The sequence below is a fragment of the Vicia villosa genome, linkage group LG7 (genome assembly GCF_029867415.1).
Source record: "Vicia villosa cultivar HV-30 ecotype Madison, WI linkage group LG7, Vvil1.0, whole genome shotgun sequence".
Classification (NCBI taxonomy): domain Eukaryota; kingdom Viridiplantae; phylum Streptophyta; class Magnoliopsida; order Fabales; family Fabaceae; genus Vicia; species Vicia villosa.
The window spans coordinates 108649454-108721303 of NC_081186.1; the positions used below are offsets into that span (position 1 = coordinate 108649454).

The following is a 71850-nucleotide window of genomic DNA, read 5'->3' on the forward strand; positions in this document are numbered from 1 at the left end:
AAATTCAAATGCAATTATACTTCTTCATGTGAAGAACGAATGTTTTCCACTCGAATGCGATGATGGCCAAAATCCTGTTTTAACTGCGATTTAGTCATCCATTCTTGTAGTGATGCAAACAATCTATTATCCATGTGCGCATAGTATTGTTTGAATGCGATCGAGTACCTCTCGTTAAAATCAACCAACAAATTCGGAGTTTTAGCCCGAACTACGATTGCTCTGACTTTCCCATTGCACGAGGGAATACGTAGGCACAAGATACAAATGTCTTGGCGAGCACAATAAAAAAAAAAACCTTTTTTTGTCCCTTTCTTTTTTCAACCTAATAAATAATGCAAGTAGATAATAAGCTAACAATAAATCACAAGAATAACTAAATGGGTCCCATCGAGTACGATGGAGGTGAGGGGTGCTAATACCTTCCCCTTGCTTAACCGACTCCCGAACCCGAATTTGGTTACGATGACCATCTTATCCTTTCTTTTCTTAATTCGTGGGTTTTATCGATATTTTCCCTTTCCTTTTGGAATAAATAAAGTTCGGTGGCGACTCTGTTGTACTTCGAATGCGTGAAAACGCGTCGAGTCACATTTTTACCGCTACAGAAAGTGGCGACTCTGCTGGGGACTACCTAAGAGAGTCAACCCTAGTTTAGTTTTTCTTGTATTATTGTTAGCTTTATTTATTTGCTTATTTATTTCTTTTATTGTTTGATTTCTTATTGTATGGTTGGAATATTTTGATTATTGGCACTTTATGGACAAAGCTCTACACCCGAGCTCAAGAAACACATAAGATAAGATGGTGGTTTAGTATTAAACTTGCTTGACGTAGTGTCAAGTGGGAGGTACTAATGCCCCGCCTAGAGTAGGTCCTTTGAGAAGATGTCTTTGGTTAAGTAAGTTATTTACTTGAGCGATGATGTTTTCAATTTGGATCGTTAACTCTAGGGACCTTTAGAAAAACCCTTAAACCATGACTTTTTAGGAAATGGTGGTTTCGCACCCAACTTGCGTAACGTAACTATTACCGTGGGTAAGTGCGAAAACCACACTCAGAATAGGCTTCATTTGAAAACATGGTTGTGTGGGAAGTTATTTGCTAGATGATCAAGTTTTCAAAAGTAGCTCGTAACTCTGAGAACCGTGTCTAGAACCTTGTTGGAAAGAACCTTAGAACTATCCTATTGTGTGCCATTTTGTGCTAAGAAATCAGAATGTTTCCATATGATTTGAAATCCATTACATGTAAACCATTCATGACATACATGCATCCATATTCATTCGAGTTATCAACTCATACCGTCTGTATTAATCTTCAACAGTCTTCTGTTAACCGTCAAGCTGGTTCCTCCACACGATTACGAGACTAGAGCCAACGTTAGAAGAAGAATGGCAGATCAAGAGCAACACAATGCTGAAGTCAGAATGGAGATTGAAGATTTGAAGTCAGGAATGACTAAGCTCACTGAAATGTTGCAAGTTCTGATTGCTAGAGGAGAACCACCTCAAAGGACTGTCATTCAAGAAATCACCGATGATGTTGAAGACCCTATTCCTGTTCAGAGGCCCGCCACTACTTGGCCTGAGTTTGGTTTACCTCCAAATTATTCTCCGCCTCACGCCACTGCTGCTATGGTTGGTCAACCTTCACGATCAATGTTCCAAGCTCCGATCATGACTGAGTCTCAGCCAATTGTGCACACTGCTGCCCAAACCACTTTTGGAAATCCTCTCTTTGAGTACCATGCTGGAGACCATCAAAGTGAAAAAGAATCTGGTGATATTGATGAAGTCAAAGAACAATATCAAATCCTGGAGAAAAGACTAAGAGCTATGGAAGGCGCTGATTACTTTGGGGTCGCTGCTGAAAACATGTGCTTAGTTTCTGATTTGGTCATACCTGCCAAGTTCAAAACTCCTGAGTTTGAAAAGTACAAGGGATACACTTGTCCAAGAAGTCACTTGACCATGTACTACCGCAAAATGGCTGCTTATACCAAGAATGAGAAACTCCTCATCCACTATTTTCAAGATAGTCTGACTGGTGCTTCTCTAAAGTGGTATATGGGACTGGAGAAGAGTCGTATCCATTGCTTTCAAGATCTGACTGATGCTTTCATGAAACAGTACAAGTATAATCTGGACATGGCTCCTGATCGCCGTCAACTACAGAACATGTCTCAAAGGGAAAGAGAGTCCTTCAAGGAGTATGCTCAACGCTGGAGAGAGCTAGCTTCTCAAGTGGAACCTCCTTTGGCTGAAAAGGAACTGACTGGAATGTTTATGGACACTCTCTCACCCTTCTATTGGGAGAAGATGATTGGAAGCGTATCCTCCAACTTTACTGATTTGGTGACTATCGGTCAAAGGCTAGAGGAAGGAATTAAGAAAGGCAAGGTTGTCAATGCTGGTGAGTCCTCTAATGGGGCAAGGAGGTCTTTTGGAAACTTCCATAAGAAAAAGGAAGGAGAAATAAACGCTGTGAGCGACGAAGGGAGAAGACCTCGTCAGAGAACTAACAACTATGATCAACCAATTGTAGTTACTGTTGCTCCTGTGACTAAGGTTCCGCAAGTTCAAGCTGCTCGACCTCAGGCTGCTAACCCGAATCAGACTCGTAATAGGATTGACTTCGATCCTATTCCAATGACTTATACTGAGTTATATCCAGCTTTGGTCCACAAAGGGTTGATTACAACGAGATCTATGCCTCCGCCTCGAAACCCTCTCCCTGAAGGTTTCAGATCTGATCTTCATTGCGCTTTTCATCAAGGTGCGGCAGGCCATGATCTGGAAAGATGTTTCCCTCTGAAAGAAAGAGTTCAAGAGTTGGTTAGAACGAAGCTGCTCACTTTCAAAGACATCAATCCCAATGTTGTCGGCAATCCTTTGCCTGAGCATGACAAAAGTGGCTGAAGAATGAGAATGACAAGACACTCCCCTAAAGCCAAGTGTTTCGTGATAGGATAGCTCCTCCTCGTCACCGATTAGTCACTAGGCCTTATTTCCCGTTGTTTGTAATTTCCTTATGTTATTTTGTGTACTTGCAATGAACTTTGTTTGTTCTTTATTTTTTAAATTTTAATGAAATGAGCACTACATATTTGAGTCAATTCATTTACATCCATTGTGTGTTTCTTTATGATTTATCTTTCAAAAAAAACAAAAATATATCTCTTGTTCACTTTCTTTATCAAACTTGTGTTTTATGCAAAGATTAGAGGGAGAATGATGAAAACAAAATACCCAAGTTGTTGAATTGTATGCTTTCAAATAGAACTTTGCTGATGATGTAAAGGCATTGTTTCAATCCCCAAACACTGGAGAAATAAGGAAGTTAATCCCTCATCAACCCCTTTGAGCCTAGAAGTTGGTGTTTCTTTCTATACGAAAACCCGCAATTTTGACCTGGGGCAGGGTAGTTCTCAGTTAATTTGTTTGTGCATTCAATTTCAAGAGAATCATTCAGTACACCTTTCAATAAGGGTTTCAGTCAAAAGTGACCAAGATGGTTATCATTAATCATTCTCAAGGCAGTCACTATCTTTCATATAAAAAAAATTCAAAGAAAAAGCCCGCTAAGTCAAAACCTACGAAGGAGACTTAGGCAAAACTGGGGCATCCCGCTGACTGTAATTTCAAATAAAGACAGTTCAGGCAAAATTTAGGGATATAAAAAAGGGAGAAGTCTATAATTTCCTTGAACAACAATAAAACGTTGTGACTATTAAAAGGAAGAAGTGACGACCGTCTCAAAGATTCCCTTGGCCTTTAAACCATTATCATTATCACAGGTGCAATTCCAAAAGCTTTTTTGGAACCTGAATGCATAGTCTGATTTAACTGAGCGTAGGATTGAAGATCATCACGGAGAATGGGGTGGGTACAAATACATTTTGAGCCTTTTATCCTTTGTTTCTGAAACCGTGAACCAAGCCACGTTATAACCTTCAAAAGACCTAATTGAAGCGAGGTTTATTTTGAAAGCATACTACAACAAGGTTGCGTTAACCTGACTCCTAAAGATTTCTGCAAATTGTTTGTTTTACCATACCTTTTGCTTTATCCATCACTTTGAATGTCTAGACAACTGTGTTTGGACCTTTGATTATTTTCTATACATCAATAACATCATTCCAATAATGATTTTGAATTTTGATTTCAAAATATGCTTTGAGCATTGCATTAAGGTTACCATTTTTGAATGAACATTTTATTTGCAAGCAAGTACTCATCTTTCAAGGAAGTTCAAACAGTCGAGAAACTTGATCAGTGATCCTATCGGGGGCACGTTACTTCAAGATCCTGTTGTTCAAGACTTATACTGGGGCATATGTTCCCAACATTCATTTCAAAGAACTGAAGCAACGATCAGATAACAACCAGTCAATCAGGGGCAATCTTCTTCAGCAATCCCCAAACATCTTATCAATCCTTCTCAAAAGGATCATCAGTGTGACATAACAGAGTTGACAATCTTCTTGTGTTGAGGAATCAGAATTCCAATCTTCCCTCACAAAAGAGTCTACCTCAGTGATCATAATCAATTACATTGCATTCATCATTCATATACCATGCATTGAAAATTTCATATATCATGCATACTCATGTGCATTTTCTCAACTATTGTTGTATGTAACATATTACCTTATGGTCTAGGTCCAACCCTTTTGGCATTTTGTAAAATTTCTCTTCATTCATGTTTTACCTTGAGTGCCCCTAATACTTTGTTCTCAAAATCCAATCCTGTTTTATCTTGATTGTCTTTTTTGTTGCTTCATTCATGTTTTACCTTGAATGTCTTTGATGTTTTCTTTTCAAAATCCAATCATGTTTTACCTCGATTGACTTTTGTTGCTTCATTCATGTTTTATCTTGATGAGTCGATCACGTTTTATCTTGGTTGCCTTCGATCATGTTTTATCTTGATTCCCATCTAATACCTGAGTCAATCATGTTTTACCTTGATCTTCATTCGATATTCCTTCAGTCACGCTTTATCTTGATTCCCATCTAATACCTGAGTCAATCATGTTTTACCTTGGTTCGTCTTTGATCATGTTTTATCTTGATGTTCTGTTTTATCTTGGTTATCTTAGATCATGTTTTATCTTGATATCCGTCAATCATGTTTTACCTTGATTATCTTTTGACGTTCTTTCAGTCATGTTTTACCTTGACTTTCCGTTGATGCTCTTCGATCATGCTTTACCTTGATTGTCACTTAATACATCCTCGTTCATGTTTTATCTTGGGCATCTCATATATTCTTTTCCCAAAGCTCAATCATGCTTTACCCTGATTGCCTTTGTTGTTTACTCTCCTTGCCAGATTCATCTATGTTTTACTCATGAATGACTATGGCATGATCACTTATTTCAAGCCCTTTTCCTCACAGAATTCAGAGTGTCTCATATCATATTGCATTCAAAATAAAAAAAAAAGAGTCCATGCATTGCATCTCATTTGCATTTGAAGGACAAAAATTGTGTACTTTGTATTTAAGTCTCTTCACATCTTCGAGGGAAGAAACTTAAATAGGGGCATCTGTCGCACCCCAATTTTTGACCTAGTTTTTTTTCTTATAACCATATCGCATTTCATCTGCATGCAAATCATGGCATCGTTGCATATTTTAGAAAATTGCCCCTTTTATTAAAATCAACAAAATAGCGTGTCCATTTGCATTTTTTGCATATTTTTATCTTTAGTTTAATTTAGTTTATAAAAGATAATTTTTGGTTTTTATAGTATTTTAGATGTAATTCAGATTAATCTTTTTCTTTTAGTCCAAAAAAAAAAAACATAAAAAATATAGTTGTTAATAGTTTAGATTAAATTTAATTTCTATTTTTTAGTTTAGGTTTAATTTAGTTTATTTTTATCTTTATATTGTTTTTATGTGTTAGTCTAGTTTTAGATTAGGTTTTTTTATTTAAATTTATTTTACTGTTATTTCTTTTTTAACATTCTTCTATCATTTATCATTTACTATTACTATTATTATATTATAATTGTTTTCATTTTGTTATTATTAATAGTTTTTGTTTATAAAAAAAGGTACATGTTATAACAATATTTCTAATACATGGGCCCAGTTTACAAAAGTTCATTTCATTTTTTTTTGTACGAGTCAAACAAAAAAGACAGTACAAAAAGTTTGTCTTGGTGCTCTCTCTCTCCCATGCCCTGTTGCCTCTGCTCCATACAGCTTTGTAATGTCCCTCTCACTCCCACTTGCTGCAGGAAGCAACCAAAAATCTGCACCAAAACCTGCATAAACATCCAAGATTATCACACTTTCAGCCATACCATAACCTTCAAGAAAAAGCATAAAAAACAGATTACTACAATAGTTCAAAATATCACCAACATTTCCCCCCAAATTTCCATTGATTTCACTATAAAAACTCAGCATCTGTTAAAGAAAAAGGGGGGGCCACGAAAAAAACGAACGACTCAAAAAACAATAAACCTCTGTTCAAAACCCTCCAAGCAGAAACACACTCAAATCTCACTACTCAACATAACAAAATCTCAACTTCAAAACATTCAACCACACACACCTTCATTCTCACTGACCTCACTTTCATACTACACACATCTACCGAAACCACCCTTCCCTCACCTCTGATCAATACACTCTATAATCCTTACACTCAACAGAACCATAACACAATAACCTCACGAATAATCACCCTCTCACTCACTTAATCCGCAACTCAATCATACGCAACACAATGTAACACAATGCAACACTTCACAGCAGAGTGAAAAATCACAGTGCAGACTCAAAGTCGAAGAAGAGGAAGAAAGTGAATAACAACAATAGAGTAAAGGTTGTACCTGATTCGTTTTTTTCATTTTGTTGTTGCGATTCCCATTTCAATTTGTGTTTTATCAATGTGTAAATCTACAAAATCAGAGTGAAATGATTTGGGATTTAGGGTTTCGTTCTTCAATTATTTGCTTGTTTGTTCTTGAATTCGAGAGGCCGAGAACACGAGAGAGAGTGATGCGAGATCGCGAGAGACTGTGAGAGAACGAGAAAGTGGATCGAGAGAGGCCGAGGGTTCTTTTTTGTTGTTACTGTTGTTTCGTTTTGCAGAGAGCATCGAGTGGGAAGCAGGGATGCGAGATCGAGAGAGATGGAGATATCGTTCCATAAGAGGCGTTGCCTTTCGTGTTTGTTAGGGTTTCTTTGAAATCATGTGGGAATCTGAAGGAAGGGTGGATCCGGGTCACACTGACCCGACCCGGTCCAGCCCATTTTATTTTATTTTTTTTCTTATTATTTATCCTGTTGCTGGGCTTTACCCCCTTCCGTTTTTTTACACCACCTGGCCCAATGCTTTTTATATCTTTAATATGTTTAATTTACTTAAATTTTTTTTTCAAATAAGATTACAAAAAAAATAGTTAGTGTTTTATTTCATTTTATCAAACAATTTCATAAAAATACAAAAAAAAGTTTTTCTTTAAAATCGGATCGAGTTTTGAGTTTTAATGGATGAATCAAGGAGGGTTCGTACGTACTTGTGCGAGTTGTCCTAAAAGTATTTGGGTGATGGCCGTTAAGCTTTTATTCGAATACTTGGATTCCATTAAACGCTCCAAGAAACTCGGTTTAATTCACCCTTTTTTTTACAAAAAAAATACTTTCTCTTAATCAAATCATTTTATCTATAATGGAAAGAAGGGTTTGTACGTACTTGTACAAGTTGTTCTTTAAGCATTTAGGCGATGGCCGTTAAGCCTTTGTTTGGATGTTTAAACTCCATTAAAGACTTCTTAAAAATCGATTTAACTCACTCTTTTTTTACAAAAACGCTTTTCTTTTAATCAAATCATTTTAGTCAATAATGGATAATGAAGAAGGGTTTGTACATACTTGTACAAGTTGTTCTTCAAGCGTTTAGGCGATGGCCGTTAAGCCGTTGTTTAAGCGTGTAGACTCCGTTAAAGACTTCATAAAGTTCGATTTAACTAATGCTCTTTCAAGCGTTTAGGCGATGGCCGTTAAGCTTTTGTTTGAACGCTTGAATTCCATAAAAAGATCTTTCAAACCTAATTCATCTCGCCTTTCACAAAACAATTTCAACTCATCAAATCATCCTTTTTTCATCACTTACGAGGGGGTTGTACGTACTTGTGCAATTTTCTCTTTCAAGCATTTTGGCGATGGCCGTTAAGCTTTTGTTTAAATGTTTGATTTCTCTTAACAAACAAACTTTTAATTTACTCACACCTTTTAATTTTAAAACCTTTTTATAAACGAGACACTTAGTCAAATTCAAATGCAATTATACTTCTTCATGTGAAGAACGAATGTTTTCCACTCGAATGCGATGATGGCCAAAATCCTGTTTTAACTGCGATTTAGTCATCCATTCTTGTAGTGATGCAAACAATCTATTATCCATGTGCGCATAGTATTGTTTGAATGCGATCGAGTACCTCTCGTTAAAATCAACCAACAAATTCGGAGTTTTAGCCCGAACTACGATTGCTCTGACTTTCCCATTGCACGAGGGAATACGTAGGCACAAGATACAAATGTCTTGGCGAGCACAATAAAAAAAAAAACCTTTTTTTGTCCCTTTCTTTTTTCAACCTAATAAATAATGCAAGTAGATAATAAGCTAACAATAAATCACAAGAATAACTAAATGGGTCCCATCGAGTACGATGGAGGTGAGGGGTGCTAATACCTTCCCCTTGCTTAACCGACTCCCGAACCCGAATTTGGTTACGATGACCATCTTATCCTTTCTTTTCTTAATTCGTGGGTTTTATCGATATTTTCCCTTTCCTTTTGGAATAAATAAAGTTCGGTGGCGACTCTGTTGTACTTCGAATGCGTGAAAACGCGTCGAGTCACATTTTTACCGCTACACACGCATTAAATGTTTGTCTTGTAACTTAAATGTTTCACAGTATAAATCTTTCATGTGGCCCTAAACTTCTAGGATAAATTATGATGTCCTTAGAGTACTTGAGTGACATTGCATGACCAAGGTTATATTTGATCTGTTGCTTAGAAATTGATTCGAAGAGTAGTTTGTATACACCACACACACTCCTTAACTTAACAATGTATTTTTTAAAAGGACAAATTTGTGACAGGTTCTCACACCCAATGGTGCGAAATTTAGGTGGATCAGAATATTATTATGTTGGTGTGGAATAAAAGATTGATGGTAGGTTGATTAAAGTCGTTGTAGAAGCTTTTTGTTATAGTAGTGAAGGTCTCCGGTAGGTGGAGTACAAGGTGCACCTACAAGGTTAACACTTCAACGCCCAAATGAGTGAGGTCAAAGAGGTGTAACTTGCAAGAATGAATAAATTATGTATATTTATGGCGTGTGATCGTGTTTATGTAAAAGTGAAAATTATATTTCCTTTGAAGAGTGTGGCGTGGAGTACTGTAGATCATTGGATTGATTCCAACTATTGTGATACGCATATACCGAGTTCTAGTGTGCAACTTCTTGGCTAAGGTTCACTTGTTTGTCATCTTTAGGCAGACCCAAAGCAGTTTGCCCCCAAGTCCTTGCTACCACGTATCAAGTAAGAGTTGTTATATAAGTGGTGAGACCGAAGTTCATAATACTTTTCTTTATTGTTTCAAGGCCTTCAGGATGACATTCACGTTGGGAGGAGACGAAGGTGTGTTGAGTTAGGGTATGGCACATTGAAAATATGTGTAATAAATGTTTGTCTTGTATCTTAAATGTTTCGCAGTATAAATCCTTTATGTGGCCCTAAGCTTCTAGGATAAGGGGAAATGTCCTTAGAGTATTTGAGTGACATTACATGATCGATTTCAGATCTGGGTCGTTCATCTTGTTTTGGTTCTTCTTTAATTTTTTGTTGCAGATCGTATAGAGAAATCAATATTTCTTTTCATCTTCTACATTTGCAAAGCGCTTATTCTTCTAAGCGCTTATTGTTGTATTTGTTGCATATCATTTTGAAGGTCACGGATTGTAACAACATACCCAACCATAATAAAAATGATCTAAAAAATTAACATAGTACACATTTATAAATTTTATAAATTAAAAAGACTAACTTAATAGTAAAAAAATCAATTTATTGCAAAAATTGAATTTAAATTATCAAAAAATATATTTGATTAATTATTGAATTAATTTTACTAACTATTGATATAACTTCATCCTAGAAGGCCTCTTTCGACGATTAAGGTTTTATGGACTCCTCCTCCAAAAGGATGAATTAAAGCTAACGTAGATGAGCTTGCTAGAGACTCTCCATCTTTGATTGCGTGTGAAGGAATTTTCAGAAACGAAGATGCTTGTCATGTGAGGAGTTTTTGTGATTTCAAGAGTGAGGGGAATTTTGAATTGGCAGAGTTTTTGGCTGCAATTTTAGCTAAAAACTTGGGTTGGAGGAAGCTTTGGCTTGAAATCGATTGTATGTGGTGAAAGCTTTCTCTGATTCCGCTCTTGTTCCTTGAAAAATCAGGTCTCGTTGACTTTATTGTCATGTGTATACTCGCTCTATTGATTTCATGATATCCCATGTTTATACGGAAGCCAATTTTTGTGCTGATTTTCTTGCGAACCTTGGATTGTCATTAGGTGTTATTCTTGGTTCTATTTTATTCATTCCATTTCAATTAAAGATCACTTTTTAGACAAAGAAGTATCTCCTAGACTTAAACTTTACATTTAAGAGATTTTGGTTTGGTCCCTTCCTTATTTTGTTCTCCTCTTTTTGTTTCAATAATATTTTCAGTTTAAAAAAAAAAATCCATAATAATTAAAGAATATGGTATAGCTAAAAGAATAAACTATTTCTACATACAAGTAACATCAAATTTCAATCAATTTTTTTAGACTAAAATGATACTGACCCTTCTCAGACGGTAGTATTTCTTGTTCCTTGTTGGACTAAGCATTTATGTTTTGTCTTCTTTTTCTCCTCAATAAAGACAACCACTTCATTCTTCATCCATATATACATATAATAATCTAGCCCACAAACCCAAAATCAACAAGTTTAGATTTTTCATTGGTGTTAGCCACTGAAATTCCATAACAGTGATAATATTGAGTAAAAGATTTGATTTTGACACCAAGGTGAAGATGGGTATGAAATTCATGGTTTTTGCAGTGTTGGTGTCATGGTTTTGGTCAATTCCTACCTTTGCAGCAGAACAACAGAAGCTGAGGTTTGATGAAAATGGAGAATTCAAGATATTGCAAGTGGCAGATATGCACTATGCAGATGGAAAGAAAACACTTTGCTTGGATGTTCTTCCTTCTCAAAAGGCTTCTTGTACTGATCTTAACACCACTGCTTTCATTCATAGGATGATCCTTGCTGAGAAACCTAACCTTATTGTCTTCACTGGTATTCTTAAATTCTTGTTCACTTTTTGGTTTCTAGTTATCATTTGTTTGTAATTGTTTTTTTTCTTGTGTTTTGGGATAAAATCTATGTGGCACAGATATTTCTAGCACCGATATTTATGAAAAAAGTCCCAGAAAGGAAACACTGACACTTGTAATTACGTATAATTTATTTATTTTTCATATTATTACTGATGTCCATGTGTCAGAGTGACACCGTCGGTGTCGTGTTTCTGGTATCCGTGATATGTTCATGTGAGATAACCTGTTGTGCAAATTTGTTTTCTGGTATGACAGGAGATAATATCTTTGGGGCTGATTCTTCGGACTCAGCGAAATCAATGGATGCTGCATTTGCTCCTGCAATTGCATCAAACATTCCTTGGGTGGCTGTTTTAGGAAACCATGACCAAGAAGGAACACTCTCTAGAGAAGGTGTAATGAAATATATTGTTGGAATGAACAACACTTTATCTAGAGTCAAGCCTCGAGAAGTGCGCAGCATCGATGGTTTTGGAAACTATAACTTGGAGGTTGGTGGTGTTCGAGATACTGATTTCGGAAACAAATCGGTTCTCAATCTTTACTTTCTTGATAGTGGAGGTTATTTCAAAGTTCCTGAGATTTCTTTTTATGATTGGATCAAACCTTCGCAGCAAGTTTGGTTCGAGAAAACGTCTGCGAAGCTTCAGGTACTGTCTTGTATGTTCAATATCCTATCTAGTTCTATGTTATACTTGCAATACATTTGACTTTGAAGATTAGCTTAATCAAATTATCTAGTTTCTTTTATTGTTTAGTAGCTGCTTATGATTGGAAGTTTCTTTAGATTCTTATGGCCTGGTTGGATAAACAACTTAATTTAGCATTTATTAAGTGCTTATGTATAAGAAATTTCTATAAGTCTGTTTTCGTATAAGTTATAAGTTGTTTTCATAAGACAGTTTGGACAGCTTAAGGGAATGAGGTGAAAACAACTTAAGGATGTCTAATAAGTTGTTCCAATAAGCTCGCATAAACAGACTCATTTTATGACATAGATAAACTCAAATATTTCGATCCAAACAGACCCTAATTCAAAATATGGCTTATTTTTCTGTTTTCCCTTGCTCAAATCAATGTTAAGCACTTAACTTTTGATTTATTCTGCAGAAAAAATACATAGGAGGGCATGTGCCTCAGAAAGAAGCTGCTCCTGGTCTTGCGTACTTTCACATCCCCTTGCCGGAATATGCAAGTTTTGACTCATCAAACATGACAGGCGTGAAAATGGAAACAGATGGCGGCGATGGCATTAGTTCTGCTTCGGTGAACTCTGGTTTCTTCACAACCTTGGTTGCAGCAGGAGACGTGAAGGCCGTTTTCGTTGGCCATGATCACCTCAATGACTTCTGCGGCAAGCTAATGACTATACAACTTTGTTATGCTGGAGGGTTTGGATACCATGCTTATGGACAAGCCGGATGGTCTAGGAGATCAAGAGTGGTGGTAGCTAACTTGGAGAAGACGGGTAAGGGAAGTTGGGGAGATGTCGAGTCGATTAAAACATGGAAACGCCTCGATGATAAGCATCTCACTAGAATTGATAGTGAAGTCCTATGGAGCAAGAGCTCTCGTGGTAAGATATCCTACAACGCTCGGAGTTCTTTTGTTTATTCTTTAACTATGCTACAGATTGAAAGAGTGTCTTTAGAATCATCTACGAAAAATTTAAGATTCAATAATCGTGATCAGTGACACGTGTTCATCGGTGTGAAGTACTAATAATTTCTTTCTTCTTCGATATCTATGGAGTGCCTCAATGTTCATGCTGTTCTCTTCCTTTCTTGTCTTGTGTTTAATTTATGCATGTCTTGGTTTTTCTCACAGGAAGCAGTGGCTAAAAACATATTGGTGGAAATTGATGATTTGAAAGTGATGCAAAGAAGTATTGGTGTATCAACATGGTTACTTTTTTTTTTAATGAAATATTAATATGATTGCATATTTTGAAAATTCTAATGAGTTGCTATACAAGTTAGTATTGATGAAAATTGGAAACTCTCATCCACATAGCATGTAATGCGACATCAATATCGACACATGTCGACACATGTGATTATGTTCAATTTTTCATATTAAGTTCAATTTTTCCTGTTTTTCATAGCTATTTTTCAAGTTCAATTTTTTCAGTTCTTCATAGCTACTCCCTTCGTTCCTTTTTAAGTGTCGTTTTAGCAAAAAGCTCTTCAACCAAGATAGTGAATTATTAGAGTTAATTTTCCTATTATATCCTTATTTATTTTTCTCTTTCTAAATAAATTCAATCATACATTCTCTTTTTCCAATAACTAATTGAAAAATTTAAGGTGGAGTTATTGAAAAAATAAGGGTATAAATGACAAATTATAACATTAAATTATAAAATGACACTTAAATAGGAACAAAAAAAATCTTCTAAAACGACACTTAAAAAGGAACGGAGGGAGTATCACATTTGTTATCCATTGTAGATTTTTGACTACTAAACCAGAGAAGTAGTTCTTTTGTCAATTGCAATACTATTAAAGAGTTTTTCTTATTCTTCGTTGGTAAATCGGAGCATTTAGGAATTCAAGGCTATGTTTGAAACCCACGACCACAAATTTAAGGAACTTAACTATGTTTGGATATTATAAAATGAATGAAATGAAACAGATCATAGTAAAAATTTTGTTCCATCATTTAGAAATTTTAAGGATTGAACAAGAGAAGTTCTTCATTTTGCCCAAATCAGAGGGAAAGAAATATAGTGGTAAGAGATATAATTAAATGAAATTCATACCACTTCATTCCCCTCTATCCAATATTAAATTATTCAAACAATGAAACACCGTTTCATTTCATCTCATACTGCTCCACTTCATCAGATTCCATCAATCGAAACAAAGCCTACATATCTTTCATTTGTGTCACACTAATCTTAAGGAATTCTTGTTATTTTGTTGTTAAAATTCACATCCTTTTGAATGCAGATTTAGCAGGTTATAGCCAGGACAGTCTATTATCCTCTGTATTAGTTACCATTAGATGTTATCTCAGTCTTTATATCCATGCAAAAATCTAATTTGTTACTTCTTGGATCTACATTCAAGACATCTAAACTTATAATTAAATAGGTCTTTATACATTGAACCATCAACCTGTGCATCATATTGAATTAGGTAACCATTTTACAAGCTTTCACCAACATAAACACTCCCTAAAAAAACATGGTAAGCCTTACAACTTGCTAAAACATGTTTCACCATTTGTTTCTCCAAGGTTTACTCTATCATAGTTGTCTTCGACCCTTCTCACTATGGAGTGAAAGCCTGTAGAAGAAATAACCGATATAATCATGTCAAACAAATCCAAAACGATAATAAATTACTTGGCGAATTTTAGTTTTAACCGGACCGTTTTTTTTTTGTAATGACTGGTGCGTGTCATTTTTTGTATGTATTATCGTTTACCATGTAAAATTAAACCGATTCAATACATATATAATATAAGTATGTTTAATGTTGTCATTGTTTATGTTCTGCCTATTTTGTATGTATTTGTTATTGTTATCTCAAAACAGAATGCAATGCACAAAATGTGATTTTTCACCTCTGTTTCTACATAATTCGGAAGTTCATTTCCGAAATATAGCTGTTTTTGGACTTATTTCGGAAGTTCATTTCCGAAACATCCACTGAATATAAGATAAGGTTTGTTGGGTCATTATTACTCCAATAAATTTATAAATACAGCACAATCTTTTCATCCTCATCACACCACAAAACACCAATGACACATACATACTCCCACATAACATTTGTCTACTTCACTAGTGGCTACCCGATGCCGTTCTAATTCCGCTTCTCACGCGACACGCCGTTCGCGCAATTGATAACGTCGCTCAACACACTATTGAAATATTCGAAAAATCGAAAGGTTGTCAAGCTTGAGTACCGCTCGCCATCGCTTAACGACGAGGGAGACATTCAATTCACCCCATTTGAAGTCAAGAACGACGAATATTTAGCGGTTTTGTGGACAACTTTCGACCGATTTTCTTCGAAGGGTCCGATCGAGTTGGATGCGAAACTTCAAAGATCGGGAGCCGACGTTATCAAAATGTTGACTCATCCTCACCTACCCGTGTTTAACAATATGTAACTTTAATTTTATGTAACGTGATCTTTGTAATCTTCGTCCTTTAAATAAATTGAATCGTTGTTGTTTGTTATTTTTCTTCTGTATCAGACCCTATTTTGGAAGTAAATTTTCGAATTCTTCAAAGGGGGGGTGAATTCGGATATGCACTTTCGAATTCGCCTATTTTCTGAAAAAAAATATTATTTCGGATGTACATTTCCGAAATCAATTTTTTTCATAAAAAAAATATGTTTTCGGAAGTGCATTTCCGAAACCATATTTTTTCTCATAAAAAAGTGACTTCGAAAATCACTACAAGAAAATTGACTTTCGGTGACACTCAAAAAGTGTCACTAAAAGTCAATAATCTGTAGGTAAATGTCTATTGGACTTTGAGTGACACCCACACTTGGCGTCAACTTTAAGGGGGTGTAGTGTGACACCAAATTAAATGTCACAATAACTTTTAGCTACGGTTAAGTTTTTTCCTACAGTGTCACTATATACTATGCTAGTATTAGAAATAATAGAAACTCTAGCTACAGATTGTTTTCTTTTAGCTGTCACTAGAACTTCAAATAATATAATTTTTATTATATAAAAATATAATAAATTTATAAATTCAATTTTTAATATAATTGAGAAATATTACTATTTAAATAAAAGTTACTCATTTAAAATATTTTTCATTACATTTCAAACCATGACAAAGCTAAACAACTAAAATTAAACTATTATACCATTTTCTACTAAATAAATTTAGAGGAATGCAGAATCAATAGACAAAATCATATAAAAACTTTTCAATAACAAATTTAGAGGAATGCAGTACAAATTTATCTCCCATTTAACATGAATGCAATCCCATATTTTTTTCATTATAAAATTATTCTTCTGTTGTTTGGTGGTAGTCACCAATCCTAGTCCTATATTATTCACTTGTTCCTTCATTTACATCACGAATTCAAACTAATCAACTTTCATTATAGAATACAGAAAATTTCCGGCTGATAAATTTCATATTTATATCTATGTTCATGAATACCAACTAGAACACATTATCCCAAAAATATCATACTTGAAACTGATTCGCCGAAACTGTCTTCCCATACTCTTTACTTTTATAAGATGAGAAATACACAAGTGCTGCATAGGTACTGCTAGAACCCATATCATAGAGAACAACATGCCTCGACTCGTTTGAGAAATCCTTATCAATCCCATACTGCAAAGCCGCACAAGAATGCTCATTAATCAACGAAAGAACATTAATCCCGGCCAACTCCGCCGCCTGAAGCAATCACTTCCGTTCCGCTTGTCCAAAATAAGGCGGAACAGCAATCACCGCATCCTTGATCGGAATCTTCGAATGAAACTCAGCCAAATTCGCGGCATGACTCAAAACCATAGCAACCAATTCCTCAGGCGAATACTCGGTCCCGTTTTTATCCACCACGAAATTCACCGTGCCTCTTGTAGAATCCTCCTTCGCCTCGAACGGTAAATACAACGAATCTAGAAACTTCTTAGCAGAAGCGTAGGGCTTCCCGATTAGGTCTCTCATTTGAGAATAAACTTGTTGCGGATACCGCGCGACTAGACCCGCTGCTACTTCTTAGCATAATTGAATTTGTAAATAATAAATTGAGTAAAATAAAACATTATATGATTCATTTCATCTCATTCTGCTCCTGTAGTACAATATACACACACAAACATGTATTCGGTATATGTACTTCACCATTTTAGAAATACTCGTGCTTCAGAGGTTTGAAGGAACTAAAGGTGTTCCATATTTATGAATAGATACTTTTCCATTAAACTGCTGTTAGACAAATTTAGAATTATGGAAGCATTTTTGCCAATATCATAGGTTTTAAGAAAAATATTTTTGCCAAGCAGAGAAAGGTTACCTTTAAAAGCCTTTTGTACGCCTCCAATAATCGATCGGCAGCTGGTCCAAACCCGTGAAGTTGTGGAACCTCCATCATATGTGTCCATGGACGAATTTCCTACACAATAATTTTTTATAAGCTTCCCCGTATATTTTGTGCGTGTTGGGTGATGGGGGTGGGCATATCAAGTGACAGTATTGTCTTATAGCAAGAAAAGCTAATATTGTAGATGCAATCTCATGATTTATCAAGATTGAAAATTACTCAACGATCACATGTTTTGCACTTTCAGTCACTGTTTAAGGACTCCTTCAATAATTAATTATAGATAGTGTAGAATTCTGTAAATTCTATGTCTATACTCAGATTTACTACTGTATAAATACCAGTCAGTAACACATTATGTAACTAACTTTTCTATAATCAGAAAATACAAAGAGCTTAGATCTCAAACTTTCTGTCATTTTCTCTCTGTTTCTAACACTCTCATCATGAGTTTCTCTTTCTATTAGGTAGTAGTAGTAGTAGTACTGACAATCCTCACCATACATATAGAACCACATGGGCTGTAACTAATTGTAAGCAAAATTTCACAAAAAAGCATAAAATGATAGAGGTAGGTCATGTTTTCCATGATTGTTTATTCACTTATACTACACCAAGTCTTTATTCGAATAGGGTTGATTATATCAGATAATTGGGGTTTACAGAATACATCAGATAAAAGTTAGCCAAACCTTGGTGTAAATCACGTTGAATGATCTAGCAGTTTCTAGGAAAGATTCTAAATGCGCTCGCAGTTCAGATTCCACCTCAGTATACTCCTCGTCCGGATTGTAAGCATGCTATAAACAAAATAAGATATAGCAACCATATCAAGATAAGTGCAGCATGACTCAAACATAATGACATCAAAGTCTGTAATTTAAATTAAAAAATAAAAAATGAAAAATAAGAGATTAAGTAGCAAGGGACAAAATTAATACACAATGTTGAGAAGCATGGCAAGAGCCAGTGAGAGGGTTGAAGAGAAAATGAGAAATGAAAGTTTAACCACAAAAATGCAACTTACTTTACAATTTGTTTCCTGTATTTAATAAATTTGCAAAATAAGTAACTGCGAACTTAGCAAACTAATCCAACCAATCTCTAACTAGTACTAACCATACAAACTATTCTATTAGCACACAATCATGAGATAAATTCAACAAATTATTAAAATAAAATGAGTAACAATGACTACAATACAATACTCAAATTGTGTACTATCTCTTTCTTGGTAGATTGATTAGTCCTGCTGCCTCTACGCCATAATACTTACTAAATATTAAGGTTTCAATGGGAAATGCCTGTCTAGTAGACACAAGAAGATTTTTCATTGGAACGGAAAACAAATGAAAACCAAAACCAAAACATAATTTGTTTTTTAATAGAAACTTTTTTGTTTTTTTTTTAAAGGCAAATGCAACTTCCTTTTCAAATAGTTTGTTAGTGGAGGGAGTTCAACCCATGGTAAACGTTTACTAGAAACTTAGTTGGTGTCCTCGTTAGGAAACCCTATGAAAAGTGTCAGAAATAGAACATAATTGAATACGCAGAAAAATAGACGATTTTAGTAATCAAGGAAGCAACTCATAGAAGCAAAATAAGAAAATACAAGAGTTCAGATCGTTAAGTAAACCTTATAATCAAATGATATTGGTAGACACGAAAAACGTCTTAACATACCCTAAATCACTGAGAGCTAATGCAACAGCACAAATGTTAGGAACTCCACTTCTCACAACCTGCCAACAGACATGAATGTGATTAAATGCAGAAACAGATAAAGCTTATTTTTCCAGACTTAGCCCTCTGGTTAAGAATTAAGAAATATTGAGAATCTTGCAATAAATTCTTCAATCAATGGCCTATTCTATAAGTTGCTATATGCAATTAGCTTCTACATCTCAATTTCTTTGGAAGTTATTTCACAAAGTTTCTTCATAAATAACAGGCTTTATATAAGTGTTGGACCATTAATACATTTTAATTGAGAAGCTCCCATAAGCTAGAAGCTAATCTAAACTTGGATTAAGCCACAACAATGTAGATTATACTGATGCCAAGATTATACGTGTCTATTGTATGAAATATACGGTAAGTCGGTAACTAATACAATATTAAATACTTACATCATAAGTGTCTACAAGGGCAAGAAAGTTATCAGGAAATGCCAATGCATATGATGTGAATGCTGCCAACTAAATATTTGTAAGACTCAAAATAAGGATGGAAAGACACTCGTAGTAGATGTTTGCTTTGAATTTGGTTGGTACGACAATTATAATCGAGTTATATTCAAAATCAATATGAGTAAACTCATTGTGGCATTTCAACAAACACCTTGTTTACAAAAATCAGTTTTCCAATTATTAACACAATTTAGCATGAAAACATCAAAACATAATTATTCTCTTCAAATCAATTTTGCTATGGCAGAACAAAACACAAGCTAACAACAGAAAGCAAGAATCGATTAAGAACAACAACAACTTACAAGGACAAGTCACTGGATTGTTGCTCCTAGTAAACTCCTTTTGAACTACGACGGTATCCACGTTCAGTAGTTGAAGGTCACTGGACACAAAACCACGTTCAGTAATCGATTAATTAATTAAAGTGCTTTTGTGATGAACTACAGAAATGAATAGGATGAGAAAGAAACAATATTACCACTGTTTGATTGGCGTCAAGATTATGCTCGAAGAAGAAACTTGGTAGTGAGAAGCTCTCGAACAAGAATGTGCAGAAATGAGAAGCGTTTTAGAAATGAAGGTGAGACTGAGAGGCGCGATAAGTGAGAAGCATCGGAAACAATTAGATTAATCAAAGTAAGTTTTGTTTCAGAATTTTAAAATTAAGTTATTCTTGGTGGTTGGTTCCTTGGTAGACATATATACAAACAAGGGTTTGATACCCACAATTTGAGTTTTATTAGATTTTTTTTTCAAAATTCTCATAGCTTTTACTTTATTAAAAAAATTAAGTATGAAATTAAAATTAAAATTTAAAAATAACACAATTCACATTAAAAAATTAATTAATATTGAATAATTAATCATTAAAATTTTATAAATATAAATAAAAGGAAAAAAGATATTAAATAAAAAGATATTTTTAGTAATAAGTAAAAATTGTTATGGTGAGAATAAATTAAAATAATATTTTTATTTATAATAATTGACTAATTGTTTTACAATCTACCATTAATTTTGGTCAAAAATTATTTTGTGAGCAAAATTAATTTTTGTTTAAATAAAAAAGTTATTTTAATTTTTTGTTATCATAAATAATTTAATTATTTTTAATGGAAATAGTAATATTTTTTAAAAACATAAAGTTAATATTGTTTGCTTAAGAGTAAAAATCAATTCTATATTTTTTTGTCTAATAGGACAATAGTGATGGAGTAAAATTGTAGGTAAAAGTGGTATTTAGTGATAAATATTAGTGATAGAGTTAAACTGTAGGTAAAAGTGGTATTTAGTGACAAATATTAGTGATTGAGTAAAACTGTTGGTAAAAGTGGTATTCAGTGACAAATATTGACCCATTACTATAAATAAGTGTCACCGAAAGTCAATTTTCTTGTAGTGAATGCATTTCTAAAATAAAGGAGCATTTTGAAGTTTTCGTCACGAGTAACCAAGAAGAAAGGGGTCAATGAAAAAATTTCTTAAAAAAGTAGATCCTTATAATGGAGCTTATAATGGAGGAAGAGTCATTCTCCCCTTATTTCCACAAACTAGTAAGATACCCGTGCGTCCGCACGGGTAAATTTAATTAGATCCGTATAAATTAAAAATGAATAGTTTAATTATAAATGAAAAATGATCATATAAATTCAAATATATTAAATAATCATATAAAAAAAAATACTATAAAATGGAGATAATAAAAATGAAATATTAATATTTAAAAATAAAAATTATCTCTCAATTAATAGTAATTGTTGATTAAAATAAAATAACTACTATGTTGATAATGACCCGTGCAATAAAAAAATTATTTGATGCGATATAAAATATATTTAAAAACAAATGTAAAATAAACAATAATCATGGAAATTTAATTGTATTAAATAATAATAAACAATCGTGAGATGGATAAAAAATAAAAATAAAGATATTATCTCTCAAATAAAGACAATGATTGATTAAAATAAAATAGACATTGTGTTGATAGTGACCCGTGAGATAATAAATAAATAGAGAAAAAAATTAAAATGAAAGTAAGAAAGTGTGGAAAAAAATGTGAGAGAAATTTGAAATTTTAATTAAGATAGAGAAAATGTGTAATAATCGATTACAAAAATTAAATATTGAGTTGATAGTGACCCGTGAAATAATTAAATATTTTTGGGGATAATAATTAAAATGAAAGTAAGAAAGTGTGGGAAAATGAAATGTAAAAGAAATTTGAAATTTTAAGTAAGAGAGAGAAGATGTGTGTTTGGGAGAAAAAGTTGAATCATAAACATGCAATTGACACTTGGCAAAAAAGTTGATTTTTATTGGACAATAGAAAAGTGGTTGGGTGATTTTGTTAGTTACTATTTTATCCAATTTGTAGTGTAATATTTTTTAGTCGGAAAGGTAATTTTGACAGTTTGGTCAATTTCTTAGTAATAGATAGATAGTAGATAGATAGTAGATTTGTAGATAAAGTATGAGAAATCATTTGTATATATATTTGAAAATTTATTCACTAATTTTGACATAACGAAAGTAAAGAAACCCTAACGAGATCGCTCTCATGAGCAGGGTTATCAAAATCATTATACTTTTGATAAATAAATGTATCAAAAAGAAAAACTTAAAAGATCAATCTTATAAAAAAATTGAACAAATTTATTAGAAAAATAGATATATAATTTTGCCAATAATATATTAATTAAGTCAAAAATCACTGTGACGTTTCAACCTAGATAAATAAAATATTTTTTTATATTACTATTTGTAAAACATCTGCACAAGTAAGCATACAGTTTTGAGATGCATCTAATTTTGTCTTGCATTAAGTAAATACTCGTATTTTTTTAACAGAATGTGAATAGAGATAAATGTGAAGGTAGGTGAATATTACTAAGATGTATTAAATATGATCTTGCCAACTTGACACCTTTGTCCATTACAGTATGTATGATGTATGTATCCATCAATAAGTCGGCTAGATATGTAAATTGGGCCATGTGCCAATGGCCGGGGCCAATATTTTGAGGGGCCACAAATATAAACAAGAGCAGTGTTATATGGTGCGAAAATTTTCTTCACGAAATTTCAGAGAAGTATGTGTTCAGAAATTGACTATACTTTTGAAACATTGCTACTTAGAATGATAAAAAGCTAAATTGACTATACTTTTCGTATTTGCGGTTGTAATATAATTAATAATTAATTTAATAATTTTTGCGACCACAATTACATTGTAAATTAAAATCACTGTTATCATCAAAAATCACATTAAACGAACTTATTTAGGGTTCTTCAAAATTGTATGAAAACACAAAAATTTTAAATTTCAAAATTCAATTTATTTTCTATGTAATAATTTTTTTTTAATATTAGATATTTGTAAACAGTAAATTTCAAACACCTCTCAACTAAAATTCATGTCGCAACTGTCACAATTTGCAATGTAGTAACCGTAATGACCGTAATTGCAAATCGTTACGTTCACGCTCACATCCACAACATTGAAATACAACATAAAATACAACAACATTGAAATTTTTCATCAATTTTCCTACAATTTTCCAACAACAACATTACAATTTTACAACTTTTCAACATCAACTTTACAATTTTTCATCAAAATTGAAATTTAAATTAAAGTCTAAAACTTTCCATCAAGTTTGGTAACATTACAATTAAAATTAAGATCAAAGCGGGTGTGGTTTCGGGTGCGAGTTTCACACTACTCAAACTCGCAACCAAAATATCAGATGACACTTGAACCCAAACTCTGTCAACTCAAATTTTCACCCGTTGACTCGAGTTCGAGTGCGGGTGAGTCCCGCAGGTTTGAATATAACTGTCATCCCTACTTCTTATGTGAGCAAATATTATATATAAATTAGTAAAAAAAAAATGTTATCGCACGGGTCCCGTCTGAATTTACATTAAACGTATCTATTTCTGATTTGCTAAGCTTCTTTATATATATATATATATATATATATATATATATATATATATATATATATATATATATATATATATATATATATATATATATATATATATATATATATATATAATTCTTTGAACATTTTTCTAAATAGTATATGAAACAACATAGTTAACACTACTAATAATATAATATACTTGTTATCAATTTTATAAGACCACATGTAAACATCTTTAAAATTATTTTTCAAGTAAATCATACATTATTGAACTTCTTCATTGCTTCAATCAGGCAATAACAACAAACCGCATCATACAACTACAAGAAGAAATATATCATATTATATATTAATTAATCGAAATTGCAAAAAAAAACTAATAAATTTTTTGGCATGTACATATATAAATTTTTTGGCATCTTTAAAGTAAGAATGAATATTTAATTTAGATCACAAAAAATAAGGTAAAAAAATTATCAACTAAAAATGTGTTTGAAAAATCTCCTTATATACAACGTTTGAAATAGTTGAATACAGTGCATTCTCCTTACTATGTATTAAGATTTTCTAACCAGTTTTAATCTTAACTCTTGAAATTACAATATATAATTGACCATGACTAAAAACAAGAATAGGTTAATACAATCCGATACTATTTAAACTTATTGTTAAAACATGGCCAACCTCTATCTCAAACTCCGTCTGTCACGTGCCTTTTGAAAATATTATAAATAGAAGTTTGTCAACAAAAAAAAATATTTTAAATAAAATTAATATACAAATTTTAAGATAAAATTTTCTATTTAATTCTTAACTTTACAAATTTGCCTTACCTATATATAAATTTTATGATTAAAATGTCAAACAAGGTTGATGGAATAACTTTACCCTCAACTCCACAAGTTTTTTTAGTTAAATATTATCTCATTCTTATTCTAATATATATTATCTTACCTTTTTTTTTCTTTAAAATAAAACATATCCAACAAAAGTTAATATTTATTGATGTATTGAATTTAAATTTGAAATGAATCAATTTTTTGCATACTATCATCTTATCTTTATTTTTTTACATACAAAGATAACATTAATATTATTGAATTTCAACATTAATCATTGTATATTAATTAATTAAAATACTAATTGAATCTCTGAATTTCATTGAAGTCAAGTCATATTGCCCCATTGAAGGGGAGGAGATCCTTGTCCCCATTGAAGTCATTGTCATTGAAGTCACTCCATTCAAACTCAGCATGCTAATACAGTAAAAATACAAGAAAAAGAAACAGGTCTTCTTTAATTATAAATAAAAAGTCTTCGAGTCAAGCTTTCATTTCACATCATATTAATATTCTTCCATCCACTTTAAAAGTATGGTTCACAAATAATATACACTTTTTTGTTCTATTCTATATATCATTTTCATTTATATTAATGTATCTAAATATAATTTCTTTGATTTTTAATAGAAAACAAATTTTGGTTGTGTGTGTATATACAAATTTTTTTGCTATAATATAATTCTTGTATATTATACGCACACACAAAATTGAAGAAGATTACATGCAAATTTTTTTATTGAAGGGAATATGTTTTCTTCATAAAAATCACAAATTTGATTTAATTTGGATGTATTATCGGTATAAATATCTTTTTACACAGAAATAAAATCTAAATTAATTTATTTAAAAAATTTGATTTATTAAAAATATTTTAAGTTCACTCATACCAATTGTTATTTACTTTTTAGAAAAAGATTAATTGTTGTTATTTTGAACCGTCAAAAACATTATACTCATCTTTATATATTTTATTTAATTAAAGACAATGAGATTTTATACTTAATATTTTTGTTTTTATATATGTATAATATTATCAATATAAAATTATTATATATTAACATTTTACAGAATTTAAATTTGAGATTTTGAGAGGAGCATATCCTCAAGATTTAAGCTTTCACCACTAAACCATACAATAATATGTGACATATGATTCATTTCTCTAATTATTATTAATTAAAGTTAATATTATAAAATTTAAGTTTAGTCTAACTCAATTTTCATAAAATCGATTGATGAGAAAATTGTTTTTTCATATAAAAACTTATTTATTATATATAATTTGTGTTAGAATATACACTAAAATCATTGTTTATGATGTTCAAAATCATGTCTGATGTCTTACTAAAGATTCTTAAAAACCCATACAAACCAAATTCAAGTTATGTGGCAATTAGCATGAAATGTGAACCAATTAATCTCAAGTGTTTGACGGGCAACACATTAGACGTGAAATGTGAACCAATTAGTCTTAAGTGTTTGACGGGCAACACATTAGACATGATTGAGATAAAGACTTCCCTTTTAAATTTTAAGTTTTCATATACATTTACATTGTTATAAAATTGCGGTAAAAAATGATTTCAGTGTTCTCATATACTAAAATAGTCGAATCGAGATTAATTGTAGTTGTATACAATTCCACACTCTTCATTTTAACAAGGCATTTTTTCCTAAAAATAGGTTGATCGTAGGTCCAATGACAAATAAACTCAATTATTTGTCTAAAGGCGTATCTATGAAAGGGTTGGGAGTTCAGTGCATCTATAATTATTGGACCATACTCGATCCACTCCACATGCAGCTATCCATATGATCTAACATACCTTTGTGTTCCGCGTCAGGAAACATAGGGTGATTCTAACCATCACCCATATATAATGCATCCAACAACATATCTACATGTACGTTTTAAACATAACTTAATTCATTACTTGGATTCATTAACTGATTTGAGTGTTGGAGTGCTAACGTTACCGGCCCTCACCTCTGTTTCGTCGTATCACGAAGCATTCTCCATCGTACAAGTTGGTTTCATGGTCTCAAATTCATCATTTTTGGTTCCTTAAACAGAGCAAAAATTGTGACGGATTCTCACACCTAAAGCGAACAATATCTCGTAGTCGCAATGATACAAACTTGAAGTTGATCAGAACATTGAGAGGGTGTGAAAGATTCTATCATACAATGGCATGAACTTATGGTGTGTTGAGTAGGAGTAGGTGACCTTAGGGTTGATCTCCAAGTTAAGGGGGTCAGGGGTGTGTTGAATGGAAGTATGTGACATCAAGAATACATGCATTAAATGTTTGTCTTGTAACTTAAATGTTTCACAGTATAAATCTTTCATGTGGCCCTAAACTTCTAGGATAAATTATGATGTCCTTAGAGTACTTGAGTGACATTGCATGACCAAGGTTATATTTGATCTGTTGCTTAGAAATTGATTCGAAGAGTAGTTTGTATACACCACACACACTCCTTAACTTAACAATGTATTTTTTAAAAGGACAAATTTGTGACAGGTTCTCACACCCAATGGTGCGAAATTTAGGTGGATCAGAATATTATTATGTTGGTGTGGAATAAAAGATTGATGGTAGGTTGATTAAAGTCGTTGTAGAAGCTTTCTGTTATAGTAGTGAAGGTCTCCGGTAGGTGGAGTACAAGGTGCACCTACAAGGTTAACACTTCAACGCCCAAATGAGTGAGGTCAAAGAGGTGTAACTTGCAAGAATGAATAAATTATGTATATTTATGGCGTGTGATCGTGTTTATGTAAAAGTGAAAATTATATTTCCTTTGGAGAGTGTGGCGTGGAGTACTATAGATCATTGGATTGATTCCAACTATTGTGATACGCATATACCGAGTTCTAGTGTGCAATTTCTTGGCTAAGGTTCACTTGTTTGTCATCTTTAGGCAGACCCAAAGCAGTTTGCCCCAAGTCCTTGCTACCACGTATCAAGTAAGAGTTGTTATATAAGTGGTGAGACCGAAGTTCATAATACTTTTCTTTATTGTTTCAAGGCCTTCAGGATGACATTCACGTTGGGAGGAGACGAAGGTGTGTTGAGTTAGGGTAGGACACATTGAAAATATGTGTAATAAATGTTTGTCTTGTATCTTAAATGTTTCGCAGTATAAATCCTTTATGTGGCCCTAAGCTTCTAGGATAAGGGGAAATGTCCTTAGAGTACTTGAGTGACATTACATGATCGATTTCAGATCTGGGTCGTTCATCTTGTTTTGGTTCTTCTTTAATTTTTTGTTGCAGATCGTATAGAGAAATCAATATTTCTTTTCATCTTCTACATTTGCAAAGCGCTTATTCTTCTGCGCGTATTGTTGTATTTGTTGCATATCATTTTGAAGGTCACGGATTGTAACAACATACCCAACCATAATAAAAATGATCTAAAAAATTAACATAGTACACATTTATAAATTTTATAAATTAAAAAGACTAATTTAATAGTAAAAAAATCAATTTATTGCAAAAATTGAATTTAAATTATCAAAAAATATATTTGATTAATTATTGAATTAATTTTACTAACTATTGATATAACTTCATCCTAGAAGGCCTCTTTCGACGATTAAGGTTTTATGGACTCCTCCTCCAAAAGGATGGATTAAAGCTAACATAGATGAGCTTGCTAGAGACTCTCCATCTTTTGAAGGAATTTTCAGAAACGAAGATGCTTGTCATGTGAAGAGTTTTTGTGATTTCAAGAGTGAGGGGAATTTTGAATTGGCAGAGTTTTTGGCTGCAATTTTAGCTAAAAACTTGGGTTGGAGGAAGCTTTGGCTTGAAACCGATTGTATGTGGTGAAAGCTTTCTCTGATTCCGCTCTTGTTCCTTGAAAAATCAGGTCTCGTTGGCTTTATTGTCATGTGTATACTCGCTCTATTGATTTCATGATATCCCATGTTTATACGGAAGCCAATTTTTATGCTGATTTTCTTGCGAACCTTAGATTGTCCATTAGGTGTTATTCTTGGTTCTATTTTATTCATTCCATTTCAATTAAGGATCACTTTTTAAACAAAGAAGATATCTCCTAGACTTAAACTTTACTTTTAAGAGATTTTGGTTTGATCCCTTCCGTATTTTGTTCTCCTCTTTTTGTTTCAATAATATTTTCAGTTTGAAAAAAAAAAAAAACCATAATAATTAAAGAATATGGTATAGCTAAAAGAATAAACTATTTCTACATACAAGTAACATCAAATTTCAATCAATTTTTTTAGACTAAAATGATACTGTCCCTTCTCAGACGGTAGTATTTCTTGTTCCTTGTTGGACTAAGCATTTATGTTTTGTCTTCTTTTTCTCCTCAATAAAGACAACCACATTATTCATCACCCATATATACATATAATAATCTAGCCCACAAACCCAAATTCAACAAGTTTAGATTTTTCATTGGTGTTAGCCACTGAAATTCCATAACAGTGATAATTTTGAGTAAAAGATTTGATTTTGACACCAAGATGAAGATGGGTATGAAATTCATGGTTTTTGCAGTGTTGGTGTCATGGTTTTGGTCAATTCCTACCTTTGCAGCAGAACAACAACAGAAGCTGAGGTTTGATGAAAATGGAGAATTCAAGATATTGCAAGTGGCAGATATGCACTATGCAGATGGAAAGAAAACACTTTGCTTGGATGTTCTTCCTTCTCAAAAGGCTTCTTGTACTGATCTTAACACCACTGCTTTCATTCATAGGATGATCCTTGCTGAGAAACCTAACCTTATTGTCTTCACTGGTATTCTTAAATTCTTGTTCACTTTTTGGTTTCTAGTTATCATTTGTTTGTAATTGTTTTTTTTCTTGTGTTTTGGGATAAAATCTATGTGGCACAGATATTTCTAGCACCGATATTTATGAAAAAAGTCCCAGAAAGGAAACACTGACACTTACGTATAATTTATTTATTTTTTCATATTATTACTGATGTCCATGTGTCAGAGTGACACCGTCGGTGTCGTGTTTCTGGTATCCGTGTTTCAGAGAATAAAATATGTTCATGTGAGATAACCTGTTGTGCAAATTTGTTTTCTGGTATGACAGGAGATAATATCTTTGGGGCTGATTCTTCGGACTCGGCGAAATCAATGGATGCTGCATTTGCTCCTGCAATTGCATCAAACATTCCTTGGGTGGCTGTTTTAGGAAACCATGACCAAGAAGGAACACTCTCTAGGGAAGGTGTGATGAAATATATTGTTGGAATGAACAACACTTTATCTAGAGTCAAGCCTCGAGAAGTGCGCAGCATCGATGGTTTTGGAAACTATAACTTGGAGGTTGGTGGTGTTCGAGATACTGATTTCGGAAACAAATCGGTTCTCAATCTTTACTTTCTTGATAGTGGAGATTATTTCAAAGTTCCTGAGATTTCTTTTTATGATTGGATCAAACCTTCGCAGCAAGTTTGGTTCGAGAAAACGTCTGCGAAGCTTCAGGTACTGTCTTGTATGTTCAATATCCTATCTAGTTCTATGTTATACTTGCAATACATTTGACTTTGAAGATTAGCTTAATCAAATTATCTAGTTTCTTTTATTGTTTAGTAGCTGCTTATGATTGGAAGTTTCTTTAGATTCTTATGGCCTGGTTGGATAAACAACTTAATTTAGCATTTATTAAGTGCTTATGTATAAGAAATTTCTATAAGTCTGTTTTCGTATAAGTTATAAGTTGTTTTCATAAGACAGTTTGGACAGCTTAAGGGAATGAGGTGAAAACAACTTAAGGATGTCTAATAAGTTGTTCCAATAAGCTCGCATAAACAGACTCGTTTTATGACATAGATAAACTCAAATATTTCGATCCAAACAGACCCTAATTCAAAATATGGCTTATTTTTCTGTTTTCCCTTGCTCAAATCAATGTTAAGCACTTAACTTTTGATTTATTCTGCAGAAAAAATACATAGGAGGGCATGTGCCTCAGAAAGAAGCTGCTCCTGGTCTTGCGTACTTTCACATCCCCTTGCCGGAATATGCAAGTTTTGACTCATCAAACATGACAGGTGTGAAAATGGAAACATTTGGCGGTGATGGCATTAGTTCTGCTTCGGTGAACTCTGGTTTCTTCGCAACCTTGGTTGCAGCAGGAGATGTGAAGGCCGTTTTTGTAGGCCATGATCACATCAATGACTTCTGCGGCAAGCTAATGAATATACAACTTTGTTATGCTGGAGGGTTTGGATACCATGCTTATGGACAAGCCGGATGGTCTAGGAGATCAAGAGTGGTGGTAGCTAGCTTGGAGAAGACGGGTAAGGGAAGTTGGGGAGATGTCGAGTCGATTAAAACATGGAAACGCCTCGATGATGCACATCTCACTAGAATTGATAGTGAGGTCCTATGGAGCAAGAGCTCTCGTGGTAAGATATCCTACAACGCTCAGAGTTCTTTTGTTTATTCTTAAACTATGCTACAGATTGAAAGAGTGTATTTAGAATCATCTACGAAAATTTAAGATTCAATAATTGTGATCAGTGACACGTGTTCATCGGTGTGAAGTACTAATAATTTCTTTCTTCTTCGATATCTACGGAGTGCTTCAATGTTCATGCTGTTCTCTCCCTTGCTTGTGTTGTGTTTAATTTATGCATGTCTTGGTTTTTCTCACAGGAAGCAGTGGCTAAAAACAAATTGGTGGAAATTGATGATTTGAAAGTGATGCAAAGAAGTATTGGTGTATCAACATGGTTACTTTTTTTTTTTTAATGAAATATTAATATGATTGCGTATTTTGAAAATTCTAATGAGTTGCTATACAAGTTAGTATTGATGAAAATTGGAAACTCTCATACACATAGCATGTAATGCGACATCAATATCGACACATGTGATTATGTTCAATTTTTCATATTAAGTTCAATTTTTCAAGTTCATTTTTTCCTGTTTTTCATAGCTATTTTTCAAGTTCAATTTTTCCAGTTCTTCATAGCTATCACATTTGTTATCCATTGTAGATTTTTGACTACTAAACCAGAGAAGTAGTTCTTTTGTCAATTGCAATACTATTAAAGAGTTTTTCTTATTCTTTGTTGGTAAATCGGAGCATTTAGGAATTCAAGGCTATGTTTGGAACCCACGACCACAAATTTAAGGAACTTAACTATGTTTGGATATTATAAAATGAATGAAATGAAACAGATCATAGTAAAAATTATGTTCCATCATTTAGAAATTTTAAGGATTGGACAAGAGAAGTTCTTCATTTTGCCCAAATCAGAGGGAAAGAAATATAGTGGTAAGAGATAGAATTAAATGAAATTCATACCACTTCATTCCCCTCCATCCAATATTAAATTATTCAAACAATGAAACACCGTTTCATTTCATCTCATACTGCTCCACTTCATCAGATTCCATCAATCAAAACAAAGCCTACATATCTTTCATTTTGTGTCACACTAATCTTAAGGAATTCTTGTTATTTTGTTGTTAAAAGTTACAAAATTCACATCCTTTTGAATGAAGATTTAGCAGGTTATAGCCAGGACAGTCTATTGTCCCCTGCATTAGTTGCCATTAGATGTTATCTCAGTCTTTATATCATCCATGCAAAAATCTAATTTGTTACTTCTTGGATTTACATTCAAGCCATCTAAACTTATAAATAGGTAGTATTTATACATTGAACCATCAACCTGTGCATCATATTGAATTAGGTAACCATTTTACAAGCTTTCACCAACATAAACACTCCCTAAAAAAACATGTAACCCTTACAACTTGCTAAAACATGTTCACCATTTGTTTCTCCAAGGTTTAGAGTATCATAGTTGTCTTAGACCCTTCTCACTTGGGAGTGAAAGCCTGTAGAAGCAATAACAGATATAATCAGCTCAAACAAATCCAAAACGATAATAATGTTTTATACCAATTCGGTTAATTCAAGACAAATAGTTAACAGCTATAATAGTTCGGTTCAGGAAGTTCAGGTTCCTTCCTGAACCGAACCATGAAGAATATGCAATCTAGGAGTAGAGGATGTTGATGGAACTTACAGCAAAAATAGTAGCGTGACCGGGATCAGCAAGGTGAGCAAAGAGGTTATCGATAGGACCAGTGCCGGTGTAAATGTGCTGGAACCAAGCTCCCATAACAGCCAACATAGCCAATCTCCCATTCTTAATCTCCTTAGTTCTCAACTCCTTAAGCTTCTGAGGAGAGGCATTTCCCCAACCCAATGGATCAAACCAAAGTCCACCAGGGTACCCTACATCAGTTCCTGTGAGCTTGTTGTTTGGAAAGATAGGGTCGGTGTTGACACAGCCTGGATTGAGGATGTCAGCCCATCTTCTTCCCTCGGCCCAACCGATGAAAAGAAGCTCGACTATGAAGAGTGTGGTAGTGTCTGTGAAATACTCTTGCTCTCCAGCAGTATACCATGATGGTGTGTTCAAGATGCCAATCTTTGTTAGGAATTCTGGAATGAAAATTCCAGCTGCACCTAACATTGCCCATCTGCAGTGTACAAGCTCAGCTTGAACATTCCACCTCAAACTCTCTGGATCAGATCCTGTTCAATCATAACAACCAACACTCTTTTTATGGTCACTTGAATTCCTAACAAGGAAAACTATTCTACAAGTTACAATCCCTAAATGTAGTACTCCTACTAAGCACAGACACCAGACACAAACACAGACATCAGACACAATACTGATGGTGACATGTCTGACTTTGCTGACTAAATTACGCGAATTAAGAATCCGGGATCGATTAGGCGACATAAAATTTGGGTAGTGATTGATTAAAACTTACCAAGACCAAGAGGATCAAATCCAAAATCTCCTGGGAGACTTCCATCAAGCCATGGAGGAGGGGTGCTACCAGGGAACCACAGAGGTCTATCAGGCTCAGCAACTGTACACACAATTGTAGTAGATCTTACTCTAGAAGATGATGCAGTGCTGTTATTCACTTTCAGTTTCCTCCCAAGAAAAGCTTTTGAGGGTCCCAAGGGTGATCCATTCTTCTGAGAACTGCATGCAGTTTCACATATACATCAATATTTATCTATAGCTTGAGTTTCAATATACATGAAATAGTTCATAGAATGTTCACATGATTGCTACATATGCTAAGGTGATTAGTGTATTGAGAAACTTGCCTTGGAGTAGAGATGGCAACAGCTGTAATGGCAGAAGAAGCACAAGCAGAAGCCATGACACAGGACTTGTCCTCAAGGGATAAAAGTGATTAAGTGTAGTGAGTTTGTGGTTGATGTGAATGAGAAAGAAAATATGCAAATTTTTATTAATGTATGCAATGTTTCTTATCTTGAAGGATAATGTGAATTTGATAGTACATCATGTGTTGCCATGTGGCATGAAGAATCTCATTGGATAGGTTTGTAGTGAAAAATCAGAATCTTGTGGTTCATATTTGTCAGACCAAGTATCTGTGGTTTACATTGGCACTTACATTGGCACCACAGAAAGAGAGATTCTAATATGTAGAAATGGAAGGAACCAATTTTTATATAACTCATTTATATAAGCCAATTTTTAGAAAATATAAAAAAAAAATTATGCATTGAAGGTGGTGTGGATAGTATCATCTTTGGGACACTCTTTAAGCATACTAAATAAAGAATGTATTTTTTATAAAAGTCAATATTTTAATACATTAAATACACATATTTTTACAAAAACTTACCACTTTAATTACTTGAAGAGTGCCATAAGGGGCACTAGTTAGCATTTTCCGTAGTGTTTATGATAGCAAGTGAGTCAGAACTAAAAGAATTATTATTAGGTCATTTTGGATTAAAGATTGGGGAGGCTTATATCTAGCACCATTACAATTAGGCACGACTCTTTCAGCAGAATAAAGAATATAATTAAAGTTTCAGTAGTAAATAAACAAGCACGAGATAAAGTGTATCAAGTTTCGGATGAAAGTGATAAATAGATTAAATCAAGTGTTAGACAAACGTTAATCAAGCAAAAGAACTTAAAGTTGTGAAGATGTGAACTTGAAGTTGTGAAAGCTCGTATAAACCAGTATTTAGCATTTTATCTTTTATTATCAGCTAATTGTAAATGAAGTATGAGTAGGTCTTGAAGTACTAAGGTAATGTGCGGTGTCATACCCCAATTTTGACCCTAATAATCCTCAATCACTTTTGCATCCATACAACACATTCAAGATCATAATCTTGAGAAATGACTCTTGACTTTGTGTTCATCTTGTCTTTGAGGAATCACCAAGCACCAATGTTTTGTTTAGCTTGTGAATATTTCTTTTTTATGTTATACTAACCAAAATACAAAGAGATATCTTGTTTGGTTTAATGCTTTATAGGTGTTGAGCCAAGTGCATCCATCTCCTTTCCTAAATTAGAGTTTTGAGGACCGACTCTCAATCAACTGGTCATCCATGGAAGCTTAATGTCTTGAATTTCAAAGGAACATTCTCACCGTCAAAATATCGTGTTTTGAGTTTATTCTAACTTCATTTGATCAAGTTCATCGCAAGATCATGTGGCTTGATTCATCAAGAGACTACATAGGTTCACGTGTTTATTTCCATGCCTTCTTCAACAAGTTTTATCAAGCTATGAGCCTCGTCATCAATTGTGCTCCAAGATAATATCATTTCAAGGTCTTATATACCTCCTCATGCCTTATAATGCAAGAAAAGTTCAAGGGGTTCAAAATTGATTTAAGAAGTTTGACCTAATTTGGCAAGTCATTGATTCTATGATCAAAAGTACATTACTTTCTCAATTTTCAATATTTTTGAGTGCTTCTTTTTGCAAATGATTCTCCCTGACATCATCAACAACTTCTCTTCACAAGTCAAGAGAAAATTTAGTGAAGAAAGTCATCAAAGAGGTGAAAAGATCATAGGTCCTCCTTTGAAAGTGCAAAGAAGTTTGTGTTAACTTCAAATAATTATAACTTGCTCAATATTTATCATTTTGAGCCCACTCTTTTTGCATAGTAATATTGAATGAGTATATTTCAATTCATCTTTAAGGGTCAAGGGCCAATTTTTAATGGAGGATCATGTAAGTTAGAAAAACATTACAGGTCATCTTGTGGACTTAGTGAAATTTCAAGTATGGCATGCTTATCTTTAAAAGTGCATAACTTACTCATCTTTCACAATTTATGGGTGGTTCTTTTTGCCAAATGTACCTCTTGAATAGAGGAACTTTCATCCTCAAGGGTCAAATCCCAATTCATGATCCAAAGTATTCAAAAATCTAATGCCCTTTGTGCACAAAATCTGGTCATGACATGTTTGGGCAAAGTTAGGCCTAGTTTTTCAAATTTTGACCTCAACCTCCCAAGATCATATCTCTCACCTCAATCATCCATTTGATCTCATTCTTTTTGCATTATGTTCTATGTAATGAGGAGAGTATTTGACCAAAAGAAATTCACAAAACGCATGAGCCAATTTCAAATGGCCTTGATGTGAAAATGGTATCTCAACTTTGAGTTTTAATACACAATCATTTTGGTTATTTCCCTTAATCTTCAATTTTAAGCCAAATTAAGTGTTGTTTTTGTGTCTAATCAAGTTAACAAACTTTTATAAGATGTTTAGCATTGTAAAACGCAAGGATTGAATGAGTTTTGATCAAGCTTGAGTCACACTTTTCTCCTTACGAGGGTGTACAAGATTTGATCGATTCTCTTATCATTCACTCCACTTCAGCATTCCAACTCACTACGTCTATAAATAGTGACATTCTCCCATCATTTTGCAAGCTTTGGAGAGCCAAAAAACCCCTGTCAAACTTTCTCTTGAACCTCAAAAATTCTAAAATCGAATTCACGCTTCCCTTGCTTCCAGTCCTTCTTTCTTGACTTAAAAACCTTCATTGAACTTTCCTAAAGCTAACCAAACCTTCATTAAAAACCTTCATTGAACCTTCAGCATTCCAGTACTTCATGGTTTCAAAAATGAGCCCAACCCAGTTACCAATAGGCCCAATGGACCAAGACATTCATTTATTTTAATATTATATTTTTAAATATATAAAAAAGATGTAATGGATAAAAGCTACCTAACATAAGTAGAGAATAATGATAAACTTAGTTAAGTCATATATAAAATATTCTTCAAATCAACATCCATATATATGAATCCCACGAAAATATCTATGTAAAAATAGAGAGAACATGAATAGATGAAATACCTAAAATCACATTTTAAGAATAACTATTCAAACAAATTTTTCATTTGAAACTTTTATAAAAAATTTCTTTGTAAAAAAATTTTTTCGCAAAATTTGATAACACTATAAAAATCATTTTTAAAAAAAGCCAAAACAAACGGTCCCTAAACTCATGTTCTTTTACCCTTTACCTCATTTTATTGGATGGCTATATTTGATTAATCATTAGGTTTATTATGATTTCTATTTCAAATATTTCCTTTTTTTAAGATTTGTTTTATAATCAATGATTTCTATTTTAAATATTTCCTTTTATGAAGATTTTTTTCTTCAAAGAATGTTTCTCTATGTCGATGAATATTTGTGGCCGTTCATAATTTACAATTTTTATTTTATTTTTCAGATAATGGATAATTAAATTGAGTGTATGACTAAAATTTTGAAATAAAATATAAAAATTATAATATGAAATAGTAAAATTACATTTCAAATAAAAATTATCAATTTTTTTCTTTTTGTATTAATTATTATCATAAAATATCACAAAAAATATCTCATATATGCCAATACCATTATTTTCAATGACTTTATATCCATTAAAAATATTAATGGGTTATGAAGCTAATAAAATACTGTATACTACAAGTATATCATATTTATTTGATATAATTGTATCAAAAATCACAAGAAAATATGACAAATATTTGTCATTAATAATATAAATATATACATGATACAAATATTTAGGTTACTCTTTCACTTTACAAAATAAAAATATTAAAATATGACAAAGTATTTGTCATTAAATAATTTTTAAAATATTAGAAAATAACAGGACTAATATGTATGCATAAAAATTGTGAAACCAAAATATGTCATTTTTTATAGGGACTAAAATTAAAATTTAAGATATTTAAAGGGACCAAATGCATATTAAACCAAATAAGAAATAGGTACATAATTAATATATTAATATATTTTAGCGACATTCTTTTCCAATTTCTAAAAGTATCAAAATAATTTTATTCCTTTCAAACTTATAACTTTTAAGTTTTATAAAAATAAGAAAACAACAATTTCAAAACAAATAAACTTATCTAAAATAAATGTATGATACACATCAAATATATCATTCTATAACTATTTAATAAATTATCTATGATATTTTTGTTTTTTTCTATTTTAAATTATAATATAACATCTAAAATTATAAGATGATAGGGCTTTGGCCCTCCTTTATACCAAAATAAAATAAAATTATAAGATGATATATTATATATTTGACACCATTGGACTCTAGCTCTTTTATGTTTTTTTTACTAAATGTTTATCAAATTCTGGCATATCTTATGCCTTATTTTAAAGTTTAAAAATAAATATACAACGGGAATAATGTATTTTTTTAAAAAATTATTTAGGTTACTAATAAAGAAATAAACGAGACAACTATCTATATATTACACAAAAAAGCATAAGTAATTTATGAACTGAATGACATTAAAATTATATGCTAATATTAAACATTCATAACTATTTTATGATCACCAAAACAAAATTATTATATAAATATTTTAATCTTTTTTACTAATTGTGTGATCATGAATGAAAATAGAAATTATAATAGAATGAAACATAAAATAAGAAGTATATAAAATTATATGCTAATATTAAACATTCATAATTATTTTATGATCACCAAAACAAAATTATTATATAAATATTTTAATTTTTTTACTAATTGTGTGATCATGGAAATAGAAATTACTATAATAGAATGAAACATAAAATAAGAAGTATATAAAAGGAAAAGAAATCAATAAAAAATTGGATTAAAAAGTGGAACCAATAAGACAATATATATTATAACATATTAAAACATACTTAATGATATTCAAATTTAAATTTAGGACAAATTAAATAAATTATTTTATACTATTTTTATTTATAGTAGTTTTATGATCATTATTACGTTTTATTTTTAATAAAATTAGATCCTTTATTATGATAACTAGTAAAGGACCCGTGCGTTCGCACGGGTCACGCAAAGTCGAGATATATACGAATTAAGAGGAAAAAAATGTCTTAAATGATAATTGTCATATAAATATCAATTTAATTTTTTAGGTTGGAGTTGTCATGATATACATAGAATTTACGTTGAAGAATTTATGAGTATAATTGTATCAACAATTGACTTTTTTTCATTCATAAAAGGTGCAATGCCCGCGTGTCCTCTACGTCTCACATCTATGGTTTTGAAGGGCGGGGTAACGTTTTATGACTCATGTATCCATTTATAAAAATATTTGAAATTCATTTTCATTTATATAAAAAAATTGTATCAACATTTGACTTTTTTCCGTTTATAAAAATATTTGTAACTTACTCCTATTTATAAAAATAATTGTATCAATCGTTGACTTTTTCCTGTTTTTAAAAATATTTGTAACTTAGTCCCGTTTTTAAATATTAGTATTATTGATTAAATAATAATGAAAACTATAGCAAAATTTATAAATTATATATAAATATAAGTATTTTTTTATGAAATAACAATTAAAAAAGTTTAATAAATATTTATTGATACCGGAAGATAGTTTTAAACAATTGTGAAATTATCGATCTATCTTTTTAAAATAATTTTGTAACTTGGCATAATCCAATTAATTATTAGTTGTCAATGTAAATTATTTTTTATTTTCTTAAAAGTAAAAGAAAAAAATAATTATTTTGTATTTAGCTTTTTAATTTGAATTTCCATTAAAAAAAAATCTAATATTCACGTTTTCAATTAACCCACTTTTAAATTAACTCTCATTATCACAAAAATGATTTAACCTACAATCATGTTTCCAAAATATTATTTTCAATTGATTTATAATAAATAATAAAAATTAAATTTTTAATATTTTTTTATTACAAACTCTCCATTCATTTATGAATTTTGTGTGAATGGAGAGTTTCTAATAAAAAATATTAAAACCCAATACTTAGCACCTCTATTAACGCTAGTTTTTTCACATCCGATATTCTTACATTTCCTTATTTATCCCAATCACTTAATTGAATTTATTTGTACTATTAATTAGTCCGTCATTAATAATAATTATAGTAGAATTAATTTTTAATTAATAAGTCTTTAACGCAAAATGACATTTAGGTACTAAAAAAGATTATTAAATTGTTTTAATTAGGATAATTAAGTAAAATTGATAGTATACTATTTTATTGTATTAAAAGTAGATTGCATTAAATATATTTATTTAAAAAATGGTTAATAAATTTAATAGATTTATTTTATTTATTAATCTTTAAATAGTATCATAGTATCATATTATCATGTTGATTAATCTTTTTCATAATAACACTTGTGAAAATAAGAAAAAAAATGAAATCTGTTAATAATATTTTCAAAACTGTAATAATAATTATAGAGTTAAAAGGTAGTGCACTGACAGTGTAAAACTATTCTACACTGTCATCCAATAGGGAGTCATGAATGTGCCATGTCATTAAAGTTTTTTTAAATAAAATAATGTTTTAATTGGATGCATGGTGGTGATTGGTTGACAGTGTAAAAATATTTTACACTGTCAGTGCATAACCCCTTTTCTCATAATTATATTAGATTAGAAAGTTTAATGATTAAAATTATTATTTTCACAAAAGCATTTATATTTGAAAAATTATTCATATTGTTTAATTTTATTCCCCTATTTTCTAGGTATTGGAAGATATAAAGACAATGAAAACTGAAGAAAAAAATATAATATAGGACTAAAAATAAAAATAAAATAAATGAAAGTAATTATGAAAATAGTTAAGATAAAAATTACAATTAAAGTGTGGAAAATAGTTTAATTAGTCTTAATTAGTATAAGAATATAATTATGGTGATAATTGATTCCTTATTAGTTTAATATAGCTATTAATTGTTTTTATTATGAAAATACAATTAATTAGTTTGATTGCTATAAGGAATAATTTCATAATTATTATTAGACATCTCATATGTTTCTCTATGGTGTGTGTATCTTTAGTAGAATACATATTAAAGAAGATTAATAATGTAGACAAATAAGTGATCAAATATATTTATTAGTTACAAATCAAATGATTATATTAATTGGTATTCAATAACACTCATGTAAAATAAATTTTAAAATCAAATATGTTTCACATTTTATTCTTATACATTTAAGTTTATTTTATTTTATTTACAAATTAATTAAACCTATCATATTAATTAAATTTGATTCCAATCAATTTTATTGATTTTATATAGCATGTTTAGCAGCATGTAATTAAATAAAAATGAATAACAAACTCTTAACCCCTTAACTCATATGCATCCAGCAAACCAACTATCATGTGTCTTCACAAAGTCACATGAGGATAACTACAATTCACTCCATAGTTGGGATAGAGAATAATGCTCAACTATCTGACCATCATGCAATATGGATCCTTCAATTTGAAAATTAATTTCCAAAACAGAAATTTAGTTTAGGAAGATTGACAGGAAAATCCCACATTTTATACGATGACTTTAAAATTTAAAGTGTTGTTCAAAATCATTTACTTTTCCAAAGCATGGTAATACCGTAATAGGCCTTCTAACTTTTATTATGATTTTTCTGTTCCTGTAAATATTGAGCGGTATATTTTGAACTTGCATTGAAAAATATTAAGCCACTTTTAAAATCTGCAGTGTAACGTGTTAAGGAACAATTAGTAATAATGATGGTTAAAAAAACTATTAAGTAATTGTCTTTAATAAAAAATTAATTCCTTGTAAAAGAATGAGAAATGGTAGAATGTTTCCAATGCAAGTCTTTTGAAATTCTACACGTTAAAACATTGTAAAAATAACTGTAATAATTAATTAAGTTAAACAATTAATGTAAGCAATGATTATAATGATCAAATGATATTAGGAATACAAAATAGGCTGTTAAATTGTTTTAATTAGGGTAATGACATAAATTTAGTGGTATTCAACTTTATTATATTAAAAGTAAATTTAACTAAATTAAAAATCGTGCATATAATTTGAAAAATAAAACTAATTTAAAAAAATAAAATAAAATATTATAAATATAAATTTAAAATAAAATCAAATGAATTTTAAATTATATTTGTTTTAAATTGTGTTTTTCTCCTAAAATAAAATATTATATTATGAATATAATTAAAAAGAGATAAATTATAAAAGAGTTTTATATATTAGAGTTTCCTATATCTTAGAATGAAAGCTTAATAGTCTAATATTTTAGTTAATGTTTTCTCTTTATTCCTCTAAAATAAAGTATTTTATTTTGATTTCAATATTTAACAGTATACGAAGATTTCAATTATAACTTCAAAAATAAATTCTTCAAAATAATTGCATATAATTTTTGAATTTAATTGGAATACACTGACGGTGTAAAGAAGTTTTACACCGTCAGTGAATCACAACCGTAAATCTATTGGAAGTGTTTGACTTTTTTTTTTAATTTTTTAAAAATAATATAATTGAGTGGTTGTGATGTATTGATTGTGTAAAAAAATTTACACTGACAGAGCACAACAATTAAACTCATAATTTTTAAGAGACCAATGAAATGTTAAAATTAAGATTACGCTATTAATTTATTTCTTAGTTAAAGTTGTATGCAACATATAAATATATAATATACAATTAAAATATCAATCAATTCAATTTTTTCATGATTACCATATTTAAAACTCGTAATTAATTAAGCTTTATTATTAAAATAAAATCACATTTTTTTAATATCGCATTTTTTGTATTTCTTTGATTATTAAAACATGACAACAATGGTAAATGTTTTCTTACACCATTAAAAAATAATTTATCCAAAAAACTTTGATTATTAAAACATGACAACAATGGTAAATATTTTGTTACACAACCAATTTTATTTTTACAAATCACTATCTAAAATGATATTATCATATATCTTAGTGATTGGAATAGAGATTGCATCACATCCCTGAAAAAGGAAATAATAGATTGTGGTATATATTAGGTAAGTCATTTATAAGCAAATATATTGAGTTAAAAACTTGCAAAATAGTGTAAAACCTTAGGAATCTAAAAAGCATGTCGATATATATGTTCAAACTTAACTGCAAGACATGCACATTACTATCATGATAAGTGTTCTAACATTAATTAGTTGTTAGCTACCATGGCATGTGTTCTAATATTACTTAGCTGTGTAAGAAAAATGCAGCACCCAAAAACCCGATGGATTGCATGATCTGCAAAATAAAATAAATTTAATTAAATGCAGCATCTTAGGTACTTACTTCATCTTTGTCCATAAATAATATAATACCATTAGAAGAAAGACTATACACTTAACTAACAAATTAGGTCAAAAGAGTGCTAAAAACAAACAAATTAGAGCTAAAAGAATTTTTTTTGTACTTTAAACTTAATTGAAAGAATCCATAAACCAAAAGATACATGGAATATTTTTAAAATAGAAAAATAGCACTTCATTACCAAGTTTCATATCAATAACAAATCACAACTTCATAAAACACCCAAATAGTTTCAAACTACAACAAAAGAATATGGAAACATGACCTTGATTGGGGCAGATCGATAAAATTATATCTATACAAAATTGATCAACCTAATTAAGAAGCTCAAACTAATTAAGGTGCTCATCACTAAAGTTGTAGCATAAATTGATAAACCTTTGGATAAACGAAGACTGAAAATACATAAGTGTGACTGAAAACAGAACATATTTTTAGGATTTAGTTGTTACCTTAGAATTAGAGATGACATGACAATCATAAATAGTTTTACAACCTCTTTTAGTGCTTGCAACCAAACAACGTTTTATGGTTGCCATCGAAATCATGAACTCTTTCTCGTCGAACACAATAAGGAAAACCAAACCCTATAACTTCATGAAAAGTAAAAAAAACTACAAAACAAACAATTATATTGACAAATTGATACTATATTATAGACAATACATAATAAAACAACAACATATGATGAGATCACATAATTTTTTTTATAATGCCTTATAAGACCACAAAAGATTCAGAGCCTCTAAAACACCATTTGAGTCTCTGGTCTTTAAACTGCAAATTAAATTTTATAACCAAACAGGACCATAACATACAAAATAAATTAAAAAATTAGGGTTTTCTAAATGATTAAAAAGGGAAATAGATTATATGAATCTAAATTGATTACATATAAGAAGCAATTGTAGAAAAAGTTCATGTTTTGATGTTCTGCCAGCAACTTTATAATAGATACCAACTGCAAAAGTTACAACAACAAAAAAACATCAATGGCAGAAATTACAACAACAAAAAAATAACAATGGCAAAAATTACAACAAAAAAAACAACAACTCTTTTCAATTCTGAATCAAAAGCACATAAATTTATTAAAAATAAAAATCTCTTTAAACCCATATCAAACATGACTTCGACTTCCATTTTACCCTTCATATTTTAGAAAAGATTTGTTCTTTACTTGCTTCTTTCTTCTGAAATCAAAATCCCTAAAAAAAACATCACAAATAGGAAGAAGAAAACAAAAGTAAAATCATAACACTACAAATGATAAGAATATATTTAAGATTATTATCTACAAATTCAAGATCTATTCCCGTAAACACAATCTTTATGTCAGATTGTGTGAAAAATGAAAATTTTAAACCAAACAACAATGCAGAGGATGAGTGAAGAATGAAGGAAGTAAATAATGAAAAGCCAACTATTAGAATCCAAAGATAAGGGAAAACAGATAGTTATGATAGAAATAAATAAATTGGAAATAGGAGAAAAAAAAAGAAAATGATTAGGGAGGCCAAAAAATGTTTCATTGTTTTCAATGCAAAATTTTAACGTATTAAATTGGAAGAAGCAATTGTGTGACTTTTATAATTATTATGCAGTAAAGTAATAATTAGGGATGAAAAATGACAATTAGGGTTATGAAAGTAACTCTCTAAATGAGTTTTGTTAAGGCTAATGACATAATTTTGATGGTATTCTACTTTATTATATTAAAAGTAGATTACATTCTCATTCTAAAAAATTACATTTTCTGACACTTAAGGTAGGAAATTGGATCTCGCGGCGGTGCTTGCGACCAATAATAACAATAAATGGATTATTTCAACTGAATAATAAATTTAATATTGTATATTTTTAATGATTTTTTTATGATATATCATTAATAAAGTTTAGTTATATATTTAGTTTATAATTTTATAAGTTTAGGTAGATTAAAATTAAAAGTTCTAAGTGATTTAAAATATATTTCATTTTTATTACATTTAAAAAAAAAATGCGCGTAACACTATAGTATAGGGATGACAATGGGGCGGGTCAAGGGTGAATTTAAGCACACACAGACTCGCACCCGTCACGCAGACCCGCCTCTGCCCCCAAATCCGGTCGGGACTAATATTTGTTCCCCGCCACTGCCCCTAACAAGAAACGGGTTTCCCCGCACCCGCCCGAATAAAATTTAATTTTTTTAATAAAAATAAAAACCAATAATTAAAATAAATACTTTATTATTTTAAAAGAATTTTTTATGTTTGATTTTTTTATTTAAATTCTATTTTAAAAAAATAAATAATAAATATAATAAACAAGATATTGTGACATTAAAAAATGTAAAAGAGTAATAAAACTATTAAAAGTAAATGAATTAAATCAAATTTAGTTGGCGGATGCCGGTGCAGGGCGGATACTAGCATCACCCGCCCCGCACCCGTAAATAAAAATTGGGTTTTCCCCGCACCCTCCCTTGGTTAAACCGGGTTTTCCCGCTAATTTCAAGGCGGGGACGACGAATTTATTTTACGAACACACGAGTTATTATATTTTTTGTATAATTAAAAAATAAAAATAAAAATATTTTAAATAATGTATGAATTCGAACACAGACAAAACATATTTATTTATGTTACTAAAGAAAATAAAAATTAATATATTTAAAATAATGTATGAATTCAAACACAAGAAATATGAGTTGTTTTTTAATTATTTAGGTTACTAATATTTTTATTTTGGAATTATTTTAATTTAAAATACAATATTTTTTAAGATATTTATGGAAAATTAAAAAATATATATTATTGATGTAATACAATTTTGTTTTTATTTTAAAAATATGTCTTTTTAAAAAAAATAATAATCTCTTTTAGTAAAAGAATTTTATTTTTCTTATTTACATTTCTACTATATATGCACGGGTATTCCACGGGTATTCCACTAGTCACGTAAACCGTTTTTGTCCGGGTTAACATTTCATCACCACAAACTATAGATCCGATCCAATCGAATTCCATCCCTGACCCGGTTTATTCAAAACCCTAATTTACAAAGAAAAATCTTCACCTTTCTTCTTCTTCGAAAAACCCTGAGACTCACACTCCTACAATGGCCATGGGTGGAAAACGGAAGAGGAACCAGGATTCCGATGGCGAAGAAGAATCCTCCAAAAGAAAAACCAAAACCGAAACGAAGGAAACCAAGGAGCCATTCCGTCCTTCCATGATCAAAAACAAGGAAAAGAGATCCGAAGTTCATGCTAAGCTTAAGCATCAGAAAAAGCTCGAAAAACGAGCCAAATCGAAAGCCCGCGATGCTGCTGTCAAGAGAGCTATCGAGCTCGGCGAAGAGGTAGGTCACTCTCGTTCTCTTAACAAATTGAATTGAGTTACCATTGTTGCTGCTGTTGATTTGATTTTTGTTTTTTTGTGTTGTTGTAGCTTCCAGAGAAGAAGGTGCCTCGTACCATTGAGAATACAAGGGAAGTAGATGAGACTGTTTGCAAGCCTGATGATGAAGAGGTTTTCATTTTTTAACTTTTATTATCATGAATTAACTCTTGAATGATATGGTTAGATTTCAATGTTGTGATTGTAGAGTGTGTATGTTGGTTACTGGTATTGGGGGTTTTGAAAAAAATGATTATGCTATGATGCTAATTCCATTACTTTACTCGAAGCTGATGAATTGGATTCATCTAATAAGAAAAAGATGGTAATGGGGATTTGTGAAGAAAAGAAAGGGCAATGAGAAATTATATGGATTTGGTTCTTCTGAAATGGGAGTTCAACTTTAGAGGATTTTTAAGTGTGAAAATTGGCATTGTAACAATCACTAACAATTTATATATTTATTATACAATTGTTGTAAACTCATTTACATTACCTAGAGATTACACAACTAAGCTCTATTAAACTAGCAACTCAAGTGTGTTGGAATTTCCTGCATTATCCATGCTCTGGGCTCATTGAGGCTCGAGCGTGGGTGTGTGCATTGGAATTTCTGCTTTGATTGCGGTCCGCCCCTATTCGCCTAAATTGCAGGCATTTGGTTTGCATTCATTGCATCCTCCAACACTTTCATTGTGTTGGGTTACCCAACAAAATGTTTGGGTTTGAAGCGGTGAATTTAGTTCCACATTGTTTAGAGATATGAACTGTGTTGTGTTTATAGGTGGGGGCAATCCTCACCTTTCAATAATTAATTTTTTGTTCAATAGTTATGCCATCACTTTATACTCTAAAGTGCACTCATCACTACAAGCTTAAAGGAGTTGACTCTAGATTATCGTGTAAACTATGGAGTCAGCAAATGAAATAAACATAATTCTTGGGTGGACAACTAGTTTTTGAGGCTTGACTTTCATCTAGTAATTTGAATGGACTTGCTTATTGTAATCTAGTTGATTTTTTTTTCTTCTAAAATAGATCATGTCGACTTATGAATCATATTTATTTGCAGCTATTTGCTGGAAATGATGCTGATGAATTTAGTTCAATTTTAAATCGGCAACATGATCCCAAGATATTAATCACCACTTGTCGCTTCAATTCTACAGTATGTATTTCTCAATTCTGTTGTTTATTTTCTCCAGCTTCATGTCTTAATAACATTTGAAATGTATATCATTTCCTCTCCGATTTGTTTGGCTTCCCGTTTCACACTTTTAGGAGTAAAGTCGAATCGGGGAAATCATGTCTTCTTTTATATACTAACATTTTTCTATTTTCTGGTGAAATATGACTTGATGTGCAGAGGGCTCCTGCTTTTATATCAGAGTTGCTTCAGATTATACCAAATGCACATTACTTCAAGAGAGGAACCTATGATTTAAAAAAGGTGATGTGTGCCTCGCTATCTCTTCACTGTTTGGGTAAAAAGCATACTGACTATATTTTCAATTGCAGATTGTAGAATATGCAAATAAAAAGGACTTCACATCTATTGTAGTTGTACACACCAATCGTAGGGAACCAAGTAGGTGGTGCTTTTGAGTAAAGAAGATCCTACGCATCTAGATCTTATATTTTAAAGATTGTTGACAAAATTTACAAATATTAATTCTTTACTCCTATTTTTCAGATGCTCTCATAATTATAGGCTTACCTGACGGACCTACTGCTCATTTCAAACTCACCAATCTTGTTTTACGCAAGGATATTAAGGTTCAATAATTGTTGTTTATGAATTTAAGTATTTAGCTATAGTATAGAAGTACTTCTGGTCTCCTTATTGATGTTCATGTACATTAATCTACATAATTTGATATAAATGAACATGAAACATTCACTTCAATTCTTAGATAGGAGAAAGAAAACAATTTAAATCGCGTTGCATATCATCGAAACTTGTTTTTTGTTCCAATCATCTCTTTACGTATTTTTTTGTACAACTAGAGTTAATGAGTTCCTAAAAGTCTGCACCTTGTGTTACCTATTCGATGAAGCCACTTTTTGATTGAACCTTGTCATTTGGAAAGATTGGTAGATGAGTTTACTTGTTTTGAGATTATGTTAATGAAAATGATAGATTTAATTTTCTTACTATGTATGCATTTTGGTGACCCCTTGCAGAATCATGGAACCCCAACTAGTCACAGGCCTGAGCTTGTTCTGAACAACTTCACAACACGTCTAGGGCATCGAGTTGGAAGGTTACTCTTTTCTCTTATTTTATATCTTATTTGTTGTTAATCATTGATCTATTGCTTGCATTTTTTCAAACAATTCGCGATATGCCCATGCTAGGTCTGACTGAAATAGTACTGCCTGTAAGTTATTTTTTAAGTAGTAAGTAATATTATGGAAAGAAACTAGTACAATTAAATATAAAAAAGAAAGAAACAAGTACAAGTCTAGCGCTGCCTTTCCTATATTGCTAATATAATTTTTCATTAACAAATATCTTCTATGGTTCCCAGTTTTTCTATGTAATGACAGGTTTGTATAAGCTTTTGCCTGTCAGTTAACTCTCCTTATTTGTTGATTTGTTTCTGATAGAATGATTCAGTCCCTTTTCCCGCAAAATCCAGAGTTTAAAGGCCGACGTGTAGTCACATTCCACAACCAGAGGGACTTTGTATTCTTCCGGCATCATCGGTACAATTCTTGGTGGCTTTTGATATCTATTATACTTCCGTTTGTTTCAAATTATTGGTGGCTTTTGATATCTTGTGTCCTATCATATGCTTAGGTATATTTTTGAGAAAAAAGAAATTAAAAAGATCGAGTCTAAAGGTAAAAAGGATGAAGATGGCGAGAGTGAGAAAATTCCTGACCATAAAACAATTGCCCGGCTTCAGGTTAGTGTCAATTTCTTTTAACGTATTGTTTACCTACCATTTCAACACTCAATGTCCATTGACTAGTCAATATAAATTCGTCTATGATTTTTGTTTCATTATACTTTCCCTGCTACTTTTCATTGCTTTTCTTGTGTGGCTGAATGGATGTCATATTAGTGGTGGCATGGCACCTTAAAGTAGTATCATTCTCATACCGGGTATATTAATTTATGGGTCTTGTGGTTCAGATAGTCAACTTCTGTAATTTAGGGTAGCACTATTATATAACTTGCGTCTAAAGTAGATAATAGAAGATAAGTAAGATTCAAGAGAGAATGATTCTTGAAATGGTAACAATGCACTTCATACCTTTGGCCAGCATACTCGTACTTGGTGGATACGGCATCCTCGGGTTGAGTACCAGTAAACTCCTGAATTCGACAACTCTCTAAAGTCTAAACTGAATACTTTCTAATATCACTGTTTTTTATAAACCCATTTCCAGCCTTCCCTTGGTTAGTTATTCAGTTATAAATTATTTCCCAGTTTTGCCCCTCTGCCCCTCAATTTACACTTGATTAATAAGATGTTTTCTATCTAACTAATAACTATACACTCCTCAAAAGAGCCACCTTGTCCTCAAGTTGAAAGGATGGGTCCTAATCTGACAATATGTTACTTGCATGAAAAGTACAATTACATTAAGGATGGGTATACTATGAATTTGCATTTACCTTCATTGATCAATCAATGTTTCTAATCTTACTAGATTTAATTATTCTTCTACCTGATTCCTTTGTATGTTTATTGTTATCATCTCGATAATTGCCTCTGAAATAACTTACCGATAAAAATGCAGGAATGTGGTCCTCGTTTCACATTGAAATTAGTTAGCCTGCAGCATGGAACATTTGACACCAAAGGTGGAGAGTATGAGTGGGTTCACAAGGTAATTTACTTGCTCGCCATTACTGCTGTTTCATTTCTTAGCTAACACGTGAAACATTTCTCCTGTATTCCTAACTTACTGACTGTCACTCTATTTTCTGTCTCTTTTTCCTTTTTCTTTTAGCCGGAAATGGACACAAGTCGAAGGAGGTTCTTCTTGTGACCTTGTCTTGGAACTCTGCATTTTGGATGGTGGTTTCTGCTCTGGAATAGGGTTAATCTGCCGAAGAGGGTTGGTTATGTTAAAGTTGTTCGAATCTTTGAAGATATTTCTAATACATGTTGGTTATTTTTTGTTCTTATTTTTGGACTGAATTCCTACTCATCTTTGTATGATCAATTTTGACCTCAATTTTGTTGTATGATAGTTGGAGGAAAGATAACGAATTCACACCATGCTTATAACTGGAACTTGATATCTATACTTAAATTTCATTCATGAAAGTCTTCATTCTTTTGATTCACCGGCTATTGGCATTATTCTGCATGATTTTATTTCAATCTCAGTTCACATAGATTTCAGATCTTACGCACTTGTCAAATCCAGTCCAGAAAATTTTGAAAACCTGAGTCCACAGTTAGAGCGCACCATCCATCTTTTCATCGTTCTAGCTGGAGAAACTACCTGCAAAATTTTATAGTTCTGGAAACACTAGATGGGTCCACACGGATAAGCATATGCTTTAACAAACGAACGAAACACGCTCCCACTGTTAGGTCCACACAGATAAGCATATGCTTTAAAGAACTATGGAATAACATAGACTTGAACATTTTCGCATCATCTTTTAGAGATATGTTTGCATCATTCATTAATGTCTGATGGTACATCAACCTTCTTTTTCCAATTTCGAGGCACCACTTAGGCATATATAATTTATCAATTTGCTCCTCATGTCACTTTACTGGAAGTACTCTTTCGATAGTAAATTTTATCTGTATATATCACTGAAGCACGACAAAAGTGGAATGGGGGTTGAGCCACACTAACTTTTATGGAGAGGAAAAAATGATAAGTCTCAAGCTACTCTCAAGTAAATATGTCACAAAATTTGGTTTCTTAATGGCTTCAAGAAAAATGGTCCAATCCATGATAAAAAGAGAAAGTCTTTCTCACACTGTAGGGTTGTTCAGAAAAATCATGACCGAATTAAAGTTAAAATAATCAAACAATTTTTAGTGGTTAGTAAATCAAAATTATATTTTTTTAATGGTTCTTGAACTAATTCATTAAGCAATTAACAAATCTCAAACCGATGGTTCTAGAACAAAATCATTAAACAATAAACAAATCTAAAACCGAACCGTGTCTAAATTAAATTTATTTATTTTCCAAAATAAAAAAGTTGATTTTTAAAAAATTCAAGTTTTCTGAAAAATATAATGTCGAATTTTGATGGAAAAAAAAAGAACGGTTTTTTCCAAAAAATTTAAAAAGTAGATTTTTTTAAAAAATAAAAATGTCGGTTTTTGGGGAAAATAAGTCAATTTTTTTTTAAAAAATTGATTTTTTCCCAAAATAAAAAATGTGGATTCTTTTAAAATAAATAAAAAAATTCGTTTTTTTCAAAGAAAAAAAGGTGATTTTTTTTAATATCAAAACTAAGTATAACGGTTCAGTTTTTTAACAAATGGTTCAGTTTAAAAAAAATTGTCTTCTAATGATTTGGTACTGTTCAGAATTCCAAACCGCTGTACCAAATCAAAATTTTTGAATCAGTTTAATTTTAGAAAAATTGAAACGATTCGATTCAGATGACCTTATATAACGATTCGATTCAATTTTTATTTAAATTCATCTAATCTCTTATCAGAGTAAGGTGTGTGCCACACATATAGAGAGGTAGGAATAAGTTTGATGGGTCCACAAATTTTAACGGACAAAAATATTAATATTGTTAGATTAAATCTTATAGTTGTGTGTAAGTTTTCATTAGTGATAATAACTTTTTGTATCATTTTTATCAATATTCTCACTTTTCCTCCTCTTTATTTCTATCTCTCACTCTTCATTAAAAAGCATAAAATAATTAAGAGAGAGATAGAGAAGAAGGAGAAGAAACCTCCCATTTCTTTCTATCTCTCTTTTAATTTCTCTCTCACTTATCGTTAAAAAACATAAAATAATTAAGAGAGAGATATAGAAGAAGGAGAGGGAAGAAAAGAATAATGATAGAGAAGATCTAAAATGATATAGTGTGTAAAATAGGGTTAATACCATTTTACCTTTGTCATATAGGCGACTCTGGGATCGAACCCAGGTTATAGGGGATGGGGGCCCATTCTTTTCCACTCGGCCAATGTATGTTTGTTTGTTGTTATTGCCAACGAACTATTTGTTGCCGTTTACTACATGTACAATTCGTTGGCAATAACAACAAACAAACATACATTGGCGAGTGAAAAAAAGGCGCGGCCATCCCGTATGACCTAGATTCAATCCCAGTTTTTGTAATTTATCAAATAAGCATCAGGCGTGTGCCATTTGACTCCAAGGTTTAAAACAATAAAATCTTCAAATGACAAATGTTTTTTTTTATAAAATTTACAGGGGGCAAAACCAGAAGTCATCTATATGGCAAGGGTAAAATGGTATTAACCCTATATAATGAGTTTGATGATTGTTACGAGAAAAGGTTAAAAAAGCATTAACTAGTGCCATTTAAAAGTAAAACTCCCACTCAATTGCACTCGTCTTATTCTTTAAGTTTTCGCCTTTTGTTTATGAATGGACGATAACAAATCATTAATGATAACGTCACCAATCAGTATATGTAGTATCTTAACTTCATTGTTTATACATCAAACAAGTACTATTCTAAACCCCACTCCCACCCCCATTTTAGCTCTCTTGAAAGCCATTGTTCATACATGCTCAAATCCACTTTAGTTTAGTCACGTCTTCAAAATTCAACCTATTTTACACCATAAAAGATGTTAAATTTGATCGTTAATCCAAAACGATGTTTTAAAACTCCAACTAACCCGTCCGCTCAGACTGTTAGACCGTGAACTAGAGGGTATAATGGACTGAAAAAGTCAATAGATTAAATATGCAATTGACTCGGTAAAAATTAGTGTGATTCGGCCAATTTAACGCTCAAACAAATGAATCGATATGCTAGTTTGGATCAACGGGTTGCACTTTTTTTTTACTCAGATTTTGCAAGGAGTGAAAAAAGTCTAAATTTAAAACAATATATCATCCCTCGTCTCTCAATCAAAATATAAAACTTTTCAAAATCTTAAATATTGCAGTTTATGATGAAGATGAAGAAGAAGCCATGGAAGGCGGCAAGAATAGGTTTGAACTGAATGAATCATCTTAGCATTATTGAATACACGAGTTACAATATATGCTAGTTTACAAATGGGCTTAGTATGTGTAATAGGCCCAATACAGTATAGAAAAGAAATAAAGGCCCAATGAATACAATATTAACTCTAATACCCCTCCTTAAGCTTGGGGTATATGGAGTAAAGGCCAAGCTTAGATACATTTTCAGTAAACAGCTTAGGATCTAAAGGTTTTGTTAGGATGTCTGCATATTATTGGGTAGAAGGTACAGGAAGAAGACGGAACAAATTTTGTGTTAGCTTCTCACGGACAAAGTGACAATCTAAGTCGATATGTTTGGTTCTTTCATGGAAGGAAGAGTTATTGGCAATGTGTATGGCTGGGGCATTGTCGCAGTATAAGACAGCGGGCTGTGTGAATGGTATGCGGAGTTTAGTTAGCATGTTGGTAAGCCATTGGAGTTCGCAAACTGTGGAAGCCATAGCCCTATATTCTGCTTCAGTAGAGCTGCGAGAGATTGTTTGTTGCTTCTTTGATTTCCATGAGATGAGAGAGTCACCCAAGTAAATACAATAGCCGGATACGGAGCGTCGTGTTTCAGGGCATGTAGCCCAATCAGAATCTGAAAAAGCCTTTAGTTGCAGAGTTGATTTTGTTGGGAATGAGATGCCCTGTGCTGGGGAAGCCTTGAGGTATCGAAGTACACGTAGGGCTGCAGAGTGGTGGATGTCTGTTGGTTGGTTCATATGCTGAGTTAGTTGTTGTACAGCATAGCAGATGTCTGGCCTTGTGTTGAGGAGGTATATTAATTGACCAACAAGTCTTCTGTAGGGAGTAGGGTCTTCTAAAGTATTGCCAGCTGTTGAAGTCAGTCTTGTTTCACGTGTCATGGGAGTGGATGCTGGCTTGCAAGCTAATAGACCGGTTTTATCGAGCAAATCCAGTGTGTATTTTCTTTGGCATATATTGATACCTTCAGTGTTTCTTGCAAGCTCCAGACCAAGGAAGTATTTCATATGGCCCAAGTCTTTGATGTGGAAATGTTGATGTAGAGTTTGTTTGATTAAATTGATTATGGCAAGGTTGTTTCCTGCAATTAGAATGTCATCAACATATATAAGAATGAAGGTGTAGAAATCTGTGCAATTATGAATAAATAGGGAATGGTCTGAAGTGCATTGTGAGAAATTGTGTTTGAGTAGAACAATGGAAAGCTTCCCAAACCACTATCTACTAGATTGCTTCAGACCATATATGGACTTAAGTAATTTGCATACGGGATTTGGGATATTAGATTGTAAGCCTTTAGGTAGAGACATATAGACCTCCTCATCCAAATCCCCATGCAAGAAAGCATTATGCACATCCAATTGAAATAAATGAAGATTTAAAGAGGAAGCAAGGGCTAAAATCAGTCTTACAGTAGTTAACCAGGCTCTGATACCATATTGCAGTTTATGATGAAGATGAAGAAGAAGCCATGGAAGGCGGCAAGAATAGGTTTGAACTGAATGAATCATCTTAGCATTATTAGATACACGAGTTACAATATATGCTAGTTTACAAATGGGCTTAGCATGTGTAATAGGCCCAATACAATATAGAAAAGAAATAAAGGCCCAATGAATACAATATTAACTCTAATATTAAATGTCTATCTCACATTCAGTAATCCAGTTTAAAATCTCCACTCTCATATAATCTTCTTTTGTATTACGGATTTATTCTTATTATTTAATTTTTTTTATTATTGTTGAATTTGCTATTTTTATTTTACATTTAACATTTATCATTTATCATTTGATTTTGTTAAAGGTTTATGATTCATTATTTTGTTTTTCTTTGATGTTTAGACTTGTACAATAATTTTAGATTTGAACAATAGCTATATAGTTATAATTTTGTATGGAGTCGATCATCAATATTTAGGTACTAAAATGACTTACTTTCAATTAGACTATTTAGTAGATATAAGGATAATTTTGTAAAATTACGATTCTTTCTCTTTCATTTATTTAATTTTTTAATATGCATAAAATGTCAATTATAACACTATTTTTTAAAAATTAGATCAATGCAACCAGTTAAACCCATAACTGTAAGAGTTATTGTTTTGGTATCTTTGTTAAATCGGATAAATTATTGAATCAGTGAGAATCAGTCAAAATTAGCCAAAACCATTAAATCAACGATTTTATAAAATCGATGAATAAATGCATACTTTATTTGAGACAAAACGATGTCTTTTTTAATAATTTTTTTAAAAATAAAATTTAAATATAAGTAGACTTTATTCAAAATTTATTTTGAATAACTTTCTCCTTGCAATTAAATTTATTTTGTTATTCAATTTATATTGCAATTAAACTTTGTTTGAAATTTATTTGAATTTATATTTTTATTATTTTGTTGGGTGTGATGATTATGTTTAAATATTATCTTTTAAAATTTTGTAGGTGTTGTGATATTTTTTAGAGACTAGATAATTTGGTTCGACCAGTTTATTAAATATATAGTTTTGTGTAGAAACTCATTTATTCAGCTGAGCTATCCGATTTAATCAAACAGTTTGAAGAGTAATTCAATAATTCGACCAATATACCATTGATCTAGTCGTCATCAATTTGATGATTAATCCAATTTTTAAAGCATTGATAACACTTGTTTTAGAACAAGGAGTATAATTGCAACAAATGTTATTTACATGAAAATATCCATTTTAATATAATAATATAATGATACAAAAAAGAATTTTAAGTTTTTTTTTTTTGAATCAATAAAATATTGGATTAATTCAAAAAACAATACAAAGCAAGGTGATCACTAAGGATCCAACCCAAAACCAGGTATCTACAATAAAAGGTGAGCTATGTGATCTCTATATTTCCTATTATACCACCCCTATGTATGATGGTGTCTTTGATTCTTTTTACAATATTATTGCTATCTTGATTTTGTCCAAAACAAGTAGTGTTCCTATGCTACCAGCACCAATAGATTGTTTCAGCAAGGGCCAATTTCATGATGCCACACTTCTTGCCCTTGCCACTACAATATCTTGTAAGCCAAGCTTTCTCAATATGCCATTGTTGTGGAAACCTCTCAACCTGCAGCCACTGTAGAATGGTTGTCCAGATACCCTTCATAGTTGTGCATTCAAAGAACAAGTGCTCAAGTGATTCCTCCTCCGAGCTAAAACAGCATTTGGCATCTAAGTCAATACCAAATTTCCTCAAACGTGTTTTCGTGGCAAGCCTTTGGTGACATGCCATCCACAAGCAGAAAACAGCCCGAGGTCTAGCAATGTTCCTATCCAAGAGAATGTGCCAATCTACATTTGGCTCCACATTCAGCAACCCTCGATAAATCTTCCCCATTTTGAATTTGTAATCAAGCAAGCTTTGATCCCATCCAGCTTGAATCTCCATGATATCTTGCCTAGCTTTTAAGATACCTTTGCTAATCCAAGAAGCACTATTAGGCCCATTCATTAGCATAAGGTCTTTCTCTTTGATGAAGTAGCTGTGCATCCATCTAAACCATAAATAGTCGGTCTTCTTACTAAGATCCCATAGAAGTTTCAGCATAGTAACAATGTTCCAGCTATCCAAATCAGTCAGATTATACCCACCTTTGGCCCTGGGTTTGCACAAAGTTTTCCAGGCCACGGGACTTTTCCTGCTAGGGGTCAAGCCTCCAGTCCATATGAATGTTCTACAAGCCACTTGAATCTTAGTAAGCACAAACTTAGGAATGGGAAAGCACTGCAGCCAATAATTGGCTATAGCAATACACACAGAGCTAACCAATTGAACCCTTCCAGCTTGACTGAGTAGTCTCGAGCTCCAGTGGTTTAATCTATGGAGAATTTTCTCAATGAGAGGGAGGTAGTGATCCCCTGATAACCTTTTGCAAGACAAAGGTACACCAAGGTACCTAAAGGGCAGGAATCCTTCTCTAAATCCAGTCACTTCAAGAATCTGTTGCCTTATGTTGTCTTCAATAGCTCCCATATAGACATAACACTTCAAAGGGTTCACACTCAGCCATGTGGAGTTGGAGAAAGTCTGGATAGTTTGACACAACATTTGCACAAAATTCTTATCTCCTCTAGCAAAGAGAAGAACATCATCTGCAAAGGACAAATGTGTAAGGGCCAGTTTCTTGCACTTGGAGTGTTGTTTAAAGTTGGGATCAAGCTACATTTGGTGCATGAGTCTGCTCATGTACTCCATAACAATAACAAAAAGGTAAGGAGATATGGGATCTCCCTGCCTTATCCCTCTAGCAGCCTGCATCATCTTTGAGTGCTCTCCATTGATATTGTACCTGTAAGTCACTGTTCTTACACCAGTCATGATCCAGTTGACAAATTGAGTAGGCTGGCCTATTTCAAGCAGAATAGATTCCAATGCTTTCCAGTTCAGCATATCATAAGCCTTCTGCAGATCTAATTGGATCATGCATCTAGGAGTACCTTGCTTCCTAGTATAACCTCTAATTAATTCATAAGCCAGCAGAATATGCTTGTGAATTTGTTGGCCTGGTATGAAGGCTGCTTGACTGTGTCCTACTATAGAACCAATGACTTTAGCCAACCTAGCAATTAGCACTTTAGAATACAGTTTATAAACAGTGGAACAAGAATCTATAGGCCTGAAATCATTAAGAGTCTTGGCCTGAGGAGATTTAGGAATGAGGGTAACTAAAGTGCTGTTGAAGCCTTTAAACATAGTGTTGTATTTGAACCAATAGCACACTGTATTGATCACATCATGCTTAATGATGTTCCAACAACTCTTAAAGAACTTAGCATTGTAGCCATCAAGCCCTGGAGCCTTAGAATCTCCCATGCTTTTCAAAGCCCCATATATCTCTTCCTCAGTTATGTCCTGAACCATTGATTGCCTTTGCAAGAGAGAGTTGGTTGCCTTGCCTCATGACATTGAGATCAATCTGCTGCAGATTTCTATCTTCTTTGCCCATGAGGTTACCATAATATCTTAGCACCTCATCAGCAATTTCATCATTGGAAACTAGATCAGTACCATCAACCCTGCTTATGATGACCCTTTTGGCTTTGTTTTTGGCTTTTAGGGAAGCATGGAAGAACTGATTATTGCCATCTCCCAGGGTTATCCAGTTCACCTTAGCTTTTTGTTCCAGAACTCTTTCCTCAATTTCTTGGCATCTGAGAAGGTCTGTGGTTTTATCCTTGATCTACTTCATTAAATCACTATTCAGATGATCCCTTGTCTGCTCAATCTAGAGTTGCTGCAAATCCTCTCTATCTTTAATAATGGTTCTATGAATGTCAGTGAAAGGCTTGCTCAGATTTTTCAGGACAGGTCTCAACCTTTTCAGTTTTTCCCATAAGATGTAAGGAGGACTCCCTCTGATGGGTATATTCCAGCTATTATCAACAGCCTCCTGAAAACCCTCAACATGGACAACATGGATAGCAAACTTGAAATGACTTCTCTTTGGGATCTGCTGAGTCTGAGTGCACACTTGGAGGATATCATGATCAGAGATATGAGGGGCTAGATGTTTGAGGTAGACATCCATTGATTGAAACCAGGCCACATTACCAACCACCCTATCAATCCTTGAGAAGATAGGGTCTCTCTCTCATGCCTATTGTGCCAAGTATAGTAATCACCTTGGTTATCCATTTCAGTCAGTTTGCATAGATCCATCATAGCCTGCAGATCAGTAAACTCATCTTCAGTAACCAAACGGCCTTCTATTCTATCCTTGCTTTTGAGAACATTGTTAAAGTCACCAACAATGCACCAAGGATCATCATCATTTCTGGCCAGATTCCCAATGTTCTGCCACAGCCTTCTTCTCTGAGCCAAAGTGTTCATAGCATACACAGCAGTTAGGATATACTTAAGTTTCCCAGCAGCATCTGTAACCCTACAATGGATGAATTGATCATAACTGTTGAGAACAGTTATAACAGTGTTGAGAGGGTTCCAGCTCACCCATATTCTGCCATTGTCATGGTAGTTATAGTTATCTACATACTGGTCATGGAGCCTCATTTTATTTCTTATAGTAGAAACCTTTGAACTTTTGACTCTAGTTTCTAGGAGTATACAAATCTCAGGTTTCAAATTCAAGAGATGGGAGCTAATCTCTCTTAATTTGGCAACCTTATTTAGCCCCCGTACATTCCATGACACTAACATGGGTCAAAAACTTCCAGCCCTAAAGGCATAGTCAAATCCCCTAGAGCATTAAAGATATTACTACATTGGACAAGATTTGTGGCAGTTTTACCTTTATCTCTGCCTGATCCTTGGGCTCTTGTACCTCCTTTGGGGGATGTCCACTTCATAGTTTCAGTATCATTGATGATAGCCACTTCCTTAGGGATATTCTCAGTTGTGACCTGCTTTGTTCCCTTGCTAGTCTCCTTAGTTATTGTCTTGCTAGTCTCTTCTTCTAAGGCAGGCTTATCTTCCTCAGTGCCTGGCTTCTGTTTAGGCTTCCATTGGGGTATAACTCTCCTGGTTGCAAAATTATGCCCAAACTTCTGGCATCTACCACAAAATTTTGGCAACCACTCATATTCTACAGCTTGTTTGACTAGCTTTCCTTCATGGTTTTGTATAGTTATCTCCTTAGGAACCTGCTATGTAGCATCAATCTCAATTAGCAATCTAGCATACGAGGCTCTCCATTTTTGTGCTGTGCATTCATCTGTAACTACAGGTGAACCAATAGCACTCCCTATCTTGTTCAAGCTCTTTGCTCCCCACAGTTCCAGAGGTAATTGAGGCAACTTCACCCATATTGGGATAGTTCTCAGCATATCATTCTTCATGTTGAAATCCGGTTTCCAATCTCTCAAGAGCATAGGCATGTTTCTGATCGTGTAAGGTCCATTCATAAGGACTTCATCCTTCTCCTTGAATGACTTGAACCTCATAATGAAGTATCCATCATCGTGATATAACAAATCTGGCAATTGAATCGTATTCCAATTCCTTTCCATGAACTTTTTCACCATATTCATACTTAGATCACCTCCTAACACATACATTATTAAGGCAGATTCCCAATAGTGCAATTCAGATTCAATATCAGTTTTATCAATTTCCACTATAATTTCTCCATTGACAATTTTTGGTGCGACAAATTCAAGATTCATACCATTTGCAGGCTTGCGATTGTTGCTGATAACATCCACCCAAAGTCTTTCTGGTTCCGGCGCCGTCTTAAGGTTTGTCTCTGGTGCCGCTGGCGTAGGTTCCTTCGCGTTCTTCACATTTCCATTGCTGCTACTCTTCAAATCGCTTCCCTCAGAAGCAGTGGTCTCAAATTGTTCCGTTGATTGCGAAGTGATTTCCACGGGTTCTTCAGGTGTCAAGATCATTTGCGGTGGTTTCGGTGAGTTCGCCGACGACGGGGGCCCCAAGATTCGCGGGGGTCTCCCCCTTCCCCTTTCTCTCCCTTTCCCAGCCATTCTCTTTTTAAGAAGAATTTTAAGTTTTACATTACCCTAAGATAAAGTTTTAAATTTTTTCGTTTATAAAGTGATTTCTCTCATTTTATTAATTGATTCTCGGATGTTACATCAAACTTTAATTTTAATATGTATAAAATTTTATCTGATAGAACTTTCGACTAACTACTAATTGGGCTGAGTGAGGGGATATAAAGAAAAATATCAAATTTTTCAAACGATTTTTTTTTTTTATTTTTAAGAAATTGAGTATGGGTCAGAGGTTGAGTTCTTCTGCACATGGTCTTTAGAATCAAAGTTTCTATCAGAAATTGGGTTACCTAGTATACCTAATTGTTCATTAAATACTTTGTTATCATTAAAACCTAAGAAATATGGTATCCAATTTTCTTCCAACATATCATGTGTATTATTTTTGCCACAAGTATTATTTACAAAAGTAAGAAATTAACCTAAATCATCCTAATAGCAGAACTAAACCTTCCTATATGATCATTAACAACTGAAACAATAACAACACATAATACACAAGAATACATAACAAGAAAAACCGTAGCCACCCACCAATAAGTCTGATAATAAACTCAATAAAAAAAAAGAACATAGTGTATCGCGATGATTTATCTACAATCCCTTCACAAATAATTTCAAATCAACAGTCATAAAATAAGAGTCCTGTCACAGATTAAAAATAGAAAAAAAATCGTTTAAAAAAATATTAAAAGAGGGACTAACATGACTCAGTTAAATTTTGTAAGGGATTAAATAGAAACTTTTTTAGGAACTAATTTGGACTCTTTTTTTTGTGAGAGACTAAAATGAGTCTTCACTAGCAATCCAGTCATAGTTCAAAAGTATGAAAAAAATCGATTTGAAAAAATATTAGTAGAAAGACTAACATGACTTGGTTAAATTTATAAGAGATTTAATAAAGACTTTTTTTTCTCAAGGACTAATCTGTAATCTGACCTCTGTAGTTTTTGTGAGGGACTAAAATGTAACTTCACTTTTTACATTCTAATAATTTATGTTAATTAATTGAGAAACTTGTTAATTTTTGAAACAATCAATGACACCTCTTAGGTGAAAACATCAACAAATAAAAGCTAAATATAAATATGGAAAAAGTTAATACATGTCTCAATGACACAAATTAATAAGCTATTTATAAAAATATTTTCTTGAAATACATATATTTAATGTGTAAAAAATTTAAATATGATTTTATTATGTTTAATTATATTTAACTTTTTTAATTATAATATTCTTAATATGTGTCCTGCTCTAAGAATATCCCTTAACATGGCCCTATAAATATCTTTTCGAAAAATGCTAAGAACAGTTTCTCAATTACTTTCAAAAGAGAGAATTATTTGAGAAATTTGTTAATGTTAGAAACAATCAATGACATCGACACTCATTACAGTAGGATTAGGATGCCACCTCTTGAGAAAACATCAACAAGTAAAAGTTAAGCTAGTCAACATGATTATCTTTATCTTTTCAAAGAATATAAGAAAAAACACTCTCTTAATTACTCATTCTCAAATGAGATATAATGTCTATAATTATTATTTTCTTTTGTTTATTATACATTTTTAAATGAAATTTATAAAAAATTTAAAATTATAATTATAATGGTAAAATTGTTTAAAATGTTTTATTTTTTATATTATTTACTTAATAATTTTATATAAGAAAGAAAGAAAAAAAAGCTATGTTTTCCATTTGTAAATATGAGTTTTTTTAAAGAAATATTAATGTATAAAAATTCATACAGGAGTAATTGTATATCTATCTTCATATATTTTTTTTAAAAATGTATATTTATGAATAAATTAATATTCATCATTTTTTGTTGAGAAATTCATTAATTTATTTTTTCACACTTATCCACTTAAGTTTTGACAAATAGAATATTTAAAATATATACCGAATTAAATTTCAGTTGCACTCAATTTGATCAAGTGCATGTATGATATCCTTACTCTATGCAACATCATCACATTACATCTTCACTAAAAACAATTAAAAAGTAAATCTATGAGTATATTTTTTTGTAACATCTTTATCTAATAATCTTAATAGAGTACTAAAGTTACACTTAAAGTTTCATTCACACTTGACCTTTTTTACATGGTGGGGCTTATAGCGGCAAGAGCTTTATAAAAAAAAGATATTTTTCTGATTGAATATCAAAATATACGCGGTTAATATCATAAATAATTATTTATATCTTTTCTGTATTTCTAATCTTCTACAATTTACACGCATTAAATATATAACATATTAATATTCTATTCATTTTATATCTAGTCTATTCTTATCTTACTTTATATCATATGTCATGTTTCTATTATATCTTATGTTTCATCATATTCTGCGCACTAAACAAATTTATATAATAGTATATATAATGAGATAACGAATCATTAATGATAATGTTACCAACCCATCAAAGAAGTATCATAAGTTGATTGTTTATTCGTTAAACAAGTGCTATTCCAAACCCCACTGCCACCTATTTTAGGAAACAGATTCTCTAACTTCCTATTCTCTAACTTCTCCTAACTTTGGGTTTATTTCATGAGAGAAATGAAAAAAGAGGTGAAAAAATGGAAGGAGATTTGATGAGAGAGATTATGTTATTAGAAAGAGATAGAGTGAAAGTTAGGGTGCAATTCTTTAATAAAGTTAGGGGATCTACACTCCCCCATTTTAGCTCTATTGAAAACCACTATTCGTACATGTTTAAGGCCACTTTAGTTTAGTCACGTCTTCAAAATTCAGCCTATTTTACACCAAAAAGAAAGTTAAATTTGACCTTGAGTCTAAAACGATGTTTTAAAACTTGAGCCAACTCGTCAGCTCGAACTCTTAGACCTTGAACTAGAGGGTATGATTGATTGAAAAAGTCAATAGATTAAATATGCAATTGACTCGGTGAAAACCAGTGTGATTCAATCAATTCAACACTCAAACAAATGAATCAATATGCTAATTTAAATCAACAGGTTACATTTGTTTTTACTCACATTTTACGAGTAGTAAAAAAAATTTAAAATTAAAACAATATATCATCCCTCGTGTCTCAATCAAAATATAAAAAATTTCAAAATGTTAAAAATTTATCTCACATTTATTATTTTAGTTCAAAATCTTTACTCTCATATATTCTCCTTTCGTATTACAAATTTATTTTTGATATTTTAATTTTATTTTTTTTATTAAATTTTCTATTTTTATTTTGTATTTAACATTTATCCTTTAATTTTGTTAAAGGCTTATGTTATATAGTTATAGACATGAACCATGACTGTATAGTTATAATTTTGTATGTGTCTATTAAAAAATAATTTATTTTTATTTTATGTGAATTTGATTATTAAATTTTCCGAGTTCTTGACTTTGTGTATTGAAAATTTGTTTATATTTTATATTTTAAGATTTTATCATCACAATTTTATGTCAATTAATATTTTTTATATTTATTATATTAACAATTATGCAGTCTGACCAATGATCCATCAATCTGATTAATGACTTGATACCTTAATCGAATAATCCAATTTTAAAATATTAATTTAAAATACCATTTCTAGAAATTTCTCGAAACTTTTATGAACAAGAGGAAATATTTACCACTTACAAAAAAAAATGTTACATGACATATTTTGGTACAGTGGAAATTTGAAGGTTAATTTTGGTAATTGTAATGATAAAATTTTAAAATTTGAAAGCTAAAATTGTTTAAAAAAAATTATTTTTTATAATTAATTAATTATTTAATATAAGAAAGAATGAAGTAAAGGTTTATTTCCCATCGTAAATATGAGTTTTTTTAAAAAAATATTAATGTATGAAAATTAATAGAGGAGTAATTGTATACACCCGAAGAGTTACACCACGAGTTACACTCGCTCATAATTTTATTTCGAATAAATATTTTTTTAAATTAACTGTTGGATTGAAACATAGTATCATATAGATCACACCTATAAAGTTTGAGATCAATCTAAAATGATTTATTATATTATTTAAATATCTATAGATTAACGTCAAAATGAACTTTCATATAACATTAATATTGATATAATTCATTGACATAGTAAATTATTATAGGTTAATCTCAAATTTTATAGATATGATCTATATGATAGTATGTTTCAATCTAACGGTTGATTTTAAAAAATATTTATTCCAAATAAAATTATGAGTGAGTGTAATTCATGATGTAACTCTTCGTGTGTAATTTGATTCCTCCTATATAATTAGTATGCACTGACAGTGTAAAGCAGTTTTACACCGTCAATGAATTGTGACTGTTAAATATTTATTGAAATTTAATTTTAATTTTAATTATTTTATAAAATAATATTTGTGAATGATTGTGATGCATCAACTATGTAAAAAAATTTACACTGACCGGTACATAGTAATTAATTTCATATTAAATATATATTTATGAATATAGTAATATTCATGATTTTTGACACTTATCCATTCATTCAAATAAAACATACTCATTCATTCATTTATCTTTTCACACTTATCCACTTAATTTAACATCATCACATTCACATCTTCACTAAAAAACAATTAAAAAGTAAATCAATGAGTATGTTTCTTTGTAACATCTTTATCTCATCTTAATCTTAATAGATTACTCTAAAGTCACACTTAAAGTTTCATTCACACTTGACCTTTTTACATGGTGGGGCTTATAGCGGCAAAAGCTTTATATATATAAAAAAAAGCTATTTTTCTTTTGATAATTGAATTCCAGGTCATACAAATCCATATCTTAGATATTTTTTTTTTTAAAAGTATATTTAAAATCTAAGGTACCTACTTTTCTTATATTAATTTGTTTATACTAAATTTTCGAGTCTTCTATACACAAGTGGTTTGTATGCATTTATCTGTCATTTTCTCATACACATGAAAGTTGATTTAAAAATAAATAAAAAGGAGATGGGACACCGACATATATAATTAATTTCCTCTTTTTTAATTGAAAAATTAATTAATTTCTTATTGTTTATTTTATGTAAAATAAAATAGTCGTATCATTATACTTATTAATGCGAACATTTAAAATAAAATATGTAAGTGATGAATTCAATTGTTATGTATGGATGGATGTACGAGGCTTAGTCCGAATATTTTACTTTGCATTAGTTGTGAGGTAGATGGTCACTATTTTATGAGCATGGGAGTATTAAATAACTATTTGACTTTAATTATATAAATAAAACTATTTGACTTTGAAGTATAACATATAATATTTTTTATGAGTTGGTTGGTAAGTTAATGTTTATAATAATCACAATAATGAGGAATACAATTGTTTTATTAGTCTCTGGTTGAAGGAAAATATATAAATTTTATTATAAAAGAATATATTTTGTTTTATCTCTAATAAATAAAGTTATATCTATTATATCATGATTAAGTTTTTTGTTTGATTAAAAATTCACTAAAGCGTTTATATCAAACTCAAGAAGTTTGTCTGGGCATATAGATGACTCATTTTAGTTTAAAAATGCAGTTCGAATTTTTGTGATCCTCAAAATTATATGGTTGAAAACCGAAACTTTTTCGTTTATACAGCCGTTAAGAAAAGATGATTTAACATCTATTTGATTCAGTTTAAAATCCAGACAACGGGCGAATTCTAAAAAGAGTCTAATAACTTCAAGACGAGTTACAACAACATAAGCCTCCTCGTAGTCTATTTCTTCAGCTTGATTATACCTTTTTGCCACCCTAGCCTAGCTATATTTCTAATAACTATTCCATTTTCATCCAGTTTGTTCCTAAACACCCATCTAGTGTCAATGACGATTTTATTAGATGTATGCGGGACAAGGTCCCAAACACCATTATGTTTAAATTGGATGAATTCTTCGTGCATAATAAGTAACCATCAATCCTTAACCAATACATCAGATATCGTAAAGTTCAAATTGAGATATGAAAGTAGAATACTTACAAAAATTATTAACAAGTGATCTCACACTTACACCTTTCTTGATGTTGGCTAGCACTGGACCCAACATATAATCTTTTGTAACTATTCAATCTAGAGTTAACTGAGGTGGTGTTTCTGGTTTATCTTCCTCTTGTTTGTTTTCCTCTTTGTCTTTATTAATGTCCTCTTCTGTTATTTTTGGAGGAGGATCCCTTTTGTGAACGTTGTCGTCGACTAAATTTACCGTTATCACACTGATGAGTGCTAACCAATATTTCAACAACCATGACCAATACTAACAACTACTATAATACATCCGACAACCATCGACCACCATACCACTGCGACCACTAATCCAACTTCTATTCTAGCACCATTACAACCATTTACGATCACCACAAACCACCATTGTCCATTTCCAACTACCATCTTTGATTAAATCAGATCACCAGCTATTCATTTATGATCTTTAATATGATCACCATTTTGCATTACAACCACTTATGATCACCACAAACCACCATTGCCACTCCGAACTACCATCTTTAATCACATCTGGTCACCATTTTTTGACCTATGGTTTCTAATCTAACCACCATTTTGCATTGCGAACAACTATCCTGATCACCATCTTGTTGGGTTTGGTTGAAAATATATATGTTGAAGAAGTCTCATATTTTTTAGTTTTACAAAGGAAGATGGAGTCCAAGGCTATACATAAGATTCAAAATTTTCTTTACGACATGTACTACCAGTCAAAAGCACTTTAAACTTGTATTTGTTTTTATATTTTCTCTTATACTCTTGTATTTGACTTTTAATATTTTTACGTAGTGTTATTATCTGACTGTCATTTGACAACGGTCGTGATTTTTTTTTCTATTCTGAAATCTCCATATTAATCTCTTGCGTTGTTATTTTGTTTATATATATATATATATATATATATATATATATATATATATATATATATATATATATATATATATATATATATATATATATATATATTTGTTATTTTCCCAACACATCTACCACCATTTGTTTGGATTAAAATATATATTTCATAAATATTAATATTTATGTTTATGTTTAAAATTAATGTGTTTAAAAATTTCGTAATTTAAAGACTGAAATGGATTTTAAGTTTCTGTTAAAAACTATATAGAAAACAAAAAGACCACTTCAAATAGAACCTAGGTTTTCGAAGAATTTTTATAATATAGAGTACTCTAAAGTCACACTTAATTTTGATTCGCACTTGATTTTCCACATATAGTGGGGCTTATAATTAATTGCCCTTGAAGTTGATATGATCCTTGGACATACCTAATAGTTAATACGACTTCATGAAGAATTATACCCTTTGGACATTTATTGAAATGTAAAATGCTGCACCAGATACCACTTTATGGTTCTAAATTAATCTCTTTGCATTATTTTCTTCTTTATAGGTGATACAAATCCATTTCTTGGATTGGGAAGAAATTGAAAATTTGAGGTTCTACAAGCGATTGCAATATGTTCATACTACTTACTATATTAAAATGTACATGTTTGTTTAAGATTAATGTTTAGTTTGTAGGTTTTTTACTAGCTTCTAGTTATTTTTTTAGCTTGTGCTATTCAGTTTCATGTTTATACAAACGGTTATCAAGTTTCTGATAATTATACAAATTTGTAATGTGTTAATGGAATATGATCATACTAGCTGTTATCATTGTCAAATTTATATTTATACAAAAATAAAATATCACGTATTAAAAAAAGTGACAGCTCACCGTTTTTCGGAACAAAAGTGTGAATGAGATATTCAAACTATTTAAAAATAAAATGGAGGCTATTTTCGTAAGTTAAACAAAATAGGAAGACCGAAATCGTATGTAATTTAACATTAAATATGAAAATAATATATATATATATATATATATATATATATATATATATATATATATATGTATATATATATATATATGTATATATATGTATATATATATATATATATATATATATATATATATATGTATATATATATATATATATATATATATATATATGTATATATATATATATATATATATATATATATATATATATATATATATATATATATATATATATATATATATATATATATATATGTGTAAATTAAACAATAAATTATTAAATCATTTTTGAAATAAAAAAGTAGAAATCTTTTCTAGAGTCAAGCTAAATTTCTCTTCACCACATCCAAAAATATCAAAATCAGTTGTATATCTCTAGAACCAATTATAATTGATGCACCAACTTAATATGATTTTCATCTTGTAAAATCTTTATCTCATTTTTTAATAGAGTACTCTAAATCTAAAGTCACACTTAATGTTGATTCACACTTGATTTTTCATATAATATAATCAATATAGTCTTGAAGTTGATATGTTCCTTGGACATACCCAATATTACTTTGTGAAGAATAATACCTTTTGGATCATTCTTGAGATGTCAAATGCTACACCAGATATTTCTTTATGGTTCTAAATTAATTTCTTCACATTTTTTTTATTTCTTTATAGGTGATACAAATCCCTGGCTTGGATTGGAAAGAAAAAGAATTGAGGCTATATATTGATTTGTTCATACTTCTTTCGATATCATATATTGATTTGTTCATACTTCTTTCGATATCTAAATGGTTCATGTCTTCTTCACACAAGTGGTTAGCATCCACTTGTCTCTCCTTCACTCGTATATATATGGAGGTGGATTTTTTAATTAAAAGGTGAAGAAATAACCGACTTATAAATTAATATGCATTTTTTTTATTTATAGAAAAATAGCAATGCTCATCCTTATTTAAACTTTGTATTTGCATAACTATAAAATATAGAAAATTTCTTTGGCCACCTCCCTATGGGGTCACCCCCAGCGAAAATACCAAAATACCCCTGTTTCGGAAGTTCATTTTCGAAAGCGTTTTTTTTGAAAAAATTGACTTATTTCGGAAGTTCATTTCCGAAAACATTATTTCGGAAGTGAACTTCCGAAATACTGCGATTTCTGCAGATTTATCAAAACACTCCCCCTCCCCCAATCATTTACCCTAAATCAAAACAAAAAGTGGCAAAGGCGAAAATTTGTGCAAACAGAATTCCAAAGCTGCATCAAGACTCCAATCACACTGCTAAACAACATTCAAAAGCCCTCAATCCTAACACTTTGTAAGTTTTGAAATTTTTAGATCTATTATTGAAATGCATGTTATTTAGGGTTTTAATTGCATAAATGATATATGGTTAGGTTGTTAGTAGTATTTAGGTTGTTTAGAAGCATTTTGATTTGGTTTGAAGTTTGGTTTAGGGGTCTGCCATGGAAGTTGCAGAAAAGTGCATCGCAGGGGTGTTTCGGAAGTTCATTTCCGAAGACACCTCCCTCCCAGTTTTCGGAAATGAACTTCCGAATTGTATCAGAAGTTCAAATTTTTTTGTTTTTTATTTTGTCTCGCATATTAATCGATTTCAACTATTTACAGGAACATGTCAGACAACCAACAAGCACGCAGGACTGCGTCTTCTAAAGAGGGCGTTAAGGGAAGAAAGGGTTCTTCAAAGAAGGAGGTGAAAGAGGTGAAGGAGGTGAAGGAGGCGAAGGAGAAGAAGAAGCTTTTGACTGGTTCTGCTTCTCGTCCCCTGGGAGTCCATGGCTCGGACGCGCAGGCTCAGCCTTCAGGCGTGATCAACGCTGATGGTTCTGATACTGAGTGGGATGAAGATTGGTATAATTATCTTCATTCGGAGGAGTTCGCTCGTCGAGAAGAATAACGTGTTTTTATTTTGTTTGATGTGTATTTTGTAACGCTCGTCGGGCAGAATAACATGTTTTTGTTTTGTTTTGTTTTGTTCGGATTTCGGATTGTATCGCACAATGTTTTTGTATTGGATTTATCATGTTAATAAAAATACGTACTACTGTAAGTAACAAATGACGGAGGAGGTGTAACCGGGGTCGGAACATATGACGGAGGAGGTGGATGTTCGGAGGAAGAAGAACCGGAGGTACGTCCACCGCGAGACAAAGGAGCCAATCATTGTAAGCTATAGTTTATCATTATCATCTGGGGACGTCATTTCTAAAAAATCAAGATTAAAAATAATAAGATTTTTTTCCCAATTTTTTGTAATGACGTCCCCTGATGATAATGATAAATTATAGCTTACATTGATTGGCTCCTTTGTCTCGCGGTGGACGTACCTCCGGTTCTTCTTCCTCCGGACATCCACCTCCTCCGTCATATGTTCCGGCCCCGGTTACACCTCCTCCGTCATTTGTTACTTACAGTAGTACACCTTTTGAAATTTGGAAGCCTTTTTTTCTCCCCACCACTCTCTCATCCCCACCTACCCGTGTTCAACAATATATATGTAACTTTAATTTTATGTAATATTATCGTTGTAATATTCACTCGATTAAATAAAGCGAATTGTTGTTGTTTTTCATTTTATTCTGTCCAGACATATTTTCAGAGGTTCATTTCCGAATTCTCCAAGGAGGGTGTGTTCAGAAATGAACTTCCGAAACACCACATTTTCTGAAAATGTAACTTTATTTCGGAGATGCATCTCCGAAATCAATATTTTATATTAAAAAACACACGTTTTCGGAGATACATTTCCGAAAACACCTTTTTTAAGAAAATAAGTACAGTTTCGGGAATGAACTTCCGAAACAAGAGGTATTGTGGTAAATTCACCAGGGGTTGGCAAGAAGGTTAGGAGGTGGGTGAAGAAAAATTCAAAATATATTATATGTTAACACAATTTAGGTGATAGTTGTACGACATACAAGTGATGAGAATGAACCGATAAAATTGGTTGGCCTGGTGGACTAAGGGTGTGGATTCTCTGATTTTATTGAGGGAACTGCACCCTACCTTTCACTCTATCTCTCTCTATTAACAA

General features: G+C 31.7%; 4 protein-coding genes and 2 long non-coding RNA genes across 8 annotated transcripts; 3 read left to right on the forward strand and 3 right to left on the reverse strand.

The window, feature by feature from the left end:
- Nucleotides 1-10891: 10891 nt before the first annotated feature.
- On the forward strand, nt 10892-13528 carry LOC131616491 (probable inactive purple acid phosphatase 29). The gene is made up of 4 exons (XM_058887827.1): nt 10892-11384; nt 11681-12075; nt 12536-13001; nt 13253-13528. The coding sequence occupies exons 1-4, from the start codon at nt 11117-11119 to the stop codon at nt 13264-13266; spliced, it is 1143 nt and encodes a 380-aa protein (XP_058743810.1). The 5' UTR covers nt 10892-11116; the 3' UTR covers nt 13267-13528.
- Nucleotides 13529-14531: 1003 nt separating this feature from the next.
- On the reverse strand, nt 14532-33737 carry LOC131616492 (chlorophyll a-b binding protein 7, chloroplastic). Of its 2 annotated transcripts, none has more exons than XM_058887829.1 (4): nt 33577-33737; nt 33228-33448; nt 32468-32982; nt 14532-14715 (listed from the first exon to the last, which is right to left on the reverse strand). In XM_058887829.1, the coding sequence occupies exons 1-4, from the start codon at nt 33630-33632 to the stop codon at nt 14701-14703; spliced, it is 807 nt and encodes a 268-aa protein (XP_058743812.1). In that variant the 5' UTR covers nt 33633-33737; the 3' UTR covers nt 14532-14700. The 2 variants fall into 2 exon arrangements, with proteins under 2 accessions (XP_058743812.1, XP_058743811.1); XM_058887828.1 differs by lacking the exon at nt 14532-14715 and adding an exon at nt 32049-32276.
- LOC131616493 (uncharacterized) lies at nt 17401-20331 on the reverse strand. Of its 2 annotated transcripts, none has more exons than XR_009288105.1 (5): nt 20140-20331; nt 19961-20040; nt 19150-19208; nt 18159-18266; nt 17401-17538 (listed from the first exon to the last, which is right to left on the reverse strand). It is a non-coding gene; the product is annotated as an uncharacterized LOC131616493 (long non-coding RNA). The 2 variants fall into 2 exon arrangements; XR_009288106.1 differs by having other exon boundaries at nt 20137-20331.
- Nucleotides 28720-32276, forward strand: LOC131616490 (probable inactive purple acid phosphatase 29). The gene is made up of 4 exons (XM_058887826.1): nt 28720-29206; nt 29512-29906; nt 30367-30832; nt 31083-32276. Exons 1-4 carry the CDS (start codon nt 28930-28932, stop codon nt 31094-31096), a joined length of 1152 nt encoding a protein of 383 aa, XP_058743809.1. The 5' UTR covers nt 28720-28929; the 3' UTR covers nt 31097-32276.
- An 8935-nt stretch (nt 33738-42672) lies between the features above and the next one.
- Nucleotides 42673-43675, reverse strand: LOC131618234 (uncharacterized). The gene is made up of 2 exons (XR_009288766.1): nt 43389-43675; nt 42673-42870 (listed from the first exon to the last, which is right to left on the reverse strand). It is a non-coding gene; the product is annotated as an uncharacterized LOC131618234 (long non-coding RNA).
- Nucleotides 43676-45940: 2265 nt separating this feature from the next.
- LOC131616494 (uncharacterized) lies at nt 45941-50625 on the forward strand. Its single transcript, XM_058887830.1, has 11 exons — nt 45941-46281; nt 46371-46451; nt 47392-47487; nt 47686-47769; nt 47838-47907; nt 48013-48095; nt 48504-48583; nt 48930-49028; nt 49123-49231; nt 50073-50162; nt 50286-50625. Exons 1-11 carry the CDS (start codon nt 46039-46041, stop codon nt 50322-50324), a joined length of 1074 nt encoding a protein of 357 aa, XP_058743813.1. The 5' UTR covers nt 45941-46038; the 3' UTR covers nt 50325-50625.
- Nucleotides 50626-71850: the final 21225 nt, after the last annotated feature.

What these genes read in the sequence shown, in the direction of transcription:
- LOC131616491 (XM_058887827.1), top strand. Translation starts at nt 11,117, where the DNA reads ATGGGTATGAAATTCATGGTTTTTGCAGTGTTGGTGTCATGGTTTTGG. An exon ending in TAACCTTATTGTCTTCACTG is followed by an intron (nt 11,385 to 11,680) that starts GTATTCTTAAAT and finishes CTGGTATGACAG; the next exon opens with GAGATAATATCTTTGGGGCT. An exon ending in AAACGTCTGCGAAGCTTCAG is followed by an intron (nt 12,076 to 12,535) that starts GTACTGTCTTGT and finishes TTTATTCTGCAG; the next exon opens with AAAAAATACATAGGAGGGCA.
- LOC131616490 (XM_058887826.1), top strand. Translation starts at nt 28,930, where the DNA reads ATGAAGATGGGTATGAAATTCATGGTTTTTGCAGTGTTGGTGTCATGG. An exon ending in TAACCTTATTGTCTTCACTG is followed by an intron (nt 29,207 to 29,511) that starts GTATTCTTAAAT and finishes CTGGTATGACAG; the next exon opens with GAGATAATATCTTTGGGGCT. An exon ending in AAACGTCTGCGAAGCTTCAG is followed by an intron (nt 29,907 to 30,366) that starts GTACTGTCTTGT and finishes TTTATTCTGCAG; the next exon opens with AAAAAATACATAGGAGGGCA.
- LOC131616494 (XM_058887830.1), top strand. Translation starts at nt 46,039, where the DNA reads ATGGCCATGGGTGGAAAACGGAAGAGGAACCAGGATTCCGATGGCGAA. An exon ending in GCAAGCCTGATGATGAAGAG is followed by an intron (nt 46,452 to 47,391) that starts GTTTTCATTTTT and finishes ATTTATTTGCAG; the next exon opens with CTATTTGCTGGAAATGATGC. An exon ending in CACCAATCGTAGGGAACCAA is followed by an intron (nt 47,908 to 48,012) that starts GTAGGTGGTGCT and finishes CCTATTTTTCAG; the next exon opens with ATGCTCTCATAATTATAGGC.
- LOC131616492 (XM_058887828.1), bottom strand. Translation starts at nt 33,632, where the DNA reads ATGGCTTCTGCTTGTGCTTCTTCTGCCATTACAGCTGTTGCCATCTCT. An exon ending in GTTGCCATCTCTACTCCAAG is followed by an intron (nt 33,449 to 33,576) that starts GCAAGTTTCTCA and finishes AACTGCATGCAG; the next exon opens with TTCTCAGAAGAATGGATCAC. An exon ending in ATTTGATCCTCTTGGTCTTG is followed by an intron (nt 32,983 to 33,227) that starts GTAAGTTTTAAT and finishes ATGATTGAACAG; the next exon opens with GATCTGATCCAGAGAGTTTG.